This window comes from Saccopteryx bilineata, chromosome 1 (assembly GCF_036850765.1).
Source record: "Saccopteryx bilineata isolate mSacBil1 chromosome 1, mSacBil1_pri_phased_curated, whole genome shotgun sequence".
NCBI classification, from domain to species: Eukaryota; Metazoa; Chordata; class Mammalia; order Chiroptera; family Emballonuridae; genus Saccopteryx; species Saccopteryx bilineata.
Window position 1 is genome coordinate 110,848,386 of NC_089490.1, and position 63,115 is coordinate 110,911,500.

A 63,115-nucleotide genomic window follows, 5' to 3' on the forward strand; every position below is an offset into this window, starting at 1 on the left:
GTGCTCCTCTCACTGATCACCAATTAAAGAGGTGCCCCTTCCGGAAGTGTGGCAGGGGCTGGATAAATGGCCTCAGGGGGCCGTGTGCGGCCTGCGGGGCCGTAGTTTGGGGACCCTTGGAAGGCATTACTTCCCTTTAATTGATTCCAGGAATATAGCGAAATTCCAGAATCAGAATGTTAGACCTGGATACAACTGTTTCTGCTGGGTTTCCGAACCCTATGCTTACCCTTTTGGACAATGCTAGTTACAGGCAACCTGAAGCCTATAAATAATATAGACAAGGTAGAAATACTCCATCAGACAGGATGTCTGAAATTTAGCACATTGAAACTGAAAATCCCATCAGTCCTGGTGTAAAAAGAGCTCCTTTTCATAGTGTTGGGCAGATAAAATATATTATGCTCACTTTGTTAAAGATGGCGCTGCCCACGTGGAGGCCGTTGCCCAGGTGATATTAATGTGTGTCTCTGTGGGCTGTGGGCAGGCAGGATCATTGTAGCCTGGGGTTTGGTTTGGGGACCAAGCCTTTCCCACCCTTTTTGACGTGGGATGGTACAATCCCATCATGCCCAGATAAGTGACTTTGTATTAGAGACTTCCCTATTTTGTATATTGGATTAAAGGTTTGGATTTCTACACTATAAAATAGGGGCAGAGCGGGAGCTTGTGCTCTTGGTTCCTGAGATTATCATGAGAGAGCAGAGAGAGCAGAGAGCAGAGAAAGGCCACGTGGAAGAGGCCAGGAGAAGCAGCCAAGATGGTGGAGTGTTGAGTGAGAGGCCAGTTTGTGCAGAGTTTGCGCAGGGAGAAGGAAGGAGATGGGGAACAGAGGTGAATAAGTCTGGTGAGCTAGAAACCTTTGATTCTAGAAAACTCGGATAAGTCAGTAGCTTTGTGAGCACTGAATGTGAGTGGGTTTTGGAGCCCAGTGTGTGTTTTTTGCTTGCCCGCCGGGTGCAAGCTAGGATTAAAGACTATATAGCCCACCGGTTTTTGGCTCCGTTGTTTCTTTACCGACTGTCCGAATCCAATGTGAACCTGCATGGGCCAGGCGGCTCCTGTAGTGCTGGCCCTGGCTGCTGGCTTTACACATAGTAAAACTTTCATTCAGTAAAGGTTTATCTTTAGTGGCCTGTGAAGTTGTGACAGTAACTTGAAATCAAACGGTTTAGCGCACATTTCTTACTAGATAGAAATTGCCAAAGTGAGGAATGCCCCCATGTGGGAACAGTTTTGAAGGATGAGGAAAAACAAGGTGAGCTTTTGCTCAAAATGTATATTTGAAGTGATATTGATCGTAATCCTTTTACCAAACAGGATAATCCTGTCTGTCAATGACCTTTAACCTTGAGTGGGCTTTAGTAAAAAGAGTGACAGTCAGAAGACAGGATTCATTCCCAGAATTTACTTCGACCAAACCTCAGTTAAGTCACTGTCTCTAAATCTGTTTGTTCATCAACCAAATGAATATACTACAGTCAACTTGGCCAAGTTCTTGGAATTGTTGAGAGGATCAGATGAGACAATGCATGTAAAATAAGATTTAAAATGTATGAAGCATTATATATAATGAGTTTTATAACAGGCTGTCCTATGTGCCAAAAATGGTTAGACACTGTTAATAAAAATATAGAATCCTGGAAATACCTGGTAGACATGGTAGGTCAAAGATGCCAGAAATGTATTCCCCTTTTGAAAAAAAGACTGGCTCCCTACCCAGTCTTCTTAGGAAAAATAATTACTGTATCCAGGTTTTTAGACCTATATTTCAGAAAAACAAAATTATGGGTAAAAATCTAATATACCAATTGTCTGCTCTTTTTCCTCTTCCAAAAACAAATATTCACATATGGTATGAAAAAGCAATTTCATGTTCCACTTTCTTCTTACCTCACTATGTTCCCATCGCACTTACCTCCTTTTGGTTCGGCAGTTTTTTGCCTCACGATTTTCACACCTATAGTCCTGGAAGTCTCTCCTCAGTGGTAGGGTTACTGACCATTCCCTCTGGTCTCAGTTTAAATGCCATATGGTCAGTGAGCTCCTCATTGTATACTCCCTTCTCCCATCCTATACTTTTCTTCATAGCACTTACCACAATGCAATTTACACATACTCTCACAAATATGTATATAAAGTCTCTTACTTTCTAGACTGTAATCAAAAGCTCTATTTCTTTTCAACACCTAGCACAATGTCTGGCAGTGTTGTCTTTAACACTCAATTTTAAATATATATTTGAATAAATAAAGAGATGGTATGTATATTTTACTTAAATGAAGCCTAGAAGCAATGATGAAATTCCACAAGACTTTATCATCTTGTTCCAAGCCACTCAACCTCTCTTCTCTCTATTGCCACTTACCACCCATTTAAATTCTGACTAGTCATTATGGTATTACTGCAGGTATAATAATTATTATTTAGATGGATGACTCGTCATGACTCCATTGAGATTCTAACTTCTACAAAATTTTCAACTGCCAGTCATCTTTCCTCCAGCAGCCTTAGATATCCTTCCCAGAGCACCCAGAGTGAATATTCTTTAAAATCACAGGTCACATGTTCAACTGAATGGTCATGATATTTTCAGTATTTTGCAATACTGGAAGACTACTATCATCATCCAGAAGCTCACACAAAAGTGATGGTTCAACATTTTAGTCATGTGGTACATGAATCATATCATTGTCTTTAGGCATATCCTACATCAGTGTGACTGATGACCCCAGTAGATTTTAAGTGAAAAAGATATGAAAGATTCTAGGATAGGAAGAGGAAAAGAAAAGGAACTAACATTTATTGAGCATATATTATGTGCCAGATTCTGTATAAATACATACTATTATTCAGTCCTCATAACAATCCTGTGAGGTAAGTTTTATGCCCATTTTACCTTTTCCTGATAATGTGGATTATGTCTTAAATTATTCTACTGACATTAACTTCTATTTATTTACTTTTATCCTCCCTGACATAGAGATTTTGGCAGCTGTTTACCTGAAAAGGCCACTTTTACTCAATAAATATTAACTCAATGAGATAAGTTTCACAGTACATCAATGGATGATTGAAAATCAAGAGCTACCATCTTTCTGTCTCAAATTATATCCTTTACCAGGTCTTGTTAAAGAACTTCTGGCCTACTAAGCATTCTTGCTTGGTTTCCCCCTTTCCTGCTTATTAAACACACACTATATTTTTCATAAGCCTAAATGACTCTCTAGACTCAATCTCTTTAGTCTTTAGGACTAGAAAGCTAGCCTGATGAAAAATACATGTTGAATGTTCTTAATGATAAAATGACTCCTCTAGCATCTAGTTAAAAATAATGCCAACAGGGTTTGCCTGTCTCGGCCTTAAATAAAAGGGGACCATCTTTTTCTAACCTATACCCAGGGGAAACTCAGAAATTTTCCTTCATGGTTCTCTTCCAGCCTTGAATGAAGAGACCATTACTGAGAAACTTCACCTCTTTCCTCCACCTTCTCTTTGAAGGATGTCCTTTGTCCACATCTACATCCCTGAGCAAATAGAACTTTTAATTATTTTTCTCATCAACTCCTTTTTTGGATTTCTATTTTCTCATTTGATTTGAATTTCTCTGGACCTTATAATAGTCTAGATAGAAGTATACTTCAGGAGAAGCTAGCCTGTGGTGGGAGAGACCAATTTACTTGTGCCATGTGCCCCACCCCCCCAATTGCAGATTTCTAAAACCTCTTTGCAGTGACACTGTCTGCCACTTCTACCCTGAGTCTTTCAGATTGGGACAACATAAATGAAACTGTATTTCTTAACCTCAGGGGCATGTGCTGTGGAGAGTCCCACCCATCATCATTTCACATATGTATAGGGGAATGTATAGAGAAAGATCCAGGTTTGTGTCCCACTTCTCCCTTTATGTCCCCCTAGAAAGTCCATCCTCTGTTCTTAGAGAAATTCTTTCCAAGAGTATTGATCACGCATAATGTTTCTTTCTCTATGATCTTCAAAGGATGCTGTAGCTGTGGGAGAGGCTGTCCATGCTGATGCCTGCCACAGTTGCATACAGTTCAGGAACCACCAACTCTGGTACTTGCAACACAGTTTTGTCATCTGCCCCTTGAGCGGCAGTTTCTAGGCGCGAGAGTAACTCTCTAAGTGAGGGGCGGCTGTCCTCTTTCCAGCGCCAGCAGGCCTTCATAAGACTATACCTGAAAGGGAAACAAGAGAAAATGATTTTCTTGATAAGGCAAATGTATATGGAACATATCCCCTCACCTTACAAACCTGCAATTCTTTAATCTATTTCTCATTGTCCTGTCATATTCTTCCTAGAGATGATATTCATCTCATCCTCTTAATATTAAATTTCTTAATATCATCTTCTCAATAGAGCCCTTTTTATAGTAGGATATTTGAAGATCTCCCAGGGTACACTCAGTATGACAGAACAGTCTTTTTTTTCTCCATTCTATTTCTGAAATCTCTTTCAGAAGATGTGTTCTCATCTCTAGATGTTACTAACCAACTTATCTACCAGTAAAAGGTATTTTACAGCCAGGGAAATTAGTTATGGCACAGTATAGGGAATATAGTCAATAATACTGTAATAACCATGTGTGGTTATCAGATAGGTACTAAACTTATTGAGGTGATCACTCCATAAGTTATATAAATGTCAAATCACTATATTGTACACCTGAAACTAAAATATTGTATGTCAACTAAAATTGAAAAAATATTTGATTATAAAAACTATATGAGAAGTTATGGAATAATATTATTCATATTAATTTTGGATAATGTAATTATGTTTTTCCTTCCATTAATCCAGGTAATTTCTCCTCTTTATAATTTACCTTCTTCAGGAAATTGCTTTAATCTAGATAAAATTACTCACAACCTTTCATCTATCTTTTCTTCAATCCAGTTTAGAGAATGTATAATGCTGTCTGTTTTCCAACACTTTCATCTTGTCCCATCCCTGCTGAACAACCTACGGTGGTTTCCCATTACCTACCATATGAAGTTGACCTCCTGCCTCCCAGCTTCTCTACCACACGAGCCTTCCCTAACTGAAGCCCTCTCCTCCAGCCAGCTCAGTGTCTTGCTATGTCCTCAATGTGGTTATTAACACACAACTGTCTTTCTTACGCTGTGCCTAAGTCCTTGGATATCCTCTCCATGATCACCATTTTCTATCGGTTGGTTTTAAATCTCAATTCTGTGAAACCTTCCCTTTGAGGTAGGACCATTGTACCTATTTTAAGATAAGTAAACAATATATAATAAAGTGCCAGGTCCAGAACTGAGCAGATGCCTTTTTTACTCTGAGATGAATCTGAGTTTTGTTTTGTTTTTTAAGTTTATACTTATTGATTTTATGGAGAGAGGAGTGAGGGAGAATGAGAAGTTTCAGCTCATAGTTGCTTCACTTTAGTTGTTTATTGATTGCTTCTCATGTGTGCCTTAACTGGGCAAGCCCAAGACCTCAAACCAGTGACCTCGGCACTCCAGGTCAATGCTCTATCCACTGCACCACCACAGGCCAGGTGAATGTGAGCTTTTAACCATTCTGCTTATTCATATTTTATGGTGATATTCATGTTTCAGATAGCTCCTCATTCAATGTTAAGATAAGCTACATTATCAGTTAAGTGTCTCCCCCAGGAACAAAGACAGCATTTTATACATAGAAAGCCTGCAAGAAATATTTGTTAACAATTTTTTTTTAATAAATTTTTATTAATGGTAATGGGATGACATTAATAAATCAGGGTACATATATTCAAAGAAAACATGTCTAGGTTATTTTGTCATCAAATTATTTTGCAAACCCCTCGCCCAAAGTCAGATTGTCCTCCGTCACCCTCTATCTAGTTCTCTGTGCCCCTCCCTCTCCCCCTAACTCTCTCCCTCCCTCCCTCCCATGTCCTCCCTCCCCCCGACCCTTGGTAACCACCACACTCTTGTCCATGTCTCTTAGTCTCATTTTTATGTTCCACCAATGTATGGAATCATGTAGTTCTTGTTTTTTTCTGATTTACTTATTTCACTCCTTATAATGTTATCAAGATCCCACCATTTTGCTGTAAATGATCCGATGTCATCATTTCTTATGGCTGAGTAGTATTCCATAGTGTATATGTGCCACATCTTCTTTATCCAGTCTTCTATTGAAGGGCTTTTTGGTTGTTTCCATGTCTTGGCCACTGTGAACAGTGCTGCAATGAACATGGGGCTACATGTGTCTTCACGTATCAATGTTTCTGAGGTTTTGGGGTATATACCCAGTAGAGGGATTGCTGGGTCATAAAGTAGTTCTATTTGTAGTTTTTTGAGGAACCACCATACTTTCCTCCATAATGGTTGTACTACTTTACAGTCCCACCAACAGTGAATGAGGGTTCCTTTTTCTCCACAGCCTCTCCAACATTTGCTATTACCCGTCTTGTTGATAATAGCTAATCTAACAGGAGTGAGGTGGTATCTCATTGTAGTTTTGATTTGCATTTCTCTAATAACTAATGAAGCTGAGCATCTTTTCATATATCTGTTGGCCATTTGTATCTCTTCCTGGGAGAAGTGTCTGTTCATGTCCTCTTCCCATTTTTTTATTGGATTGTTTGTTTGTTTGTTGTTTTTATGAGTTCTTTGTAAATTTTGGATATTAGGCCCTTATCTGAGCTGTCGTTTGAAAATATCAGTTCCCATATAGTTGGCTGTCTGTTCATTTTGATATCAGTTTCTCTTGCTGAGCAAAAACTTTTAATTCTGATGTAGTCCCATTCATTTATCTTTGCCTTCACTTCTCTTGCCATTGGAGTCAAGTTCATAAAATGTTCTTTAAAACCCAGGTCCATGATTTTAGTACCTATGTCTTCTTCTATGTACTTTATTGTTTCAGGTCTTATATTTAGGTCTTTGATCCATTTTGAATTAATTTTAGTACACGGGGACAGGCTGTAGTCGAGTTTCATTCTTTTGCATGTGGCTTTCCAGTTTTCCCAACACCATTTGTTGAAGAGGCTTTCTTTTCTCCATTCTGTGTTGTTGGCCCCTTTATCAAAGATTATTTGACCATATATATGTGGTTTTATTTCTGGGCTTTCTATTCTGTTCCATTGGTCTGAGTGTCTATTTTTTTGCCAATACCATGCTGTTTTGATTATCGTGGCCCTATAATATAGTTTAAAGTCAGGTATTGTAATGCCCCCAGCTTCATTCTTTTTCCTTAGGATTGTTTTGGCTATTCGGGGTTTTTTATAGTTCCATATAAATCTGATGATTTTTTGTTCCATTTCTTTAAAAAATCTCATAGGGATTTTGATGGGAATTGCATTAAATTTGTATATTGCTTTGGGTAATATGGCCATTTTGATTATATTTATTCTTCCTATCCAAGAACAAGGAATATTTTTCCATCTCATTGTATCTTTTTCGATTTCCCTTAACAATGCTTTGTAATTTTCATTATATAGGTCCTTTACGTTCTTTGTTATGTTTATTCCTAGGTATTTTATTTTTTTTGTTGCAATCGTGAAGGGGATTATTTTTTTGAGTTCGTTTTCTAATATTTCATTGTTGGCATATAGAAAGGCTATGGACTTTTGTATGTTAATTTTGTATCCTGCGACCTTACTGTATTGGTTTATTGTTTCTAATAATCTTTTTGTGGAGTCCTTCGGGTTTTCGATGTATAGGATCATATCATCAGCAAAAAGTGATAGCTTTACTTCTTCTTTTCCGATATGGATGCCTTTTATTTCTTTGTCTTGTCTGATTGCTCTGGCCAGAACTTCTAGCACCACGTTGAATAAGAGTGGAGAGAGTGGACAACCCTGTCTTGTTCCTGATTTAAGGTAGAAAGTCCTCAGTTTTATGCCGTTTAATAGGATGTTGGCTGATGGTTTATCATATATGGCCTTTATCATGTTGAGATATTTTCCTTCTATACCCATTTTGTTGAGAGTCTTAAACATAAAATTGTGTTGTATTTTATCAAAAGCCTTTTCTGCATCTATTGATAAGATCATGTGGTTTTTGTTCTTTGTTTTGTTGATATGGTGTATTACGTTAACCGTTTTGCGTATGTTGAACCATCCTTGAGATTCTGGGATGAATCCCACTTGATCATGATGTATTATTTTTTTAATAGGTTGTTGTATTCGGTTTGCCAGTATTTTGTTTAGTATTTTAGCATCTGTATTCATTAGAGATATTGGTCTGTAGTTTTCTTTCTTTGTGCCATCCTTGCCAGGTTTTGGTATGAGGGTTATGTTGGCCTCATAAAATGTGTTTGGAAGTATTGCTTCTTCTTCAATTTTTTGGAAGACTTTGAGTAGAATAGGAACCAAGTCTTCTTTGAATGTTTGATAGAATTCACTAGTATAACCATCTGGGCCTGGACTTTTATTTTTGGGGAGATTTTTAATAGTTTTTTCTATTTCCTCCCTGCTGATTGGTCTGTTTAGGCTTTCTGCTTCTTCATGACTCAGTCTAGGAAGGTTGTATTGTTCTAGGAATTTATCCATTTCTTCTAGATTGTTGTATTTGGTGGCATATAATTTTTCATAGTATTCTACAATAATTCTTTGTATATCTATGATGTCTGTGGTGATCTCTCCTCTTTCATTTTGGATTTTATTTATTTGAGTCCTGTGTCTTTTTTCCTTGGTGAGTCTTGCCAAGGGTTTGTCAATTTTGTTGATCTTTTCAAAGAACCAGCTCCTTGTTTTATTGATTTTTTCTATAGTTTTTCTGTTCTCTATTTCATTTATATCTGCTCTGATTTTTATTATCTCCTTTCTTCGGCTGGTTTTGGGTTGTCTTTGTTCTTCTTTTTCTAGTTCCTTAAGGTGTGAAGTTAAGTGGTTTACTTCGGCTCTCTCTTGTTTGTTCATATAGGCCTGAAGTGATATGAACTTTCCTCTTATTACTGCTTTTGCTGCATCCCAGAGATTCTGATATGTCATATTTTCATTTTCATTTGTCTGTATATATCTTTTGATTTCTGCGCTTATTTCTTCTTTGACCCATTCATTTTTTAGAAGTATGTTGTTTAGTTTCCACATTTTTGTGGGTTTTTCCCCCTCTTTTTTGCAGTTGAATTCTAGTTTCAAGGCTTTATGATCAGAAAATATGCTTGGTACAATTTCAATTTTTCTAAATTTGCTGATATTGTCTTTGTGGCCCAACATATGGTCAATTCTTGAGAATGTTCCATGTACACTAGAGAAAAATGTATACTCTGTCACTTTGGGATGAAGTGTCCTGTAGATGTCTATCATATCCAGGTGTTCTAGTATTTCGTTTAAGGCCACTATATCTTTATTGATTCTCTGTTTGGATGACCGATCTAGAGCCGTCAGCGGTGTATTGAGGTCTCCAAGTATGATTGTATTTTTGTTAGTTTTTGTTTTAAGGTCAATAAGTAGCTGTCTTACATATTTTGGTGCTCCTTGGTTTGGTGCATATATATTAAGGATTGTTATGTCTTCTTGATTCAACTTCCCCTTAATCATTATGAAATGGCCATTTTTGTCTCTGAGTACTTTTTCTGTCTTGTAGTCAGATTATTAGATATGAGTATTGCTACGCCTGCTTTTTTTTGGGTGTTGTTTGCTTGGAGTATTGTTTTCCAGCCTTTCACTTTGAATTTGTTTTTATCCTTGTTGCTTAGATGTGTTTCTTGTAGGCAGCATATAGTTGGATTTTCTTTTTTAATCCATTCTGCTACTCTGTGTCTTTTTATTGGTAAGTTTAATCCATTTACATTTAGTGTAATTATGGACACTTGTGGGTTCCCTACTGCCATTTTATAAATTGCTTTCTGTTAGTTTTGTATCTAGTTTGATTCTTCTCTTTTGTTTTTCTATCATTTGTTTTTGTTTGTTTGTGTTCCATACTTCTTTCCTCTGTTGCTACTTTTTTTAAGTCAAGTGTTTTTGTGGTGGTTTTTTTAAGGGTGGTTACCATTAAGTAATGAAAAGGGTACCTACCATATTCATTGTAGTACCCTATCTTATAAGTATTTCTGCACTTCATCATCCTTTGCTACTGTTAATCTCCATCCTCTCCCCCCTTTTTTTCCTTTGTTGTCACAGTTTAAGTTTGGTTTTATTGTGTTCTTGGTGGAGCTGTTACTTGTGGTGTTGTTTTCTTTTGTTCTTTGAATCTGGTTGGAAAACCCCCTTTAGTAATTCCTGGAGTGGGGGCTTTCTGTTGATAAATTCTCTCATCTTTTCTGTATTTGTGAATGTTTTTATATCTCCTTCATACTTGAAGGATAGCTTTGATGGGTATAGTATTCTTGGCTGAAAGTTCCTCTCTTTCAGGGCTTTAAATATTGGGGTCCACTCTCTTCTAGCTTGTAGAGTTTCTGCTGAGAAATCTGATGATAATCTAATAGGCCTTCCTTTATATGTTGTACTCTTCTTTTCTCTGGCTGCCTTGAGAATTTTTTCTTTGTCATTGGTTTGTGTCATCTTTATTATGATGTGCCTTGGAGTGGGTTTGTTGGGGTTAAGAAAACTTGGTGTTCTGTTTGCTTCTTAAATTTGAGGCTTTAGTTCCTTCCACAGGCTTGGGAAGTTCTCGTCTATTATTTGTTTGAGTATATTCTCCATTCCATTTTCTTTCTCTTCTCCCTCTGATATACCTATTATTCTTATGTTATTCTTTCTGATGGAGTCAGACAATTCCTGTAGGGCTTTCTCGTTTTTTATTATTTTTGAGTCTCTTTCTTCTTCTCTCTGTTGTGCCTCAAGTTGTTTGTCTTCTATTTCACTAATCCTATCTTCAATCTGGGCTGTTCTGTTAGCTAAGCTTGTTACCTCGTTTTTCAGCTCGTGAATTGAGTTTTTCATTTCTGTTTGATTTGTTTTTATAGTTTCAATTTCCTTGGTAATATATTCTTTGTGTTCATTGAGTTGTTTTCTGATCTCCCTATATTGCCTTTCTGTGTTTTCTTGTATATCTCTGAGTATTTTTAAGATTTCTATTTTAAATTCTCTGTCATTTAGCTCCAAGGCTTCCAATATGTTAAGTCTTTTCTCCATAGATTTTTCCACATCTATTTGTGTTACCTCTCTTTCTTTTGTATCCATAATATTCGATTTCCTCTTTCTTATCGGCATCTGAGGGTGGTCTTATTGATAGCACTAATTAGAATTAATAAAGAGTAAAAAGAAAAAAAAAAAAAAAGGTAAAACACCCCACAAAAAAAACAGTAATAATTTATTATTTCCCCCTTTTTTTCTCTCTTCTCTTTCCCTCCTCTCCCCTCCTCAGGGAAATATCGTGCCTATAATGGAGGGCCTGATTTGGGGTGAAGAGTTCAAGGGGCAAAAAAAGGGAGTAGGGACCTACTAAATGCAAAAAAAAAAAAAAAAAAAAGGAAGAAAATCTTAGACAAGCATAAGATGATTTGCTTGTAAGTGATGGTCAACTAAGAGATATAATGAGAGGGATAAGAGGGAACCAGAACAAAGGACCAAAAAAGAATAATAAAGAAGAAAAAATAAAAATAATAAGTAAAAATCTGTTGTATTAAGTGGAGCGAAGACTAAATACAATGGAGACCTTGGGTTGGGAGGACCCAAAATGCCACAAAAATAAACAAACAAGAAAAAAAAAATTAAAACAAAAGCAAAAAAGAGAAATAAAGCCAAAAAAAAGCCTTGAGTCCCAAATTAACTAATTTGTTCGTGATTGAGGATTATATAGGAGGAAAGTAAAATGAGAAAAGAAAAAACGAATAGAAAGGAAAAAATAAGAAAAAGAGAAAAACGAAGGAAGAAATAAAATAGGAAGAGAAAAAAACAAAATAAAGCAAGACAAAAAAAAAAAAGAGGAGAGAGTGAGAGTTAAGTGTTTTGGAGTATAACCTTAAAGGAGGGTGAGGATGAAGAAGAAAAATAAAATGCAACACTCATGGGTAGTGTAGTTCAAGAAAGGGGAAGCATAAGATAGGCAGAGAATAGAAGGACCGAGGTGGAGGAAATAAAGGCAAAAAGATAGAAGAAACAAACAACAACAACAAAAAAAAAAAATTAGTGGATCAAGTTGTAAAGTCTGTGGGTTTTTCTTGATTTTGAGAGGTTAACTTCTTCCTTTTTCTTTTCTCTCCCTCTTCCTGGTCGGTGACTCTGTACCCCAGGCTCTGCCCCTGTGTCACTCTTAGGTAGGGATTTGCAGTTGATGGGATTCTATGGCAATGTCATATAATTGGCTTTAGTCTTGCTGGAAGTAAAGGCTTGTTGGCGTTTGCAGGGTCCAATGATGAGAGAGTTTGCTTTCCTGGATTCTCTCTCCTAGTCCCCCCTTTCTGAATTAGCAGCCTGGTGATCCAGCTATAAGGCTGCAACTGCTTCTGCCTGGGGAGTAAGAGGCTCAAAGAGCTGGGAAATCCCCACTCTATCCCCACTCAGTGCAAGGCTTTGGGAAAGGCTCTGACAGTCAGGGCCTCCAGTGTAATCAGGCGGGGGTGGGAGTCAATTGTTGTCAAGGTGACTGTTCAGCGCCTAGCATTTAGTTGGACCTCTCAACCCAGGCTTTCCACACTTTGTAGCCTGTTTTTGCAGGGAAGAAGAGGCACTAGTCTCTGCTTACGACTAGTGTAGTATAGACCTTATTATCTGCCAAGTCCTTCTTGTTAGCGTTTATCCCTGAATATGGAGGCTCTATCAATCACAAGTTGCCCCCGCCCCTTTAGCGAGAGGCACTAAAAAATATCACGCCTCTTGTCTTGGATCGCTGAACTGAGAGAGATCTTATCAATTAGAACCGAGGGTGCGCAGATTTTATGGGTTAAGCTAATTTCAGTGATTGGGTCGCAGCTGTGCTTCCGAAGGTATTTTAGGCTGCCTGCGTGCTCCCCTCCCCCAACGCTTGATTGTTAGCTTGAATGGCTGGGTGAGGTGCCCCGCCCACGGAGAGAATCTTTCAATCCTCTCCTGCTCGCCCCGCCGCTGGCGGCTGGACCGCACCAGGCGCAGGATAATGGAGCCCCCTGTGTGTGCGGGCCAGCAGGGCGCCCTGGGCGCGTGGAATGCCCAAGGCACGCGCGCGAGTGGGGCGTTCCGGGCACCGGTGGCCGGCGACCCCCACTCGCAGTGTGCGGGCCGCTGGGAACGTCAGCGGTGCTCAACCGGATCGGGCACGCGCGCAGCTGCTCGCGGCGGCTCGCGGCGGCTCGCGGCGGCTGCTCGTGGCGGCGGCTCGCGGTTCCCAAGTATATGGGCTGACTCACCACAGGCGGACTTCCTTGCGGTTTGAAAGAACGTCCCTGTGGTCGATTCCTCCACACCCTCGTCTCTCAGATTCAAGTGATAACAGTCCTTTCGCTATCAGTTTGTGTGGAAGTCCGGAATGCTCCGAGGATAAATTTTTCTGTTTCTAGTTGATAAATTTGTTGTGATTTAGGGGAGAGCTGTCGGACGCGCTGCTCACGGCGCCATTTCCGTGACGTCACCTCTACAATTTTATTCTAGTATACCCAGCCAGTATCATGATACTGTGTGTGTATTTACAGTTATGAGAGTTAATATTTATAATCTTCTTGATAACAGTAAATGTTTATTATAGGGCAACCCTGCTGGAAATTTACCCATTAAAAGGTGAAAAATTTACAAAATAGCAACAATTTTAATAGAAATATATGTTAATATAGTATATTCTCTCCTACTTTCTTATAAATAATTTAACCCTTTCTTATGTTCTGTGACCATCCCTTTTTGTACTTTATTGGCTATAAAATTCTGAGTGTAATTTTTAATTTTTCCATTTTATGCATCTACATTGGTTCACCAGCTGTTCCATTCTGTTGACAATATTGGATCCCTCTTCTGACTTTCCAGTTTCTTCCTACCCTCTTTTCCTGGTTGGCTTCTAATGTGCTTGGAGCTGGAGACAGAGAGTCAGTAATTTAAAAAAGTTAAATACTAAATAAGCGCTGGTGAAAACCACTAGAGCAGGGGTAGTCAACCTTTTTATTCCTATCACCCACTTTTGTATCTCTGTTAGTAGTAAAATTTTCTAACCACCTACCGTTCCCATAGTAATGGTGATTTATAAAGTAGAGAAGTAACTTTACTGTATAAAATTTATAAAGCAGAGTTCCAGCAAATTTAAGCATATAATAATAATTACTTACCAAGTACTTTATGTCGGATTTTCGCTAAGTTTGGCAGAATAAATCTTTATAAAACAACTTACTATAGTTAAATCTATCTTTTTATTTATATATTGATTGCTCCGCTACCGCCCACCATGAAAGCTGGAACGCCCACAAGTGGGCGGTAGGGACCAGGTTGACTACCACTGCTCTAGAGCAAGGGTTTTTATGGCAGCTGTGTTAGAACTGAGGCTGGCAGTCTCTAAGACAAATAAAACTGACATTTAGACAAATAAAACACTACTTTACTTGCATTGGATTTGGTCTGCTTCTTAACTACTGTATTTTAGAAATATCTAGAACAACTAAGCTTTATCAAATTTAGATTTCTAACAATTCTCAGTGGTTGCCTCAACATTGTGTGTGTATATGTGTGTCACAGTATGTATCTGTATATGTATATGTTGACAGAAGCAGATGTGTTTTACTGCATACATTTGGCATAGGGATGTACATTAGCACATAAAGTGCAGATGGCGATCATCTCTGAAAAGGGCATGATTGATAGGGAGCAAAAATAACAAAAAGATTTCAAATGAGAGAAGAGCAGGCCATAAAAACTACTTACATGGTTTGTGTGCAACTACTGGGCCGCGCCATGATCTTCCCTCTTTGGAGATACTGTACAATGCTGATAGGAGGGACTTCAGGATATGGTGGTGCCCCTGTTGGTATAGAAAAAAACGAGAGGTCCTCTGTGAATAAGAACAATAATTAACACTAGTCTCCACCCACCTGAGCTAATTGCCTGCCAAAGGTAAGAAAATATAAGCCAGAGGAAAAAAATACTAGACACAATATAGTTGATACCTCGTGATCAAGTAAAGTATAGTTCAGAGAAATTTGTGTGTGTGGGGGGGAATAATGTTTTGGGTAAAACCTGATAATTTAAGAGACCATTCATTGAGTCTTTGGGAAAGTAGTAAAATAAAGCAAAGTGAAGACTAGCACCTGCCATTCACTCCCCAAATGTGGGAAGGCGCTACAGTTTCTCTACCAAATAGATTAATAAATCTGCAAACAACATTTTATGTTTATGCAAGATCACTCTGGGAATTTTCCCTCGGATTCTAAAACATCCTTAAGAATTGGTAAAGTGTTGAGGAAAAGAAAAAAAAAAGAAAATTAAAAGGAGCAGAAGGATTTCATGTCAGCCCAGTTCAGACTTCAGAGATTGTATGGAAACCCCTTCTCATAGCATATGCCATCCATCACTCAAATAAGCATACAGGTACATACCTAGAGTCACCATCTCATAAAGCAGGATCCCAAAGGACCAGCTAGAAAAGAAACAAAATCACTTACTTAATTTCTGTTTCTGCCTTTCTTAGAACTCAAATATTGAGAGACCTTCAGGATGAACTTAAGAAGGCAATGAAGAAGAACAGAGGGTATCTGATAAAATAAGCCAAGTAAGGCATTTCTACCTTATCTTCTTAGAGTCTAATCCCTTTGAGGATTGGATTTATGTCTCTTTTTTATATATTTCATATTACTGGACATTTACTGTTATGGGTGTATATTTATACAAACACAAACACATTCACACGATCATAGAGAAATTTCCCTCTGCGTATTTTTCATCCTTTCCATTCCTCCCTACTGAAATTTCAGCCTCTATTCTTAGCACAAGGCCAAGTGGAGGTTATAATTTATCTATTTCTTTAGTAAATTTCATTGCCCAAACTTAGGAAAAATATTAACAGAACTTTGTATATAATTGTAAAACATATTTCCCTAAACAATATAATAAGATGTATATTTCACTATTCTATTGTATAATATCAACATTAAATGAGCAATATTTCCAAGCTAAGCTTATTATTCCCAGACTTCTAGTGTTAAACAGGTATCAGCAAAACAGCAACAGAAGTCTCTTAATTGACTCGCTATTTTAACTGACATTCTAAATTTTCTCCCCTGCTCATAAATTCATGGCTAGTAAAATAGTCTTTGTTACACCTATGTACTTCTCCAAGCAGTTGAGTTATATGTTTGCCAAAAGTCAATCATGACTTTTTATGGTCCTATTTATGCCAATCATGTGTGCAAATGTAATTATGTGATCAATAAAATATTATGCAGGCCCTGGCTGGGTGGCTCAGCAGTAGACCATCAGCCTGGTGTGTTGAAGTCCTGGGTTCAATTCCTAGTCAGGGCACACAGGAGAAGCAACCATCTACTTCTCCACCCCTCCCTCTTCCCCTTCTTTATCTTCCCCTCACGCAGCCAAGGCTCAAATGAACAAGTTGGCCCTGGGTGCTGTGAATGACTCCATGGCTTCACTTCAGGCACTAAAATAGCTCAGTTGCCAATTAACAGAGCAGTGGCCCCAGATGGGAAAAGCATCAGCCCCAGATGGGGTTGCTGGGTAGATCCCTAGATTCTGGTTGGGGCACATGCAGGAATCTATTTCTCCGCCTCCCTGCCTCTCACTTGATAAGAAAAATAAAATATCGTCAAAGCTGATTAAGTATAAATGCAAAAAAATAAAAGTATTCGCTCCCTGAAAAGTAAGTTGAATGCTTTGAAAATAGTCTATAATAATAAGCTGCTAAATAGAAAGTGGTATCAAATTGTGTGAGTGGCTCAATTGCAAAAAATTAGGAAAAATAAATGCAATCAAATTGCTTCACTGTTTTCAAGTTTCTAACTTTACTTAAGAGGCATCACAAACTGAAACTCAGAAATAATTCATTATGGATACTATTCATACAGGAAACAACATAAAACATCATTTAGCAGGCCCATCTTCGTAAAAATAAATAAAAAGTCCTTGGCCCTCCTCCAAAAGATGAATAAATGAATATCCATTTATATGTTTTAAGTTAAAATAAATTATTTGAGGTATATGTATTCCTTTTTATTTTAATAATTTCTGGTTTAACTGAACTTTTGATTATTAAGGGCAGTGGTTGGCAAACTCATTAGTCAACAGAGCCAAATATCAACAGTACAATGATTGAAATTTCTTTTGAGAGCCAAATTTTTTAAAAAACTATATAGGTAGGTACATTCCTTATTGATGTAGCGCTCACATGTGGTATTTTGTGGAAGAGCCACACTCAAGGGGCCAAAGAGCCGCATGTGGCTTGCAAGCCACAGTTTGCTGACCAGGGATAACGGGACCCACCTCTTTCAAATAAAAGGGACTTTACTAGACTAAGTCCTCTAATATCAGTGCGAATAATGTTTTCATTTTTCTTTTGCTTCCCTAATTAAGAATACTAATCTAATACAGAAGGAACACTTCTAAAGATACTCAAAAGGACTGCAGCCAGATGGCAAATCTGAGCTCTGTCACATACAACACACTTCTGCGTGACAACTTGTAAGTGGAGATTTCATTTTTATGTAATTGACAACAGATTTGGTCGTGGTTAGGGACTAGAGGACACTTGGATCAGGAAGCAAAGAAATCCAAAGGGCAGGAACAAGACGTACATGTCCCCTTTGATGCCAGCTGGCCTCAGCAGAAGCCGTTCTGGAGCAAGCCACTTGAGAGGTACGGTGTGAGGAGAGGAGATTGTTCCTTGGGTGTGGACTTCATAAGCCAGGCCCAGTCCACAGAGCTTAGCAGTAAGGTCACATTGGATCAGAACATTTCTGGCTGCCACATCGCCATGGAACAGATGTTTCTCCTGAAGAAATTCCTGTCAGTGTAAGATTAAAGATAGATCAGCTGTCTGAGGCCACAGCTTGGATCACATACAAGGAGAAGCAGGGCTAAGGAATCACCAAAAAGACAAGGACATTTGCTACTTCAAACAAGTCTCAATATTGACATATCACTTCTAAGACATAATAATGAATCGGACATTTTGCAAGTCTCCAACCAACCATGTTCTAAACTAGAATATCTTGTTTTCAGGTATAAAAATGCTTAGGATTATAAAACTGGGTAATTAATCCAAATCACATTTATATTGGGTTTGGAATGTCTGACCACCCACTGTGTGTCAAGCCCTGCACCCTGCCTGCTTTCACCTTTCCCTTACATAGGATCCAGCTAGAAACTGGAAAAGGGAGTAGGTTTCAAGTTTCTAGTGGCAGTCCTCAAAACTAGGTATTATATACATAGAAAAATTGAGTATCATAATAAATCATTAATATGAAGTTTTATATCATTTCATTTTGTCCCTAAAATAACTAGATGAAGTAAGTTAAGAAAGTATCTTTTAGATAAACTAAATGATTGCACAAGGCCACACAGGTATTCAGTGGTAGTGACCAGAACCAGGTATTCTGATTCATAGGATATACTACAAATTCTACTAATAATTCTTAAGCCAAACTGAAAATCAGAATTGCCTGAGAGCTTGTAAAAACATAAGATTTCCACCCCAGATTTACTTTTTTATCATTAATAATTTTTATTATTAAATATATTGGGGTTACATCAGTATAAATTTTTAAGAAGTAATCAAAATAATTTTAGAGCAGCCAACAAGGGCATTTGAGAACCATTGCACCTGAATGACATTACTTTGCTGGAATCATTTCCCTGAAACCAAGCTATTCAAGGTATATGGAGAAGTTGGAAAGCTATACATGACCAAAGGGAAAAACATGGATGTCTATATTTACTAAACAAGATGGTATGAGGAAAATGAAAGATAAAGGGTAATTTCTAATCATTAGTGATGAATAAAACAGTGACTAGCAATTTTCTAGTATAAAAATATTCTACTGTAATAAGAAGAATTAAAGAATGCAGTGACTTTGAGGTTATGAAAAGTAAGAAAGAATAACATGATATTGTTTTGTAACAGGTAATCTAGGGCCCTGATGAATGCATCCATGAGATCAATGCATCCCAATGGAGCACTTCTGCAATTGGGGTTCAGAATACAAACAAGGTAGGCTGTATCCTGACACCCTAACTTTATCAAAGGAAACATACCAACTAGGTCCTCCAGACACCAGAGGTGATATTCATTAATGAGACGTGCTTTCTCCCTTGCCTGTGGGAACTCTAACTCTTAACTACTGCTCTTTCTCACCTCACTACTTCTTTTTTCTAAGCTTTCCCTTACTCCATTTAGATCCCTGGTACAATTCACACCTCCAGATGGCAAGATACATAATATACTTATAGTAGTAGCTTCACAGAGTCCTGATTATATAAAAATTTCATAGAAATAGGCATCTAAGTTTCCTGAGTACTGGTAAAGGTAATTTTTTTCTCTTAAACCCTGAGTTCTTTCTCCTGCCTTTTTAAGTTGGTTTAAAATAAAGGAATTATCTCACTTTTGCCCCTTCTTATTCCTTTTCTTCCACTAGTTCCTTCTTTTTAAAGCATTTATTTTTTGTCACATTTCATGTCAAAGCAAGTCTCCAACCAAATATGCTCTTAACTATTGTTTCTTGTTTTTCAGGTATAAACTGTTGTACTTCCTTCTGGTTCTGCATCCCTTTGCCCTTCTGCCTATCTACTCATGCTATCTCCCAACTTGCTTCTCTATTTCCATCCTAAGAGCACATAATCTATTAATATTAGTACATGTGGGAAAGTAAGAGTATCAAGCAAATGGACCAATAGTTCTCGGCCCTGATTTTTCACTTTAAGACTGAGAAACCTTTTAAAACCTTTCCTATTCTTTCTAAGAACCCAAGTTGACTACTTTCTACCCAGAATGACCAATCATGTAATATATTATTGAAATGATTTCATAAAGAAAGAACTGAAAATAATTTATCAGTACGTGAGTTACTGCTTTCTAACTTCCATCTTATTTTATTTATAATATATAACCTATTTGGGAATATAAGTATGAAAAAAATGACATTGAATAGAAGGCTAACAAGAAAAATCCCTACTGTCTGTTATCATTTTGCCCAGCTTACCAAAGCCAAGAGAACCTGCTTTGCAATGTGATATACTTGTTTTTCTGTGAGGTCATAGAGAAGGCCATCCATGGTCATCACATCCTAAAGAGACAGAGTAAAAAGTATTATGTCAAAATGACATGAACATATTTGAAAAAAAAATCAGGCAGAGATATTCTTTTGTTATTGGATAATAAAATTATATAGGTTTCAGGTGTACAATTCTATAACACATCATCTGCATATTGTATTGTGTGTTTGCCATACAAAGTCATGTCTCCTTCCATCACCATTTATTCCCCTTTACCCTCTTTTTCTCTCCCCATCTCTCTTTCTGTCTGGTAATCATCATGCTGCTGTCTGTATCTATGAGGGTTTTTTTTATTTGTTTTATTTTTTGCTTAATCCCTTCACTGTTTTTACCCAGTCCTCAAGCCCATTCCCTCAGACAGCTGTCAGTCTGTTCTCTCTGTATCTATAAGTCTGTTTCTATCTTGTTAGTTCATTGTGTTCATTAGATTCCACATATAAGTGAAATCATGTGGTATTTTTCTTTCTCTGCTTGGCTTATTTCACTTAGCATAATACTTTCCAGGTCCATTCATGCTGTGGCAAAAGATAAAATTTCTTTTTCTTTCTTCTTTCTTCTTTCTTTTTTTCTTTCTTTCTCTCTCTCTCTCTCTCTCTCTCTCTCTTTATTTATTTATTTTTTGCCAAGTAGTATTTCATTGTGTAGATGTATCACAGATTTTTTTTTATCCTCTTATCTATTGATAGATACTTGGTTGGACTGCTTTCAAATCTTAATTATTGTAAATAACTCACAGGCAGTAATAAATGCTGATATCAAAGCTCAGAAATAGACACAACAACATAGAATGGTAAGATTCAACAATAGACTAATACTAGGGATTCTCAGATATACAGAGAAATACAATGATTTATTGGACTGGAAAAAATAATAAAGGATGTAGATAAATAGAAGAATTAAACAAGAACAGAATAGCAGGTAAGAAAGATAAGTATAATGCTTTAGTTACTGGATAAAGCATCAATTTTCCTAGGGTAGTGTGTGTGTGTGAGAGAGAGAGAGAGGGGAGAGAGATTAAGCATATTTTTGCTCAACATATTTTTATTGAGTGCCTACTGTGTGTCAGATTCCATCCTAAGAGCACATAATATAAAAGTGAGCAAAATAAACATGTTTGTTGCCTTCTGGATTTTATAGCATGACTCAGAATCAAATAATCATATAAAATATGTAATTACATATCTATAAGCACCATGAAGGAAATGTAAAGAACACATATGATGGTGAGAGAAAGAGGGCTGATGCAGTTGAGGAACAAGGAAGAATTTGATGAGATCTAAAGGATGAGAGGGCGTTGACTATACAAAGAAGAGAAGGGAGAAGTTTGGTGTAATGAGAAAAGCATGCAAAGGTGATCTAAAAATAGAGAAGCATAATTTTGAAATAAAAAAAGAATCTAATGAGGTTAGAGCACAGAACAAGTTAGAGAATAAACTCTTTAAAAGATTTAAAATGTCTGGAGACTTGCACATTGTTCTATCACTGGATGAAAGATGTCAACAGGGTCCCTTTTGGGGACACACTTAGTAGTAGAATAATCATTATATTGAGGAGGCTTGTTTAGTACTGAACTTATTCACTGGCAATTAAAGAACTAAGGAAACATGCAGAACTTCAGAAAGGGGAATATATAGAGAAGTAGAAAAATTGTAAGAAAAAGGATGTGCAGTTTAGTCTGGATTTAATTTTTTTAATTTTAATAGTTTATTTATTGATTTTAGAGAGAGAGGAAAGGAGAGAAATATATATAGAGAGAAAGAAATCAATTTGCTGCTCCACCTATTTGTGCATTTACTGATTGATTCATGCACACACCCTGACTCATAACTCTGGGCCATGGGACGACACTCCAACCAACTGACTACTTGGCCAACGCTTGGAAATTAAGTGTTTTTAAATATGCGTTTGAAGTACCAAAACTTAAAAGTTGATTTTTTACTCAGCTCAGCCCTGGTGATGTTACAGAATGGAAAACACACTTAAAAATAACAACAAAATTGTAAACAGTACTAAATAGTTATGTTGTCAGTAATTATCATTATAACCAGCTACCATTTTGAGTGTTCGCTATGGGTCTTTTTGTTTGTTTGTTTTTTATTGATTTTAGTGAAGAAAGAGGAAGGAAGAGAGAGAGAAAAGAACATCGATCATTTCCTCTTTGTGCCCTGACCATGGATTGAACCGTCAACCTCTGTGCTTTGGGATGATGCTCCAACCAACCAAGTTATCTGGCCAGGGCCCAATCACTGCTTTATTTTTTTACATATATAATTTCTTTTAATGTTAATAATAATTTATTATTACTCCCATTTTACAGATTCATGAAACTCAGGCTCAGAGAGGTGACTTGCCCAAATCCATATAGCTGGAAGGAGGTGGAACCTGAAGTCGTGCTCTAAATCTGCACTGCCTGACATTGTAGACATTTAAATACATGGCTATTTAAATTTATCTTACTTTAAAAGAAAATAAAACTGCCTGTGGTGGCACAGTGGGTAAAGCGTCAACCTGGAATGCTGAGGTTGCTGGTTCGAAACTCTAGTCTTGCTTGATCAAGGCATGTTTGGGAGTTGATATTTTCTGCCCCTTTTTCCCTTCTCTCTCTCTCTCTCTTTCCCTCTTTCTCTCCCCTCTCTAAGATGAATAAATACAATCTTTAAAAGAAAATACAGTAACACTAAAAATTCAGTTTCTCAGTCACTTCAGCCACATTTCAAGTGTTCCACGGACACTTGTGATTAGTGGCTACCATATTGGACAGTGCAGGTATAAAACACTGCTATCATCATAAAAAGTTATCTTGGATGATGATACTCAGTTGCTCTGTTATGCTATTATAATGTCTCTCTACTTTGTCATTTTTCAGGCTAATTGACATGTGAACAGTTAATCAGACAGGTAAAAGCTTTTTTTTCTAACACCTCTACCCTACTGCTCACCCGGCGACAGGTCCAGAGAAAGCTGAGCAGGTCCCCCTGGGCTACATCCTCCAACACCATATAGAGTGGCTCTCCTCCTGTGCAGCAGCCTTCTAGCTGTACCAGGTTCTGGTGCTTCCCCAGGTACTGATAGAATTGGATTCGTCCTAAGAAATCCCGTACCTCATGGAGCCCAGCTGGTTCTGTGGAGAACAGAAGAGCCATGGGCAGTGAACAGTGAGAGCTTCTTGGATGAAATGGGAAGAATACAACCTCAGCTAATTCTCAAAGCTCTAAAGGGAAATGAATATAGACAAAAAGTAAACAGAAAGGGAACCACTTAGAAGATGATCCTCAGTGATCTTTTATGTCAATGGTAACATGGAAGTATAGGTCTTTCAACTAGGTAGTCTTTCATCTGCCCAAATAGGCAACTATTTTGTTCATATTAATATGTTACCATAATCTAGGTCTTTTGATTAACAACCTTGCTTTATCCTACCCTTGTTCTATCCACCATCACTGTCCCATATCATGAGTATCAGAAAAATAAAATAACTAAACAAACAAAGAAACAAATATAATGTCAGGGAAAAACTATCAAATACTATAGTGAAGAAAAATGAAAAATCACCCTCAATATCCTCATCAAAGTAATAGCCAATATGAAAAAATCAATTTGAACAGACTTATTAGGCAAGGTTGAGTTAAGGAAAAACGTTGCTGTCTTGAATTTTTACTTTCTAATCATTAATCATTTTTTATTCTGCACACTACTGTGATTACAACTAGCTATTGATTAACATGTATTTTTGTTTTCTTTTTTTGCTTTTTGTTTTCCTCCTTTTCCCAGTGAGAAAAGGAGAAATAGACAGACTCCCACATGCATCCCTACCAGGATCCACCTGGCAACCCCCATCTAAAGCTGATGCTCTGCCTGTCTGGGACCACGCTTGCAACCAAGCTATTTTTAGCGCCTGAGGTGGAAGCTCCATAGAGCCACCCTCAGCACCCAGGGCAAATGTGCTCGAACCAATTGAGCCATGGCTGTAGGAGGGAAGAGAGAAAGAAAAAGGGGGGAGGGGTGGAGAAGAAAATGGTCACTTCTCCTGTGTGCTCTGACCAGAAATGGAATCCTGGACATCCACACACCAAGTGATGCTCTACCACTGAGCAAACTGGCCAGGGGCGATTAACATGTTAATATCTGCAAAGCCGGTTAGTGTTTACTGTTGGGGGGAGCTCACACTGGAAAAATAAAAAGGGAAATAGAAGTCTAACTACTTTTACCTTTTAAAGCCTTGAGGACAATACTCTTGGACTCAGCAGGGTCCCCAGTATACATCTTGGTTCGATAGATGGCCCCACAACTACCATTGTAGATCTGTTCCAGAGCTTCAGAGAGTTGCTCCCGGGGCACCTGCAGGTTAGCCAGGGCGTGTGTGGAAGTTTGTAGAAGGCTTTCCACTGATGTCTCCTTAAGTGGCACAAGCATACTTCCTCCATGTCCTCCTGCTTCATCATTTTGGCTCTTTAGTGGAGGCACAGAGGCAATGCCTAGAACAAAGAGATGATGTCTACGAGCTTTTTCCTACCCTCCAGACTCCAAGAAAGCAGAACTTGGAACAAACTTTCAAGGAAGTTCGTTTAACAATTTTTTTCCAGCCACTGTGGGGTATCTTCTGGTGCTTCTCTGTGAACTAGCATTAATACCAACCTTGCAGAATTTTTATAATAATTTCATTACTGCTAAGACAACTCAAGATGATCTCTGGAAAGTGGTAATGGCATTTTCTTTCTTTGTCTCTCAGGATCAAAGTTCAGTGTAAATATAATATGGAGACAATTGAGGAAGTTCCTAAATAGGTATTGAAACCACAGATGCCTACAGGTGGTGGTAACTGACAGTGGGGACTGTCATTTAAGTCTATCAAATGGCTCCTAAAGATATCAGGGAGGTATGGATAACTATTCAGCTCTAAGCTATGCTTATTCTCTCTCTTTCAAATTGTCCCCATGGTCAAATTATTCCACATTTCTTAGAGTTTCATTCAAAACTCTTCTGGTATGTTCTTCCTTCTTTAGCCAACTTTTCTCTATTGAAATAAAGACACTCATTCTTTGTATTATGCCTCCATTCATTCACTAATTTATCAGTTTACTCAACAGATATCACCTTCTACATGCCAAGTACTGTTCTAGGTGTTGGGAATGGGCCAAGTCAAGATTCTTATGATGGTTACTTTCTAGTAGTAGGAGAAAGGAAACAGATAATACTATACCAGGTGATGAATGTTATGGAGGAAAACGGGAATAAGAAGCATTAATGGTACTATTTCATGTTTGAAGGTCAGGAAAGGCCTTTCTGATGACATTTGAGAAATACTTGAAAACAATTAGAAAGTAAACCATATGGTATCAGGAGGGTATTATAGACACAAGGAACAGGAAGTACAAAAGTACAATATTGAAGAAGGAGCATGTTTGGCATATTTGAGGAAGACTAATGAAGTCAGTGCAGCTGGTATCAAGTGGAATAACTGGAGAATTATAAGCGAGGAAGCCAGAGAAAGCCCAGATCATGTAAGGCTATTGAAAGACTTTGCCGTTTTTCATTCTAAGATGAGAAGCTACTGGGGAGTTTCAAGCAGAGAACTGACAGGACTGAATTACACTTTAAAAGAATCATTCTACTACCTGAAGCAAACACACCATAAAGCAATAGGGGCAGAAGTAAAGAAACCAGGTAGAAATGTATTACAATGATCTATAAGTGGTGAGAGTGGTATGAGTTTAATTTACAGGTAGGATAACAGGATTTGTTATGGATTGGATATAAATAATGAGAGAGGACTCAAGGACATCTTTAATATCTTAGATTGAACATATAGAAAACTAGGTTTGCCTTTTACTAAGATCAGGAAGACTATTGGCAGAGGATGCTTGTGAGGGAATTTCAGTACCTTTGTTTTGGACATATTACATATGAGATATGTATTAGGTCCCAACTGCAAAGTAGGTGGTTTAATATAAGAATCTGGAGTTTAAGAAGGACTATAATTAGAATAGAGAAAGCATTTGAATCTATAAACTCAAAATGAGATCATTTAGAAAGTGACTAGAGATTTAAGGGGAAAAATGTGTTTCAAGAACTACAAAATTGTTTCAAATATTTTGAAAGGTCAAAAATGATGAGGACTCCACATAGCTGTCATTGGTGATCTTGGGAAGAGTTGTTTCGGTGGAGTGGTGGGGTTAAAGACCTTATTTTAGTACATTCAAAAGAGAATGTGACTAGTGGTGAGGGTGAGTTTTAACAGTTTCTTTGAGAAGTTTTCTACAAGTATGAACTATAGAAGAATTGGGATAAGATTTAGAGAGAGATTAGGGATCAGCCACTATAATGTTTAATATTACTGGCAAGTTATTTTTTTTTGTCTTTAGTCTTGGTTTCATGTGCTAGCTAATTTTCTTTCATTACATGCTCAGTGATACTCCAGAACAGTGTGTAATCTCCTACTTAACACTTCAAAGGCTATAATGAAAGCTAGCCCTTTTCATCATGTATTCCAGGGGCAGAGAGTAAGGCTGGAATTAATTATAAAGTAAGATGTCATCCTTCAAAGCTGGTAACAAAGCCTTGGGCTTTACCAGCTAGGTCTTTCTCCCGGATCCTTAGAGATTCAGATGGCCAAGGATTTGATAATGCAATAAGATATAGAGGACAACAGAGGTCACATGAGGACTCTTTGCTTACTCAGATTTCACCTAACAAGCATATAGGGAGTTTCTACTCATGAGTTCTCTACTTCCTAAAAAATAGCTCATCCCTATTTCTACTCCACCAGAGGGGATATATGTCTCCTCTTCTATTACAGGGACCTAGACCTCTATACATGGACCAACTTAGACTTGGGTTTTATTTTTCTGCAATCACCATCTTCCCTGAGCCTCTGTCCAGCCCCAGTTTGAGCTTTACCTTGGCGTCCAGGAGACTGTTGTTGAGCTCTTTTTCCTCTGATAAAAAGCCACAGGATGACCCCAAGAATGATGAGGGAGATACCAACAAGAAGGGCTGGGATGATGATGATTTCATTCTGCTGCTGCGAGACAACTGGGTAGGAAATTAAATGGGAAGAGAAGAGAGTAAAGAAGATGACCCGATATTTACCAAGTTCCTCTACCCACCAGTCCTCAGCTCATTATACTTGAAGTGTTCATCTCTTTTATCTTCCACTCTACTTCCACTCAATGGGAACCCTATTGGGGCATCGCTCTAATAAAAAATGGCAGTATGAGCTTAACAGCTTGAGTGTGAGGCCACTGGCTTGAGGATGGGATCATAGACATGACCCGATGGTCACTGGCTTGAGCCCAAGGTCGCTGGCTTGAGCAAGGAGTCACTGGCTCAGCTGTAACCCTCCAGAAAAGACACATATGAGAAAGCAATCAATGAACAATATGGTGTGACAACAAAGAATTGATGCTTCTCATCTCTCTCCTTCCTATCTGTCTTTCCCTATCTGTCCCTCTCTCTGTCTTTCTCACTAAAATATATATATATTACAAATTTTAAAAAAATGCCAATACTCCTCTTTCTTAGCCCAAAAAGATTCTGTGCCTCTTCTCTTATTTTTCCTACTAAGATAAAGAACGCATCATCTCGCTCTCTGACTGGTACTTACCACCTTTCAAAAACAATGACCTTGCCCTGGCTGAGTAGCTCAGTTGGTTACAGTGCTGTCTCCATATGTCAAGGTTGTGGGTTTGATCACATTCAGGGCACATATAAGAATCAGCCAATGAATGCATAAATGAGTGGAACAACAAATCATTGTTTCTCTCTCTCTTTCTCCCCTTCCTCTCTCTCAAAAATCAATCAATGAATAAAAAAAGTTTTTAAATGGCCTCTAGTGTCCACTTCTTTACCAATACTGTCTTCATTCCTGCTGCAAATCAAAATATCCTCCTCCTTGGATCTATCCAGACCTCAGTCTTTATTATCCTAAGCTCAGAACATAGATATCTATACTTACTACACAACTTGTCGCTGAGACTGCATTCCAGTAGCATTCGTGTCATACCCCTCTCATCTCCCATTGCCACACAGTTGTCCGCCTCTATGCTTGATCCACAGAGGATGAACAGAGCACGGCTGAGAATAATTTCCAAGGATCAAGTTGTTCTGAAAAAAAATAAAATTCAGCACACAGAAAACTTTAAAACACACCCACAGATCACTAGATATTTAGTAAATGGCTACCTGGAACTTTCTGAGCCCTACATTCATCTCTGTCCGTCCACTTAATATTCAGGCTGGACGAAGTAATTCTTTTCCTGGCATTTTTCTATTTTATATACAAGCACAACCCTCATTGGATCTTATCCTTTCATGCCATTGCTTCTGAAAGTATTTCTGAAGGATCTCCTCCTACCCAGGACTCCTGCTCCAGTGTTAAGTACAGGTTCATAGCACCAGTCTGAGCACTTGTTTGTACGGAAAATAATGCAATAATTAATACATAATAAGACAAGAAAAAGCAATGCTTTATATAGTCACAACTATAAACCTACTTTTGTACCGCCCTGTATTTCATTTCTGTTTTATAGAAAGTGAATGAAGACAGTGAATAAATAGTTGGCAGATGTCAAGAAAGATGAGTTGTAAATTTTCTTTCATTCTCTGAAACATTCTCCCACTGCACAACCAATGAACAGAGAGCTATTCATTGAGACAACTATCAATAAGAGTTATTTAATCCTGCAGCTCTCAAAGCTTTGAGTCGCCCTGGCCCATTATGAGTAGATAAACACAAACATTCATTCTTATCAGTATATATATTAAAAGGAATGTCAGTATCAAGCCATTTTCTCTTTCTCTTTCTCTCTCTCTCTCAAAAAGAAAATATAATCATATGGTTCAAAAGTAAAAATGCAAAACTATATATTATAAAATTTTTACTCTCAACTCATCCTTCTCCATTTGTCCAGTTCCCAGTTCTCCTTCAAGTAAATTACAGTCACTACAGAGATTCTTTATGTGAATCACTTTTAATTCCATACAATAAGTATATATTTGAAATGATACCTCCAAAATTCTGGCTCTTTCTTACTGAAGAGAACTGAGAGTTACCACCCTTCCACATATTTACAAAGTTTATTTTTGTTAACAAGAGTATCCCCTGGCTCTATGATCAGCAATGCCTACTTATTTAATTCTATTTATACTTAATCTGAAACAAAATATAGTGATTTTCCACTGTCTAGGTAGTCCTATATATGTGATCTACTCTTGTAGTGATTTGATAACAAGGTAAAATTTTGAAAATTAGAATTGTAGTTTATATGACACACTATATTGTGCATGTGTTACATTAACCATATTACAATACATATTGTGTTTTATTGTTGATACTAATAACCATAATGCCATCTACTGAGGCAGAGTTTTGTAGTGCTTGAAACACATATGTAAAGAAATCTGCCAGCTCCAGCCAAGCCCCCTTTCACTATTCCTGACTTTCCATGAGCATGTATGGAGGTTGAAAGTTAAAATTTTTTTTTACAACTTGGAAACAGACAGGTGTGTGACTGGTCAGAAGCCCAAGTAAACAGAGGATTAGCCTGAAGGAGAAAAATTGCAGAGATGAGAAGTAACTTCTTATCCATGGGTTTGTTCATAGCAAGGAATTTGTGAAGTCCATGAATAATAAAACAGCAAAGTCCACCTCATTTAGTTTGTAAGCCAAAACGGCAAGGTAAAAGAGATCGAGAAAGTTTCTACAATTCCATAAGACCAAATGGAAGGAAAAGTGCCAATAATAGGGCAACAAACAGCCTGGAGATAGTGAAATGAAGAAGGTTTTAAAAATAAAATACATTCACCCAGAAGAATTCAGGAGCTATTGGAAAATTCCTCACTGCCATTCTCCTTGTTTTTCTTTCCTCTTACTTCCTTTTCAGCACATTATCAAATGTAATTATTTTCATTCAGGGAGCAGCCAGTGTAATGAGTTCGGTTTCCTGAGGAGTAGGTCCTGCGAGCAAACTGTCTGACCATAGTGCAAGTGCGAGATCTGTCAGCAGCTACTAGCTCAAATTTGTGACCTCTGCCCAGGTCCAAACCACACGCCCCAACACAAACTGAAGGAAGTCGTTTAAAGCCCAGCATGCACATGTATCCGTGCACACAGCTGCACACAGTGGCCACTCTCAATCTTAGGCAAATGGCCAACATGCCTACACCCGGGGTCTCATATCCGTGTTTATACCCCTGCACCTAGACAGAACACGTTTATTACAGAACACCCACCTTTGGATACAATATGCCCTTGTATGGTATTTCCTAAAAAAACATTCTCAATATTGGTTTTATTTGTGCATTGATAGTTTAAAAAAGTTAGTCTTTTTTTTCTTCCATTGATTTGAGAAAGAGAAAGAGGAAGGGAGATAGACGTGAGGGAAGAAAGAGAAGCATCAACTCATTGTTCTTAGTTGTTCCATTTTTTGTTGTGCACTCAGTGATCGCTTCTTCTACATGCTCTGACTGGAATCAAATTCGTGACCTCAGTGCACCTAGTTGATGCTCTACCCACTTAGCTACCCATCCAGAGCCTAAAGAGGTTAGTCTTAATAACACCTAGACTCCCAATGAAACTAGATGCTGGAACAAGGAAATAAAGATATAGTGTGATGTATAAATAAATGTATAAATTGCTTTCCTGCTGTTTGTATAATCAGCTCTTTCCAAAGATTACAGTTGGTCTAGGCGTATGGAATATGCCAAATAAATCTAGATATTTTAAGGTATATGCACCAGGCATACCCATATATCCATGAAATTCCATATAGGAAACCAATTTACCTCACAAAGCCTACCAAAGCACTTCTAGCAGAAGAGCTCATATTCACTTATAACAATATTCTTCTCTATATCATTTTTCTTCCTGTAATTAGTATTTCAATTACCACATGACTTTGCCTGCCTATTCTGTGTCATGCTGAAAAACAGCATGCATTAATTCCAAAACCTAGGATGATTCTTCCAGTGGGTTAGATTCTAACCCATCTGACTATTAAAAAAATGTTCCTGACCAATATTTCTGTACAATATGACCAATACTCTGTCCTCTTCAATTACATTCAGACAGTTTCTCACTGTGTTTTTGTTGTTTGTTTTTTTTTAAAGAAAAAAAGTAGCCTGACCTGTGGTGGCACGGTAGATAAAGCATTGACCTGGAATGCTAAGGTTGCCAGTTTGAAACCCTGAGCTTGCCTGCTCAAGGCACATATGGCAGTTGGTGCTTCCTGCTCCTCCCCTTTTTCTCTCTCTCTGTCTTTCTCCTCTCTAAAATAAATAAAGAAAAAAGTATGTAAAATAGAAGAATTAGATTTAAATATATATATAATAAATATATTTAAATATATATATATATACATACACACACACACACACACACACACACACACACACGCTACTGTTTCTTCTCTTACCTGGACTGTTAAATTCTTAAGTACATAAAACATAATCCCATATGCCTTATCCTTCCATGCCATTGTTTATCAAAGTATCTTTAAAGGTTCCCTTCCTACCCAAGGCTCCTGCTCCAATGCTCAATGACAGGTGCACAACACCAGTCTGAGCAGTTGTGCCCATCGGTCACAAGGGAAAGATCTACCTCCTCTGTAGCCCCTATGCAAGTCTAATTTTCTTTAGCTGCATGTCACCTTTTTTTTTTTTTTTTTTTTTTTTTTTTTTTTTTTTTTTTTTTTTTTTTACAGAGACAGAGAGAGAGTCAGAGAGAGAGAGAGATAGGGACAGACAAACAGGAATGGAGTGAGATTAGAAGCATCAATCATCAATTTTTCATTGTGGCACCTTAGTTGTTCATTGATTGCTTTCTCATATGTGCCTTGACTGTGGGTCTTCAGCAGACTGAGTAACCCCTTGCTCGAGCCAGTGACTTTGGGTCCAAGCTGGTGAGCTTTGCTCAAACCAGATGAGCCCACGCTCACGCTGGCGACCTCAGGGTCTCAAACCTGGTTCCTCCGCATCGCAGTCCGATGCTCTATCCACTGTGCCACCGCCAGGTCAGGTGCATGTCACTTATTTTTTTAAACAAAATATTTCCTTTTTATACAACACTAATTGAGACAATGAATAAATAGTTGGCTGATTCTGTAGTTTTCACTTAAGTGGCACATATTATGAAATTCTGGACACTGGAATTAAGAATAGAGTGAAGTTGTGAAATTGTTTATTCTGATCATTATAGTTAAGAGTTGGAAAATATGTGTACAGCTTACCTACAGTTTACACATATTTACAGTGCCAAGCTCTTCAGGCAGGGATCTAATTAAAAATAATATTGCTTCACTTGTGATTGTTATTCCTTATTTTTACCCACTTGCTTCTGACTTTCTGTTAGCATATTAAAAAGGTTATCCCCTCTCATTAGTTCAAAAACTAGCAGGGGGAATAGCACAATGAAGAATGAGATACAGAGAGGAAGAGGATGAGAGTGGAATGGGAGGTGAAATTCACCCCAAATCCTTGCAAATGCATAGGCTGGAGATGATAGAAGTTAATAATTATAACCAGAATTGAACTAAATAGTAATATTAACTCTCCAAACTCTTACACAAGCTCACAATGCAAACACAATGACACACTGCATCGCTACATCTGTTTTACACCCAAAGATAGTTCTATCTGCAACAATAATAACACAGCTGTCACTAGTGACATTTCTGTCCGGTTAACACATTTTGTTTCCCAGACATAATCAGCAATTTACTCATGAGTGTTCAGAAGAAACTCTTCTTACAAAATATAACTACAAATAAAACTGGAAAAATTAGATTCATAATCTTATACACTGCTTATGTATTGAGAGAAATTCTTTGATTGACCTCTGTATAACATCTGGTGCTGTTGAAGGTGTGATTAAATCTGCAATGCTAGCCTCACCCACAAACTTACCGCCTGCATATCAATTAATGCAAGTGAATCTACCAGCCATGTTCTTTTTATAGAGACAAATGACTGACCTTCCTAGATGGTGCCACACGGGGTTAAGGCAGTTATTCATAGATATGAACTATGGGGAAGAGGGCGAAAAAACTTAAAGTGAGGGGCATATCATGTATGGAGACAGCAGCCCCCAGACTGAGACTCTGCTTTACAGCTCTGTCACTCAGCCTTCTCCTCTCCCTTTCATTCTTACTCATGAGCTATCTAGCAAAAGAAACAAAAACAAACAAAAAACTCTAATGAACATGTTAAGTTGCAAGCATAATAGAGAACTGCTCAGATCTAAAGCATTTTAGAATTACTTCACTCCATCATTCTGAAAACAAGCTGTCCCTCCTATTTTCAGATCCAATAAATATATACTGAACAACTACAATATGCCAGGTATTATGTGATTAAGACAGGAAGTTCTGAATTAGCCAGGTTAAAAAAAAAAAACAGCAAGTAAATGGCAGAGTAAGGTTCCACACTCCAGTCCTTTAATTACAACCCCAATGTTCCTTAGACAGCTTTCTCTTTATATGTACTTGTCATTCAAATGGACAAGATCCATAGTGTTAAAAAGAGTTTGTGTCAGAAACCGAAAGAACCATGGGAACCAGAATGCTGAAACCAAATTTCATCAACAAAAATACCATGAATTGGAAAGAACAGATGAGCAGACTCTGCCTGTGTCTTCTCTAAGGTCTTATAGGGGGACAGACGATACTTGCATATCTGTCTTCAACATGTATTCTGAAGATAAGGGTAGAATTAGAAATCTTCCAGTGCTCACCAGAGTATGGAACCTTGGATCATTTTCTTTGTTCAGTTTCTTGGATCCTATTTCTATCTTCTGCTTTTTGAAGGAAAGGGCCTAGTTTCCAGGACTAACAATCTTTCATGGTGAGCCTAAAAGTTTGTTTAGAAAGGGCCAGAAGTCCCAGAGGTCTGAGCACTTCCCCATTATGCTGATTCACACAGTGGCCCAGACTCTCCACCTTTCTACTGAAGCAAAGTTGTCTTTTGTTTTTGTTTCTTAATTTATTTATAGAGAGAGAGGAAGAGAGAGAGAGAGAGAGAGAGACATCAATCTGTTCCTGTATGTGCCTGGCAGAAAATCGAACCCACAGTGTTTTTGCATATGAGGACGATACTCAAACCAACCAAGCTATTCAGCCAAGGCACTATTGAAGCAAATTTGTTAGAGAACAGAATACATGGAAGGGCACACTGAATAAGTGACATTCCTTACATCTAGAGAATCACACTTATGTAGATAACTTGCTTTATGCCTGGTGATACCTCCTAAGGTGCATTACCCAGAGGGACTGTGGGAAACAGGCTCTGCCACGGTGGCTGGAGTCCTGACACTGTTCAAAGAAAGCTCTTTGGGCAATAAGACCGAGAGTTACCAGTGTTTCTTGCTTCTTATTTTTAACTGATCTCAAGAATTCCTGAAACACAGATAATATACAGTAGAGACGAGGAAGGCTAATTTGTATCTTGGCTCCTCCTAGAAAGTTAACTCAGTAATGGAGCAAAGTGATTGCAGGACAGACAGGCCCCATAACACGTAGATCAGAAGTGCAGTGCTAACACCACAAGCTGCATCAGATCTGAAGTATGATCACACAGGTGAACGCATTTCATTACCTTTGAGGTGTTATACAAATTCAAGTTATTTATTTTTATTATAATTGTCATTCTATCATGTTCCCGATTCCACAATTGTGCATCTACTACATTCAAACCTCAAAAACCCAGAAATAAAATATTTTTTGTTGTTTTAAAATTTTTATGTATTGATTCTAGAGAGAGAAAGGAAGAAAGAAAGAGAAAGAGAAAGAGAGAGAGAGAGAGGGAGAGAGAACCACCAATTTGTTGTCGCACTTATTTATGCACTCATTGGTTGATCCTTGTATGTGCCCTGACCAAAGGTCGAACCCACAATCTTGGCATACAGGATGATGTTCTAACCAACAGAGCACCCGGCCAGGGTTTTTTAAAATTAATTTTATTTGTTGGTTTATTTTGTCATCAAAAGAGCATTTACCAAAACATTAACTTTCAGTCCAAATGTGTATTTTTGTAATATTTTCATATCTTTGAAGCAGATGTTCTTTAGCTTTCATTAGATTCTCAAATGGGTTATAATTCCCAAAAATGTCAAAAAATGCTTTTTTTGGGGGGGGAGGATAAAGGAGTAAGGGAGGTTCAGTTTTCTTTTTATAATTAAAAAAAATTTCAATTACAGTTGACATAAAATATTATCTTAGTTTCAAATGTACAACATAGTGATTAGACATTTATATAACTATGAAGTGATCACCCTGATAAATCTAGTACTTGTCTGACACAAGAAAGTTATTACAATACTATTATTAATATAATTTTACAATATTATTAACTATATTCTGTTATATTTTACCTCTCCATGACTATTTTTATAACTGATAACTTGTACATCTTAATCCTTTCTCCTCTTTCACCCATCCGCCCAAACCCCCATCCCCTCAGACAACCATCATAATATTCTCTTTGTCTATGAGTTTGTTTCTGTTTTATTTTGTCTTTTAGATTCTCCATATAAGGAAATCTTATGGGATTTTTTCTTTCTCTGTCTGACTCAGAAATAATATATCTTAAATTAGATATTCTCCCACTGATTATTTCTTCTTCCTGGGATTACTGATCAACAGGCAATTTTCCTAGCCCGGAATCAAGGCTGTCAAGAAGAGGGAAAAGTCAATACACAAAGGGCACCCTGCTCTAAACACAGATTTGCCTCCCACCCATCGGTCTCCTTTGTCCTACCTGATGGACACTTCAGAAGACGTCGGCACGTGCTGCTCTTCCAGCTTCTTTCACACACCTTGTTCCCACTGTTGCCAGTCACACTGCTTTTTCAAGGATCAGTCTCCCTCTTTGTGACTCATCTTGCTCCACTTTTTCTTCTGATGGGGGGACTCTGTTACATTAAAAATCTTTTGCTGTTTGCCCTTATAAGAAAGGAGATCAATTTGTCTTCTGGCCTCTCTCCTCCACTGCTCTCTGGCAGAGAGGAGAGCCCCAGCTGTGGAGGATAGAGACTTTGCAAAAGATTACAGGATCTCATACACACACACACACACACACACACACACACACACACACACACTCAGAAGCACGCGTCCCGGTGCGCCGCACACAGCCTCTTAGCTTCTGATAAATGAGCCCCAGACCCAGCCGGCAGGGAGACCAATGGCCAGGAGATTGCACAATCAGGAAATCCAATCAGCTGCTGTTTACCTTAGTATGTACTGTGTCAAACAGGGCGTGACACTGTAAAGATTCTAAACATGAAATGTAATCCCAGGTAAATAAAACAAATATGTGGAAGATTTTAAAAAGAAAGAAAAAAGACACTTCTGGGAACACTTAACAATCTAATTCTGCAGGGCGAAGAGCAGGAGCGGGAGCAGAAGCAGAGAGCAGATTCCCCGGTAGGAGTGGGTGAGTGTGAGCGTGCTTGGGGGCGGGGGTGGGGCAGCCCAGGAGCCGCAGGAATCACTGATAACCCAGTCAGAGGTTAAAAGTTCTAGTTCTGGTAAGTAACTCATCAAGTATTTGGCATATCACCTGGAGGTGCCATTCCTCCCCTTCTAAGGACCAAGACACTCTCTTGCAGGCTGTGAAGACCTACAGAGAGCAGCAGGAAATGAATCACAGAGCAGACGGCAGGCCAACCGACTGTCCCCTCAACCAGTTACTCCACCTGGCCACTCTCCAATCCTGAGGGCTCCCCAGGACCTTCATCTTCATACCTGTACCATGGCAGCCCCAGAATTTCAGAAGTTTCATTCCCATCCCTACCCTACCTATAATTTCCTAAAGGATAGTACTTAAAAAGCTTTAGAATTGGGCTTCTATTTGTTTTGTTTTGTTTTAAATTGAATTTATTGGGGTGACATTGGTTTACAAAACCATACAGTTTTCAAGTGTACAACTCAATATAACACCATCTGCACACCACGTTGTGCTCCTGTCACCCCAAGAAAAGCTCTTTCTGTCTCTATTTCTCCCACCCTTTGCCCACCTCCACTTAGCTGCCACCCCCTTTCCTCTGGCTAGCACCACACTGTTGTTTGTGTCTATGTGTTATATGTATATATTTTGTTTGTTTGTTTAATCCCTTCACCTTCTAGTCCCTCAGCCCGCCTCCCCTCTGACAGCTGTCCATCTCCCTGTTTTTATTTTGGTCGTCAGTTTATTTTGTTCATTAGATTCCAGCTATAAGTGAGATTATATGGCTTTGTCTTTCCTTGACTGATTTATTTCACTTAACATAATAATCCTCAGGTCCATCCACACTTTCACAAAAGATAAGATTTCTTTTTTTTTTTTTTTTACAACTGCATAGTATTTCACTGTGTAAATGTACCACAGCTTTTTTCTTATCCACTTATGCACTGATGGGCTCTTGTGCTGTTTCTAGATCTTGCCTATTGTAAATAATGCTGCAATGAATGCAAGGGTGCATATATTCTTTTCAATTAATGTTTTGGGTTTTTTCATATATATTTCCAGAAGTGGGATCTCTGGGTCAGAAGGCAGTTCCATTTTTAATTTTTGAAGGAAACTCCATTGTGTTTTCCACAGTGGTTGCACCAGTCTATATTCCTATCAACAGTGCACCAGCATTCTCTTTTCTCCACATCTTCACCAGCACTTGTTGTTTGTTGCTTTACTGATGATAGCCAGTCTGAGAGGCATAAGGTGATATCTCATTGTGGTTTTAATTTGCATTTCTCTGATATTTAGTGACATTGAGCATATTTTCACCTGTCTATTGGCATTCTATTGTGTCTTCTCTGGAGAATTATCTATTCAGGGCCTTTGGCCATTTATTTTTCAATTGGATTGTTTGTTGTCCTGGTGTTGAGTTGTATAAATTCCTTATATATTTTGGATTTTAACCCCTTATCAAATGTGTCATTGGCAAATATGTTCTCCCATTCAGTGAGTTTCCTTTCATTTTGTTGATGGGTTTTTTTTGTTGTTGGTGGTAGTTTTTTGTTTGTTTTGCTGTGCAAAAGCTTTTTAGTTTAATGTAGTCTCATTTGTTTATATTTTCCTTTGTGTCCCTTGCTCAAAGAGATATATCTGCAAAAATATTACTAAGAAATATCTGAAATTTTACTGCTTATGTTTTCTTCCAGGATTTTTATGGTTTTGTGACTTACCTTTAACTCTTTAATCCATTTTGAGCTTATTCTTGCATATGATGTAAGTTGGTGGCCTAGTTTTGTGGGCATCTATTTGAATCTCAGTTCTACCTTCATCATGACTGTGTATATGGTATTGTAACTTACTGTGCCTCTGTTTTTCTATCTGTAAAGTGGAGACAATAATATCTACCTTTGGCCCTGATTAATTAGCTAGTCAGTTAGAGCAATGTTTCAAAACACCAAGGTTGTGGGTTTGATTCTCCATCAGGGTACATACAAAATGTGATCAATGAAAGCACAAATATCTACCTTCCAAGACTTGAAAGTGTTGACATAAAAATCATCTAAAAAAAATCCAAGCCTGTAGAAAATTGTTATGAGTTTATATGAGCCAAACTGATGACATATGCCAGGGAGCAAGATCTAAAATGCTCCAGAGAATAACAGTTTTGCAGCTTCTTTCATGCATTTGCTATTAAGGAGGGAAGAGAAAGCAAGGTAGAGATTGGATTATAGGATAGTGAACAAGATTATATGCTCTCTTGAGGGTGATTATTTCAGACATGTTAATCTAAATGTACAGAAACAATAGACAGGCTTGATTAAGGCAAAGATAAAACTTTTTCCTAAAATGTTTTATACCTGGGGCATGACTACTCAGTATGACCTGCTCAGTTAGGAATCTATGATCAAATCACCCTGTGAGGTTACATTCCATCGTACTTTTATTTTTTGTCCACAAGAGGTATATGGATTTATGTAAAATACCTAGTACAGTGCCAGGCCCATTACAGACAATAAATATGTGTCATTCTCTCCCTTCCTCCCTCCCTTCTTCACCCGTCTCCCAGATCTGGAGGTTGTCCTATAGCTGTGCCAATCAGATATAGCTGAATTAAGTCTTAATTATTTTATAATAAGGAAATGGAAAGAAGAAAGTTTGGAAGGCCAAACAATTTGCAAGCGGAGACATCAAAAGAAGAAAATTGACTGAGGGTGATAGAAAACACAGAAGGAAAAAAAAAATCTTCCAAAGATCTAATGATCAGAATTAAAGATAAGGGGAGACTGGGTATGTAGCTCAATTAGATAGATCATCATCCTGATACACCAAGGTTGTGGGTTCGATCCCCAGTCAGGGCACATATACAAATCAAGCAACAAATGCATAAATAAACTGAACAATAAATCAATGTTTCTCTCTCTATCTTTCCCTTCCCACCCCCCTCACTCTCTTTAAAAAATATCAATAAATTAATAAAAAAGAATTAAACATGAGGGAGAATCACTAAATCAAGATTTATGGCTTCTTGGAAGGCTCTCTTGGCCTAAAATCAAGGTGAAAGCCTGGAGTTTAGTTCTTCCTATTGCTTGATAAAGGCATTACCTTTCTTACCTGGGAGACAGCCAACTTGGAACTCCCAGGAACAAAGTTAATGTATCATCTCCATCAAACTCTGGTATAGAACAAAGAACACAAGGACCAGAGATGCAAGATGGATTCATCTTAACCTCATAAAGCCTTGGTTTCTTAATTTATACAACTAAGATAATCGTGCCCACTTACCTCAAAGGATTCCAGTGAAAATTGATGAAATGAAATTGTGCTCTTCAGTGGTAATAGCTACATGTTCTTCTAAGCAAGACTGCATTTGTGTACTATAATTACTTTTCAGAACAAGGGTTCCAACTTAGTGTTCCTGATTATTACATTGTACTTAGGTTCTCCAACTTTAACTATGACTGCTCCACCACAATAGTCTCAAAAAAGTGTTGCTTTCCTTCGAAGAATTGGCATACATGTGTAATGCAAGGAAAGTGTGAAGGACTTGCTAATACTGAGAGAACAATTGGAAAACAAATTCAATGAGCAAAAAGTGCAGAACCCGTGTGTGTGCATGAAAGTAGATATGGGTGTGTGAGGTGTGTGGGTGAGTGTTTCCTTAAGTAGAAGTTTGCAATTCTACTATAACTGGTTCCTTATCTTAATATAAACACACCATGGCCCAACAGCTGGCCCAACCTTAGCCATCTGTCTTCATCTTTTACTTTCTCTGTTCTGAATTTATATGTAGGAGAGATGTCGTTTTCAGACACTTCTTTCCTTAAGATCTTTTATATCTTCCACAATAATGGCCAAAAATGCATATTCCTAAGATTCTGCTTGCTTTACATTTTTGTTACAAGTTTCAGAAGCATAGCACAGTCCATTTCTGAAATTCAATACACCATCTCTACTACTAACTAGCTGTGTACACTTGAGCCAATTAACCTCTCCTAAACCTCAGTTTTCTCATCTGTTAAAATGGGTTTACAGTATTATCCCATGAAAAGTCAATGTAAAAAATACACAATACTTAGAACAATATCTAGCACATAGTAAATGTCACTATTTCTATAATAATTATAGGAATAAAAATATTCTTGTAACAATTATTATTATCACTTTTCTAATTATGGCATCTTCAAATGACCTCTTCTTTGGATGAGAACTTCATCCTGTGCAGCATCAACATCATGACATAATACCATAATTAGAATACTCATATGTCTACATATCACACGGGAATAAGAGAATTATTTCCTGGGATCTAAGTTTAATGTGTCCTTACAGTAAATCTTAGCTAGGCTTCTACTATCATTTTCTCACCTTCCTCTGCATAGTATCTGCTTCTTTCAAATCTTAAGTTGTCAAGCTATTGTTCTATTTTATAAATTACTTTGTAATTTTTTAATTTAAAATTAAATTACACACTTACAGTAAAACTGGATGTAGCAGATTTGGGACTTCTCCTCCTAGACTCTAACTCCCCAAACTAAAACCAGTGTGGCTGTCCTTGAGGAGCCTTGTCCACATCTTGGTGCCCAGGATGCACCAGCTAAGTCAGAATCAGACTCTGGGAAAGGGAACTGGGTACAGGGATTTGTTTAACGCCCCCAAGGTTTAATTTCAATGTGTAGCCAAATTAGGGAACGTTGCCTCATACCTTCCTTTCTAAATTAATACAGAGGAAATTCACCAAGCTCTAAAAAGCTTCTAAATTGGCAAAATTGGCAGCCCCTCACCTCTGTGTTTTTATGTCATCTGGGGCCAGTTTTATCACTTCCTTGGGTTTTAATTCCTAATCGATAGCATAATTGGTCATCATAATCCTTCCTTATACTACTAACCAGGGACACTTTTATAAAACAAATGAGATAAAACGTGTAAAAGGACCTTTTAGAATTAAGATATTTCGGACTCTGGCCAGTTGGCTCAGCGGAAGAGCGTCGGCCTGGTGTGCGGGGGACCCGGGTTCGATTCCCGGCCAGGGCACATAGGAGAAGCGCCCATTTGCTTCTCCACCCACCCCCCCTTCCTCTCTGTCTCTCTCTCTTCCCCTCCCGCAGCCAAGGCTCCATTGGAGCAAAGATGGTCCCGGGCGCTGGGGATGGCTCCTTGGCCTCTGCCCCAGGCGCTGGAGTGGCTCTGGTCACGGCAGAGCGACGCCTCGGAGGGGCAGAGCGACGCCTCGGAGGGGCAGAGCATCGCCCCCTGGTGGGCAGAGCGTCGCCCCTGGTGGGCGTGCGGGTGGATCCCGGTAGGGTGCATGCGGGAGTCTGTCTGACTGTCTCTCCCCGTTTCCAGCTTCAGAAAAATACAAAAATTAAGATATTTCAGATCCAAGATAAAATCACCACGTTTTCCCCACCAACCCATGCCCATCACTATCTCTTTTTAAGACCCTCTCTTCCCACAGTTAAAGCTTTTCTATAGCAAATGTTTGGGGGATTTGTTAAGCTGTGGTTAAGGTTATGGTATTTCAAAGTATTTCAATCCAACTCAATCTATTGCTCTATCATTTATTGATCATACTTTTTCTCCTTTCATATATCGCCACTAATGATTATTAGGGAGACAAAGATTAATGCATGTAGAGAAAAGTAAAATGAGATGCACTTTGAAAAAAAATCTGAGATCAAATAAACTTTATTTTTTTAAATTTATTGATTGATTGTTTTAGAGAGAGAGGAAAGAGAGAGACAGAAGCATCAATCTGTTCTTGTATGTGCTCTGACCAGGGATCGAACTGGCAACCTCTGCTCATCAGAATGATCCCCTAACTAACAAAGCTATCCAGCCAGGGCCAAATAAACTATTTCTGTACTAGCATGGATTTCAGTGTAATGAGATCCAAGTAATAATTTTCACTTTATTTTTGTTTGTTTTTAACAGTAATCTTCTCTTTTAAACCTCAGCTGTCTCCTGCCCGGGAATTTGCCATACTTTCCTCACTCACATTATTTCTCAATAGGCAGTCTAGGAGAGGAAAGGAGCCTTCCTAGTGCTGTGAGACCACACTGTTCAGCAAAAGATTGATCATCTTGCAGCCCTCAGATTGACTTATGACCAAAAAAGGGAACTGAATGAAAAAATAAATAAATAAAGCATTCTACGGAAAGTAACCTCACTGCACAATCTGATTATAAATTCCTAACTGGGCTGGTCATGGTGGGTAGTCATGCCCCCAGCATATAACTTCTTTACTAAAAAGTGTATCCTTGCCTTAAGCAAGCCCTGTCCATTGTTTCTACACAACTAGGTTAACATACCTTTGAAACAACTACACTCAAGAGAGAACATAATGTTGTTATCTGTTCTGTAATCCAGTCCCCACCTTGCTTTCTCCCCACTCCATGTCATCTTCCTTAGCTCCCTCTATAATTACAAATACATAAAAAAAACTGGAAAACTGTTATTCTCAGAAGCATCTGAGATCTTGCTCCCCAGCATATGTCATTGGTTTGGCTCAAATTAATTTATAAAAATTCAAAAAGAGAAAAAGAGGTTTCTAGAAGAAGTGTACAGTGAAAGAGAATAATTCTGTCCCAATACATGCAAACAAGTAATGAGATCTCGGTTATAGCCTTGGGTCAGCAACTTCCTGTGTGTAACCTTAAGCAAGCCAATTAAAACTCTATGTCAGAGGTTTGTATGTAAAGACTTGTGACATATATAAAGAGTAAAAATACAAGGTATTTATTGATATTCAATGAGAAATATCTGAGAAAGCACAACAATGATGAAACCAAGAGCATACATACAAAATATATTTTCGTACAAGGGAATTCAGAAGTGTAAAACAAGAAGAAAAGTGAACAACAGTTTTTCTCTATCCTTTTAAATGGGACTTCAACACCTTATATCCATCTCTCAAAATGTGTATGTGACTGGTTCTTATAGTACAATCTCTGTATGCTACCTATCAACAAAAAAAAACAAGAGCTACAAAAAAAAAAAAAGTCCAAAACTGCCATCCTCCTTGGCTCTTCATTTGTCCTGAAAATAAAAATGTTACAGTGGCATGAGCTTCAAAAATGTTTGTTTGATACTACTTTTTGAAATGAAGATGAAACAAAGGTTCCAGTAAAGACAGGATAGATTAAAGATCATCAGGTTAGTGTCTAAAATCCATAAGAAAACCCTCAAAAGCCTAATCTTCATTTAAATTGAACAACAAAGATATATTGGGTAGTGTTCACCATCCCTTACTCTGGTTTCCCCCTCTGTGTGCCCCCCCTAACAGATTTTTGGACCTTCTTCCTGGACATTGGTAAGAGGTGCTATATCCTCAAGCTTTACTATTTCTTCCTCCTTTTCTACTAACCCCGTCTCTTTCCATTAGTCAAATGGAGCAGAGTTCAGGCAATAAACCAAATGGAGCAATCAGCTTTAAACTCCACCCTGCTCAGCTCCTCCTTAACTGACATTTATGCTCAGTACAGCTTCCTTGATACTGGTTTTTGCTTTTTACTGTGGCCTTCTATATTTTATGGCCCCTAGTTAAAGTGACAAACATTTTTATACAGCACTCGCCATGTGTTAGGCACTGTTCCAAACAGTTTACATGTAGATAGAGAGACTGGATCACAGAGGTTAAGTACCTTGATCCAGACCACAGATCCAGTAAGCAAGGATTTGGAACTTCAACCCAGGTCCTGTGGCTTTAGAATCTGTGACCTTACATTGTACTATACTGCTTCCCAAGTAGATTCTCATAATTTTATTTTTAGTTAGAATTATCTTTAATATTGATTCTGTTCTGTTTCTTTGGTTGAGATATAATTCAATGTTATAAAATCCACCCTTTTAAAATATACAATTTGGTGATATTTAGTATATTCACAAAATTGTGTAACCATTACTGCTATCTAATTTCAGAATATTTTCATCACCTCCAAAAGAAAATTGGTACCAATAGCAACCACTCCCCAATGCCTACTTCCCTCCCCACCCAATCCCTGGCAATCATTTATCTATTTTCTGTCTTTATGGATTTGCTTATTTGGGACAGTTCTTATAAATTGAACCATATAATTTGCAGCCTTTTGTATCTGGCTTCTTTTTACCTCTACATGTTTTGAAGTTTTGTCCACTGTATCAGGAAGGGTTTTCTAGAGAAACAGAACCAATAGGGTATACATATTAAAATGAGGAGGTTTAATATAGGAATTGGCTCATGAGGCTCTGAGAGCCAAGATGTCCCACAGTCTGCCACCTGCCAGATGAAAAACCAAGAAAACAGGCGGCACCATTCAGCCCAAGGTTGAGGGCCTGAGAATCAGGAGCTCCAGTGTTAGTGGCAGGAAGATGGACATCATAGGTTGCCTTTGTGTTCTGTTTGGGCCTTTAACAGTTTGGACGCTGTCCACTCACACTGATAAGAGCATGCTTTCTTTACTCAGTCCACTGGTCTAAATGCTAATCTTTTCCAGAAACATCATCACAAACACACCCAGAAATAATGTATTAGCAGCTAGAGGGGCATCCCTTAGCCCAGTCAAGTTGACATACAAAATTAACCATCACATCCATGTTGTAACATAAATCAGCACTTCTTTCTGTTTTGTGGCTGAATGACATTCCACTGTATGGATAGATATACCACTTTTTGTTTATCCATTTATCAGTTAATGGACATTAAAATAGTTGCCATTTTTTTTCACTATTATGAATAATGCATGTACAAATGTTTACTTTTTTATGCAGATATATTTTCTTTCTTCTTTTGGATATTTACCTAGAAATGGAATTGCTGGGTCATATGTAACTCTGTTTAAATTTTGAGAAACTGCCAACTATTTTCCAAAGAGATTGTACCAGTTTACGTTCTCAATAGCGATCTATAAGGGTCTAGTTTCACCCCATACACTACTGATTCTTGCTAACTTGTTTTTTCTTTCTTTTTTATAATAGCCCCCCCTAACTGACAGAAAATGGGTATTCCATTGTGGTTTTGATTTGCATTTCCCTGATGATTAATAATACCGACCATCTTTTCATTTGCTCATTGGCCATTAGTATATCTCTTTGGAGAAATGTCTCTTCAAATCCTTTTCCCATTTTTTAATAGGGCTATTTGCAGTGGTTGGATTCAGTTGGTTCATACTGATTCAGCAGAATCGATACCTAATTTTTGTTGAGTTCAGCAAACTTGTTGTTAAAATGATACTTGTATCAGGGTCCTCTCTAAGGTGGGGGCCTGGGAAGCTGTCCAATGTAGAAATCACAAATTTACATTCCTTGCTTTGTTCATCTGAGCAGCAGCATAGTCTAAGTGCCTGTACTAATATTCACTCTGTCCATAGGAGAAAAAAATACTATGAAACTATGCTTGCAACATTTATTCATTTCATAAAACTCATTATACCTTTGATGAAATACTACATTTTAATTCCCTCACATTCATTACTTCAGTAAACCAACATATAACATAATGAGAAAAAGTGCCAAACAACCAGTGGGTGACAAGCTGTTATTTGGTTCAGCTTTGTGTTATGCAATATGGAAATATCTTAAATAACAGTTTTATTGTGTTTTGTCAGGTATTATTTAATATTTTTTCATTAATATTTTAAAACTTTCTTATAAGATAATCTAGTTTTGTGTATCTCTTTTATTATTCTTATTTAAGTATTAAATATACAAAATAATAAACTACCTTTTGGTGTATCTTTTTTTATACTTAAAATGGTCATTAGGGCAAAGAACCAGTTGTTAAATTATTTGAATCCCATCACTGGCTATATGTATTTTATTGTTGAGTTGTAAGTATCAGTGATCCCCAACCTTTTTTAGGCCATGAGCCGGTTTAATGTCAGAAAATATTTTCACAGACCGGCCTTTAGGGTGGGATGGATAAATGTATCACGTGACCGAGACAAGCGTCAAGAGTGAGTCTTAGACAGATGTAACAGAGGGAATCTGGTCAGTTTTTAAAAATAAAACATTGGTCAGACTTAAATATAAATAAAAATGGAAATAATGTAAGTTATTTATTCTTTTTCTGCAGACCGGTACCAAATGGCCCACAGACTGGTACAGGTCCGTGATCCGGGGGTTGGGGACCACTGCTTTATATATTCTGAATACTAATATATGGTGATATATGACTTGAGATATTTTCTCCCATTTTGTGTTATGTGTTCACTTTAATTTTTTTTTCACTTTTGATAGTGTCCTCTGAGGCACAATAATTTTTCATTTTGATGAAATCCAATTTACCTATTTTTTTGGTTGCTTATGCTTTTGGCATTGCAACTAAAAATCTATTGCTTAACCCAAATCATGAAGATTTATACTTACATTTTTTCCTAAGAATTTTATAGTTTTAGTTCTTACAGTTAGGTCTTTGATCCATTTTAAGTTCATTTCTGCATTACCATCATTCTTTTGCATGTAGATATCCAGTTGTTCTAACACACTTGTTAAAAAAAAAACCTCTTTGCCTGACCAGGCAGTGGTGCAGTGGATAGAGCATCGGATTGAGATGCAGAAGACCCAGGTTCGAGACCCCGAGGTCTCCAACTTGAGCGCAGGCTCATCTGGTTGGAGCAAAAAGCTCACTGGCTTGAGCAACCCAAGGTTGCTGGCTCAAGCAAGGGTTACTCGGTCTGCTGAAGGCCCGTGGTCAAGGCATATATGAGAAAGCAATCAATGAACAGCTAAGGTGTTGCAACACGCAACAAAAAACTAATGATTGATGCTTCTCATCTCTCCGTTCCTGTCTGTCTGTCCCTCTCTCTGACTCTCTGTCTCTGTAAAAAAACAAACAAACAACAACAACAAAAAACAACAACAACAACAACAAAAACTCTTCTTCCCTTAATGAATTGTTTTAGCACCCCATCAAAAATCAAACAGCCATAAGCATATGGGTTTCTTTCAGACCTCTCAATTCTATTCCATTGATCTATATGTGTATCCTTATGCCAATAGCACAGTCTTAATTACTGTGTTTTTGTTTTGTTTTTTTCTTTTTTTTAGTGAGAGAGACAGAGAGGGAGACAGAGAGAGGGACAGACAGGGACAGACAGAGAGAAGGGAAGAGATAAGAAGCATCAATCTTTGTTGCAGCACCTTAGTTGTCCATTGATTACTTTCTTATATGTGCCTTGACGGGGTGGGGGGAGGGCTCCAGTAGAGTGAGTGACACCTTGCTCAAGCCAGCAACCTTGGACTCAAGCCAGTGACCTTGGGATTCAAGTCAGCAATTTTTGAGCTCAAGACAGTGACCATGGGGTCACGTCTATGGTTCCATGCTCAAGCCAGCAACCCTGTGCTCAAGCCAGGTGAGCCCACACTCAATCCAATGACCTTGAGGATTTGAAGCTGGGTCGTCTGTGTCCCAGGCTGACATTTTTATCCACTGCACCACCACCTAGTCAGTTGATTACTGTAGCTTTATTGTAAGCTCAAAAATTATTCAGTATGGGCCCTGGCCGGATTGCTCAGTGGTAGAGCATTGGCCAGGTGTTTGGATGTCCTGGGTTCAATTCCCAGCCAGGACACCCAGGAGAAGCATCCATCTGCTTTTCTACCTTTCCCCCTCTCCTTTCTCTCTGATTCTCTCTTCTCCTCCCGCAGCCAACAATCCACTGGAACAGGGTTGGCCTGAGCATTGAGGACAGCTTCGTAGCCTCTGCCTCAGGTGCTAGAATGGCTCTGGTTGCAAGGGAGCAACGCCCCAGATGGGCAGAGCATCGCCCCCTGGTGGGCATGCCAGGTGGATCCCGGTTGGGTGCATATGGGAGTCTGTCTCTCTGCCTCCCCCCTTCTCACTTCAGAAAAGTACAAAAAAAATTATTCAGTATGAGTTTTCCAACTTTGTTCTCCTTTTAAAGACTGTTTTTGATATTCTAAGTCCCCTATGTTCCTATATGAATTTTAGAATCAGCTTGGCCTTTCTGTATTTTAAAAAGAAGCCCTCTAGAATTTTGGTGGAGATATGTATGTAGATCAATTTGAAGACTACTGTCAGCTTACCAGGGTTGTATTTCTACATAAGAACACAGTATGGGCCCTGGCCGGTTGGCTCAGCGGTAGAGCGTCGGCCTGGCGTGCAGGGGACCCGGGTTCGATTCCCAGCCAGGGCACATAGGAGAAGCGCCCATTTGCTTCTCCACTCCCCCCCCTCCTTCCTCTCTGTCTCTCTCTTCCCCTCCCACAGCCGAGGCTCCATTGGAGCAAAGATGGCCCGGGCGCTGGGGATGGCTCCTTGGCCTCTGCCCCAGGCGCTAGAGTGGCTCTGGTCGCGGCAGAGCGACGCCCTGGAGGGGCAGAGCATCGCCCCCTGGTGGGCAGAGTGTCGCCCCTGGTGGGTGTGCCGGGTGGATCCCGGTCAGGCGCATGTGGAAGTCTGTCTGACTGTCTCTCCCCGTTTCCAGCTTCAGAAAAATCCAAAAAAAAAAAAAAAAAAAAAGAACACAGTATGTCTTTCCATTTATTTATATTTTCTTTATTTCTATGATATTTTATAGTTTCAGTGTATAAGTCTCATTTGTTATTGATAATAACATTTATAGTTCTGTAGCCTTTAAAGATCAAACAAGAATTTGTATATAATTTGGTGATATCACAGACTGCTCTGTCTTTAAGAAAATCAGTTCTAGAACAGGTTGGACAATACATGCGTCCTAAAGGCTGGCCAGACATGCTATCTACACCTAGTGCCATGGCCACCACTGATCTTTCTCAGATTTGGCTAAGTACACAGAGCACCATATTCTGTAGCTCTGAGTTTCAGAACCCAGTTCATTTTCTTTGACAATCTTTAGTTGTTCTAAATTTCTCAGGTTGCCATGAATTGGTGGGACATAAATGTTTCTACATATCTAACCTACAGAGACTACTGCTCCCTGAGCACCCAAAATATATCTGATTAAAGTTTAAATAAAAACCATAAAGTTTCAGTCCCCAATATAAAAATTTTGAACCCCATAACTCAGGTATGAATATATGGGGATTTTCATCTAGCAGAGAAAGTTCTATTCAGTGTTCACTGAACTTCTTTTTGTGAGTGATTTATCTCACATACTATCTGAATTTCTATAAACTCACAACCTATGGCCTTGCTGATACTATCAAATCTTTATTGCTAATCAGTTTGTAGGTAACCTAAGTTCATACTCCCATTTTTAAGTCAGCTTGCCTCTCATTCTCAATGAATTAAAAATAATCACCCCAAGAAGAGTAGATTTAGAATGATAAAGGTAGTGATGGTGAAAGGAAGATGATTTATAGATAATTATAAAATAACATTTGGTTTTTCAACATTTCTTTTTAATTCTGCAAAATTGAATTATCCTTCAAAGTTATCTTTAACTTTATAATAGAAAGCCACTTCAAAATAATCTATGGCTGTTTTAACAACCTCATATTGCATGTAGAAACTAAGATCTAAGTGAAAAGGTGACTTGCCCAAGGTCAAAAAATAAATCAGAGATCTAATCAGATGTGGGACTTCCTGACTATGAATCCATTACCAGACCATCCTGAGAGTGGAACATGGGTGAGGACAAGGAAGGTAGGGAGTGACATCGAGGTCACTCAGTGTTATGGAAGCTGCTTGGCTCCAGGAAGGGATGCAAAGACAGCGAGTTCACCTTTCGGTGTCAAAGAGCCATTGTCTCCGCACACTGAAATGAAGTAGCCATATCTCTGTACCACTCTAGCTATACCTCCCTGCTAAAGAAACAATACAAACAGCAGCCAACGCTTCCATTTTTTATTCTGCCTGACAAGCACAGTATGAATGCAAGTCGTGCTCTACAAGTGTCATAGAATTCTAAATCTCTACAATCAGAGAGCCCTTTAAAAGCAACCAAAAAACCCTAACTTTGATAACTTACTGATGAGGAGACTGAGTTGCAAAATTTAGGTGTCTTCCAACAGTTAATTAGCACTTAAGCTAAGATGAGTATTTTGTGTCTTAAATGCCCTCCTGGTTCTTTCACTACCATTTTTCATCATTCAAGAGATAGTCTGGATAGTTGGTCTCTTTTTATGTAGTTAAGGTGTGTAAAGATGAGGATAAGGAGAAAGATCTTTGTTCCTGAAATTTCTAATGTGCATATACTTTCATAGTTTCTTCTGCCTGTTAGAACTTTGGGCCATAATTGTGTCTGGACTAGCCTCTGGAAATCTACCCCATATACGTCCAAGATTGAAAATGAGAAACTTTATATTTAAGTTGTACAGTATTTTCATTGCTGGCATGCAGAACTTTAAAGACTATTCTTGTGACTACTCTGCTTCTTTCTTCATCCTCCAGGAGAACTCATTTTGACTCATCCTAAGATAGCCCCAAAGGATGCTAAAGGGGTCAGACAACAGGAAAAAGACCATCAGGAAAAAGCCACAGACATAGAAGGCAGGCAGGTTCAGACCAGACTGACTAGCTCTGTGGCATCTATTTATAAATCTGATGGGAAACCGGCAGTCATAATAGATTTTCAGCATTCTTTTAGTCCCCCTCCTCCCTTGAACCACAAGCCAAGTCTGTCACTTTCACTACTCAGATAAACAAGTCTTTTCCTCTAACTGGCCAGAGGCAGCCCTAAATTTGTGCGTCAGCTGAAGGGACATCACTGAGCAGTGACACAAAGATCAAATGGAGCATTCCCTGCCCGGGCCCAGTCGGTCTTATTTGACTTGAAAGGGACTTTGCAAATATTGTTTTCCATTCGGTTGACTGATTTTTTGTTTTGTTTTCTGTCTCTTTTGCTGTGTAGAAACTTTTTAGTTTGATATAGTCCCATTTATTTATTTTTGCTTTTACATCTCTTGCCTCTGGGGTAAAATTCATAAAATGTTCTCTACGGCCAAGGTCCATAAGTTTAGTATCTGTGTTTTCTTCCATGTAATTTATTGTGTCAGATCTTATGTGAAGCTGGGAATGTAAACTGGTACACCCACTATGGGAAACAGTGTGGCGGTTCCTTAAAAAATTAAGAATAGGATTACCATATAACTCAGCAATCCCTCTACTGGGTAGCTACCCCAAAACTCCTAAACCATTTGTTCACAAAGACATGTGCACCCCCATGTTCATCACAGAATTTTTCAATGGTGGCCAAGACATGGAGACAACCAAAGAGTCTTTCATTAGAGGATTGGATAAAGAAGATATGGTACATATATACAATAAAATACCACTCAGTCATAAGAAAAGACAAAATATGCCATTTTCAACAACATGGATGGGCCTTGAGAATATTATGCCAAGTGAAATGAGTCAGATAGAAAAAGTTAAGAACTATGTGATTTCACTTATATGTGGGATAGAAAACTGAGACTCATAGACACAGACAATAGTGGTGATGGGGGGTAAAGGGGACCTAATATATGGTGAAAGAAGATGATTTGACTTTGGGCGAGGGACAAAAGTGCAACATACAGATCATGTATCATAGAGATGTACACCTTGAACTTATATGATCCTATTAACAAATATCACCCCATTAAATTATTTTTTAAAAAGGGACTTCGAAGAAGTTGATAATAAAGACACAAACTAGGCATGGCTTCAACATACAATAGGTTCTGATAGCTGATTATTATCAGAAAAAAACAACAACCATGTTTTGGATCATTATCTGTAAACTCCAAATTATCATCTGGGGCAAATATTTTTCATCATTCAGTTGATAGCACATGAACATAACATAAATGGTACCTTCTGGAGTTGCTCAGCATAACACCCTGCATTGACCCAATAATATTGTATATCTGGTTAGGTCATTCAACGACTGATTATAAGACAAAAGCTAATAATTTCAAAGCATTCTCCAGAAAGCAATCTGGCTTAAAATATGAGTATCATATGTGTATTATATACCCTTTGAAATGTACATTTTGAAACATTTTTTTTCTTAGCCTTTAGCATCTGTTACAATTTGTTCTTAGTAGAATTTTCACACTGTCTAAAATTATATACATATAGTCATTTTAATTTAGATCAATATTCTAAAAATAGCACTATATTTGTATGTATTTTATTACCTGTCAACTTTAAGATCCACTGGTAGGCCCTGGCTGGCTGACTCAGCAGTAGAGCATCAGCCTGGCATCAGCCTGGCATGTGGATGTCCCAGGTTTGATTCTGATCAGGGCACACCAGAGAAGCAAACATCTGCTTCTTCAACCCTCCCCACCTTTATCTCTCTCTCTCTCTCTCTCTCTCTCTCTCTCTCTTCCTCTTTCTCTCTCTTGCTCTTCTCCTCCCACAGCATGGCTCAAATAGTTCAAGCAAAGTTGTCCCTGAGCACTGAGGATAGCTCCATGGCCTAAGCCTCAGGCATTAAAATAGTTCAGTTGCCAAGCAATGGAGCTGCAGCCAAGCTGGATGGAGTACCAGCTGGTAGGAGCTTGCTGGGTGGATCCCAGGTGGGGCACATGTGGGACTCTGTCTCTGCCTTCTCACCTCTTTTAATAATAATTAAAAAAGAACCACTGTTAAATACATAAAGATAGGTTTCAGCTTATTATGACTGAGGCTGTAAGATATTAACTGCTGTAGAAAAAAACATTAAAATGGGTTTCCTTTTCATTTCTAATGTTTGCCAGTAATTTAGTCCACAAAAGTATAAAAGCGTAGGTCTGAACAATGCAATCACTATCTTCAAGTTGCTTTGACGACGGCAATTGTAAGGAATCAGCTCTCAGTATGCCTTGCCACTGCAGAGTCTAGAAGGCTTATTATTATACGTGAGAAAACAGATGGAGTTGGGGGGGGGGGCAGACAATGCTTAGAAGCTGAGATACCGCTGAGACTGATGAGAGCTATAGAAAGTGGAAACAAAAGGGGGAGTCTTCTATTGCCTTCTATTGCCTGAAGACTCCCTGTTAGGATGTGGTATTCACAGCATGACAAAGCTGGAATCCACACTGCCCAATTCAGCTGGAATTGTAGGGAGTGGAAAGTGGAGAAGTCCACATGAGTAAATTCAGGAAAAGAAGCTCAAGTCAGAGATGAATAAGAATGCTTTCACTCCATCTCCATTTTTCTTTCCATATCCAGAGGTTGACTAACTCTAACCTTTCTCCTTATTACTATTCTGGTTAGGAAACTCAGAGATATTATGAGAGGTTAAAAAATAAATGACTCATCTTTTTCTTAGGCCTGGAAGAATTCCCTGAGATCTCCCAGTCTACTTCAACCCTTTATTTTCTAAAAGAAAAAAATATAATAATAAAATAACTACGGACACTGAAGTGAGTGCCTTGTTCTTAGCTCACAAAAAGAATGCCAGAGCTTAAAGCAGACTGCAGGTTCCTGGACTCCTCAGGATAAAACGCTCTCCACTCTACACTGATATCTGAGCATTTAGCTGCTTTTCCTTTGTGTACATTCATTTCCTTCTTTCATTTTCCCCAGTTAGAAACTGTGTCCAAGAAATGATTTGCTAGTATAGAGCACTGAATATGCAACCGATTTATTCAGTACTGAATTAGTTTGCCCAACCAGACAATAATTTCCTTAAAGGTACAATCAGCTTCTTTAGGTCCTTGATGGGCAGAGACAAGAAGTAGGCACAGGCCCTAGCCGGTTGGCTTAGTGGCAGAGCGTCGGCCTGGCGTGCAGGCGTCCCGGGTTCGATTCCCGGCCAGGACACACAGGAGAAGCGCCCATCTGCTTCTCTACCCCCCCTCTCCTTCCTCTCTATCTCTCTCTTCCCCTCCCACAGACGAGGCTCCATTGGAGCAAAGTTGGCCCGGGCGCTGAGGATGGCTCCATGGCCTCTGCCTCAGGTGCTAAAATGGCTCTGGTTGCAACAGAGCAACATCCCAGATGGGCAGGAGGCCACAATCACAATAATGAAAGGGAAAAAAGGAGACAATACAGTAAAGAGAAAGAGAGAGAGAGAGAGAGAAAGGAGACAAAAAAAATAGGGCTGAGGTTGAGGGACTAATAAGAAAGGATACAGACAAAGAGAAAACAGAAATTTGGTCAACAAGGAAATGGCATATTACACTGTACAGTTTTTAAGCATGATTACAGGTATTATCTCACTTAAATGTCACAGTGACCCTACTTTACAGATGAGGAAGCTGGAACTATGGGCAGTGAGCCCAAGGCCACACATCTACATAACCATATAGCCCTGTGACAACTAACTCCTGTCCCATGCCCGTTTCTACCTCCTGGCTCCTGACTGCCCCCTCCAGGAATACACAGGAGGCCCCTCATCACTGGGCTTCCCGGCTGCTGCTGCTCTTTGCCAAAATCACTGAGGCGAGTTTAGGCTCTTGTCATAAAAACATTAAAAGCAAAACCCACAAGTTGCTTGTTCCAAAGAAATACAAATTCATTCACCTGGTTAGTTGTTGGTTCACATGAAATACAAACAGCTGCTCACAACCATCCCACTCTTAACCTCCTCCCTCTCTTTCTTCTTTAATGGGAAGTCCACCCTTAGCTGTATCCCTGCTTCCTCCCACCCTTCCTAGCCCCAAACTCCCATTCATTACCATGACCCTCCTCCAGCCACTCTGGTTTCAGATGGAACTGGCGCAGCAAAACAGGAAGGATGGAAAGAAGGAAGGAGGGAGGGACGAAATAACAGAGAGGGGGACAGAGGAAGGGAGGGAGGAAAGTAAAGAAAAGAGGAAGAGAAGAAAAGAGTAGAAAGGAAAGAAAAGAAAAGATATACTCAGGTTGGATAGGGCAAGGTGTGCCAGCCTCACGAAAATGCTTTTCAGTCCCTCCTTCCCCCTGAGGGGCGTGGCTGCCACAAAGGATGGAGTCTGGGCAGGCTTTCCCACAAGGAAAGTCTGTGGGCACTGAGGTTTCAGGGGCTCACCACACACTAGCCAGCCAGAAACCTCTGCTGAAACTGTGAAAGCTGGACTTGTTACGCATCTACACACTCATTTCCTTCCCTCATGATTGACAAGTTGATGTCAGGCATAAAGGAAACGTCAGTCCAGGTGAAATTGGTAGGTCCTGAGAAAGTGCAACAGCGCCATCTCAGGTCCGACTCCACAACAGCGGCTGTCACTGGTGCTGAAAATGGCCAGCACTTGACATTTTGCTTGATTAGTTCCTTCCAGGGACAATCGCAGCCCCAAGTTTTTGCTAGGTGTACCAGATAGTTTGACCACTGCTATGACATGAAGGAATCAATGAGGAATAAGTGGAAATAAAAATCCCAGAGCTAGGTTAGCAATCATTAGGATATGATATTTAAATAAACTGATTTTAGAGAGAGAGGAAGGGAGGGAGATAACTTGGTTGGTTAGAGTGTCAACCCAATATGCAAAGGTTGCCGGTTAGCATATGCTTTTTAAGTACCCTACATACTGGGTTCTTCTCTAGGGAGGCAGAGGTGAGCAAAGTAGTTATGTTACCTGCCTACTGGGAATTTACAATCACAGGAAACACAAAAGAAAAAAAATAAAGGAATTCCAATTAGAGATTAACACCTAAAACAAGTTCAATTGCACAAATATAAGTCGCTAATAACTTGAATTGGTGAGCAGTCTGCTCAGATTGATACACTTATCACAAAAATTAGGGGATCAGGGAACGTGCAGATACTCCAGTATTTACAGCCTTTTCACATTTTCACCAATGAAATAAAAATTAGTTTTGCATCTCATTTGCATACTCAAACAACTTTCTTTGACTTGTTATTTGCTTTTCTGATGTTTGTGTTTAATAAAAAAATCAAATGCTTCTTTATCACATCATATTCATTTCAAAATATCCCCTAAATTTTGTGAGCAGTATAACACACCAAGTAGAAAAGGCATCGTTAGAACACAAGGACTGGGGTGCACTGTACAGCTGAGTATTTAGAGATGTGGGTACTTCAGTTCTCTAGTCTTCTTTATTAAAATATTTATTTCCTTCAGAGCTGTTTTAAAACTGAATGAGCTGTATTAAATACCACTAACTTGTACATTTTAAAATGGTTAATGACCTGAACTGTGGTGGTGCAGTGAATAAAGCATCGACCTGGAATTCTGAGGTCACTGGTTCGAAACCCTGGACTTGCCTGGTCAAGGTGTATATGGGAAGTATCTACTACTGTTGTAAAGTAGCTAAATCCACAAATCCACGGGTGTTCATACAGACATGTAGTCCAAATGAGTTTTTAAAAGTTTTATTAAAGGAGGAAATGTATTAAATATGCCAGCCGCATATGGCTGACACAGGGCAACAGACCCAAATTGTGCAGCCCCCAAAAATAGTTCAGGGGTTGTTTATATACTCCTCATTATACATGGGAGGGGAGAAAACCTGACATCACAGCATAAGTTTATACCTTTTGTTTAGAGATATATACATTAACTACATGCTTTCAGGAGGGGACCGGTGGTTTCCATAGAGACAGATGCCTGTAAATGACTCATCAGCATAAGAAAAAATTTTAATTTAATCTTTTTTTCTTCCCATACCTGGCTAGCTATTCACCCCTCCTCCCATGGGTATGGGGGAAGGTCAGGGAATCCAAGTCTCCTTCTTCTTCTGCATTTACAATAAAATGCCGTTGGCCATCTTAGTTTTGATGCTAATCACACAAGCATAGAAATCACACTTACAAGACCTTTCTGCACACCTAGCCCAAATTAATAAAATGTTCTTTAAATTTCCAAAAATATTAATATTTATTCTGTAGCTTTTGGCACTTTACAACATTCCCCACTGATTTTATTTCCTAAGTCAAATCTTTGACTTAACTTACTGATGAGCATAAGGCTTTTGCCTAGGAATATTAACTTATAACATGTAGTAGATAGTTAACAGACTGCATTAATAGCAATACAGTTCACTAAAAATAAAATGTTATTGATTCATTTCTTATAAACTGCACAAACCTTTTGCAATTTACCTAAACTAACCGACCATTATAACAATTTACTTTTAGTCAGAACTTTTAATTTAAAACCTTTAACTTTAGTGACAATTAAGTTGGCTTTTGTTTTACCCTAGTTTCCCTTTTATCCCAAAGTCTGATTAAAAAGATTCCTTAGTTTTTTTCCATATATTCACCATACATAGACCAACCAGTTTCCTGTTTGTGGTTGATGCCTTCTATTTTTGGCAGTAGTAGAGTCGTCAGGATCACGGTGTGTGGTCCCGTCTGCATGGGAGTTAGTCCTTGGGTGATATACTGAATCTGCTCGAAGCACCTTTGGACAGTCCTTTGAACAGTTTGCTGAATAACCCGTAAATCCTGCAAGTACCTAGGAAAGAGTGGTTATGTTTCTTTTATTATTTGATTCATGCATTTTATTTGCCCTGAACATTTTTGGTGCCTGTAGGCACAATGTAACTTTAAATTAGCTTCTGATTAATATTGAGTTCCTTTCCTACTAGCTTTGAGACTGTGGACAGGAATGCAGGTCCAATACTAGAATGGGCAAGCTAAACCTGAAAAGAACTATATATAGCAGGGGTCGGGAACCTTTATGGCTGAGAGAGCCATGAACACCACATATTTTAAAATGTAATTCCATGACAGCCATACAATGACCCGTGTATGTTATGCATTATCCAATAAAAATTTGGTATTGTCCCAGAGGACAGCTGTGATTGGCTCCAGCCACTCGCAACCATGAACATGAGTGGTAGGAAATGAATGGATTGTAATACATGAGAATGTTTTATACTTTTAATGTCATTATTATTTTTTATTAAAGATTTATCTGCGAGCCAGATGCAGCCATCAAAAGAGCCACATTTGGCTCATGAGCCATAGGTTTCAGACCCCTGATGTATAGCAATTTCCTAACAATTGTCAATCAATTTATTAAAGTTTATCTTCAAATGTTTACCTGAGAAAATTTCTTCCCTGTTTTTAAATATTTTCTAATTGGTTTCAAATAAACCTTTGGCCATAAGGGTCTCAAAACCCCACTGATTCTGGGTGGCATCTATTCATTTGAATTACTATGTTCTGATTTTGAGGCAGACTGGAAAAATATACAAGTAACAATAAAATTATAATAGCTAACATTAACAAATACTATAACAAGCATCTTAATACAATAAAATGACTAAATCCTACTAGATTATTAAACAAAAATAAAATTTTAACTAATATAATAGGATTCAAAAAAATTCTTACAGTCACAAATGTTCTTAACATGTTAACATATTTAACTAAGTCTATGTTGCCATTCTCATTGTTTTATATTATTTTCCAATGTAATTTAATTTCACTTTACTCTGAGAAATGTTCTAAAGAACAGGAGTTACACATATTCAGGAAAAATCCACAAGGAATTGGAGTTGTGGTCACATTCTACACTTTGCAGCTGGAGTTTAAGTCCTAGTGACCACTGCTTCTAATTGGAATTAGGAGCAGGTCCCAGCTTACAATAGGCTTGGGGCATTGAGACAAGAAGAATAAAGGAGACACTATACATTAAATAAAACAATAAAATCAGACTGTCAATACCCATAGTAGAGATCTTCGAGGGATAAATAAAACTCAAATATTCAAGCAAGGCATAGTAAATGGCCTTTGTTTTCACAAGAAATGAGATCAGTTTACCTGCTACTTGGAAGAAACACCTTAGGCTCGTGAGTGATGTTGTGAGATGGGGCCAATGGCCGGCCTTGGGCACCTTTTAGCCTTAGTGGCAATTCCCAGTATGCTGGGCAAGGACAGGTCACAGGTAGCTGGAAAGATCTGGAAGAGACTGAACCCTCCCTCCATGGAGCAAGGGGGCAGCTTACCTTCTCATGTCCCTTTTTCCACAGCAAAGACATGTCCTCTGGTGGTGCTGAGAAGCCTGGCAGGTTTTTGCTCAATGACCTTTCTTCCCACTCTTGAAGTAGGGCCTGATGGATTCCTATGAAGCCCTTTGGGGAGCTGGAGCCTTTAAGAGCATATGCCAAAAGCTGGTATTTCCTGACCTCTTTTGGGCCTTATCTGCCTTTTCTGTTACTACCTTGGTCATTATAGACCTTAAAAGCCATGCTCAGAAAATCTCACTGAGGAGCTTGAGGGTCCTTTTTGTTTATATAAACTCTTGAAAAAGGACAAAACAGTGTTAGTAGATAGATTAAATCAAGAAAAACAAGTTTTTGGTGCCTCCTTTAGAATTCCAGAGTCTCTTTGCTGCTAAATGACTCAGTACATTAGTATTCAAAATAAATTTCACAAAAGCATGATAAAATAGATTCACAAGAGTTCCAGGACATGACTTCTTTTTCTTATATTACCTAGTATAAAACAATATTGTTGTAAAATGATAATAAACTAAATATTACATAAAAAGATATTATTAAAAATTTCTAATATTTAAACTAAGATTCTAATAGTATAGGGCTATAAAACAGCAAATAAAAAATTAACAAAAGACCTTTAAAATAACACATACATTTTAACATGGAAAATACTTTTTTTTTTTTTTTACGCAATAAGGGATTCTTGGTACAAACTACCCAGGTGGCAAAGAGATATTAACTTTCTTTTGACCTACAGTAATTTACACTAGTGAATCAATCATGAGAAGCGGGATGGATGCCTGAGGGGGAAGCAGACTTCAAGAACTGAAAATGGAGTCTTCTGCTTTTATCTTTTTTCTTTCCCCTGAAGTTTGTAGTCAAGCTCCTAGCAAGATAATGGGACTTCTCCTAAGCAGGACTTGAGTCAATTTGCCACCTGTAAACTAACTGCCTTGCTTTGAGCAGCTAATTGAAATACAAATTTTACAAAGTTATTTTCCCAATAGTGAGCTGCTTTAGCCTATATGAGGTTTTTAATTTTTCCTGCAATTCCCTGAAAATTCTTTTTACAACTTTGACTATTATGGCTAATGCAGTGGGTCTTCCTTATGAACTCCACGTCCTGAGAGGCTTGGCAGAGATCCTACCACCCCCTCGGCCGGCAAGAGAGTTTTAGAATCTTTTCCCTCATTTTTGCACAAGCGGAGGGCAACAAGCCATCATCCTCAACCCACGGAGAATTTATTTCTAATAAATCTATTACTTATGTTTCTATTACTTCTTTTGGAGCTGCAATTTAATTTAAGAAACTGCCAATTAACTAGCAAGGTCCTACGGTTTGTTAATTTCTAAATTCTCTTTCTCTCTTTTAAGATTTTTTAAAAGCAAAGTTTTGATTTTTAATACTATTCCTACTCTGTACTTTTCAAATAGGCAAAATCTCCTTTGTTTTCTCCGCAGGGGAACATTTGAAATCAATTTCTATTTTATATTTTAGTTATTTCATCCTTTCTCTGTTGCTCTTTCTCCCCTGCCCCGCACACAGCAAGCTGAACCCTATTTAGCCATGCATCTGGAGGTGGCGGTGGGGCTCGCCTTTTGGTGCTCGGCCTTCTGCCTGATGTTTGCCTTCTGCTTGAATGCGCTGTGGTGGCGAGGGCAGGAGCGTGGCTAAGGGGGGAGGAAGCATGTCCACATTTGCCTCTCCGTGGCCGCACCCCCATTCTATCATTCCACACACCGCGCGTCCCTGATTGGTTTTTTTCTCTTCCCTCACCTAAATAAATCACTCACTTGCCAGCCTTCTCTCCTAGAGGCTGGAGAAATACGTACTTTCCTGGCTGTATTCCCTATTGTAATACATACATTGATTTCTTCCTAAGTGAATTCTAATTTTTTCTTTCAAATCTCTTTTCTGTCTTAAATATAAGTCTGGCCAGACTAGGAAGATGTATCACCCTTTCTGTACTGAGCAAGCCTTTAGCCATTGTGGCGGATCTAATGTTAAATTTAGCCATTGATCAATGTATGGAAACTGATCAGGGTAGCCTGGATCCTCAGTCAGTTATGATATTCCAGACTTCCTCTGCTAGCTGGAGATTAAAAGTTCCAGTTGCCAGCCATTCAACTCCAAACCTAGTCCATTCTGATTCACAGAGATAACGTAGCCTTTTCTTGGGCCATTTAATTCCGTATTTACGGCCATCTCCATAAGCTTCTTGAAAGTGTTTTAAAAGACAGACTATTTGGGTGATGGGTATACAACATAATCAAATGTCAAAATGATCTGGAGATGTCTTCTCTGAATCTATGTACTCTAATTGATCAATGTCACCCCATTAAAATCAATTATCTAAATAAAATTTTTTTAAAAGGTAAAAAAAAAAAAAGACAGCCTAATGTGGTCTTCTGTGAACTGGCCCCTCCCCCCACATTTAATAGCTAAGGCCACCAAATACAGAATTAAAACTACTTCAGAAAAATCCAGAAATTAGTGCACCAATAAAACAAAAATATAAGACAGATAGTTAACTAGCACCCAGAATAAAAGTGTTTGACTATAGAGGTATTAATTATTACACTAAACCAAGGGAAGAAGTCAATAGAAGAGAATAATTTCCCTCAGGGGAGAAACCTTAGCTTGCCCATTCTAGGGCACCCGGAAGCTAGTATTTGAGAACAAAGAGAATAATAGTTCACTACTTAAGATTGCTTTTTAGTGAGAAGCTTCCAATTTTAACACAAAAGACTCAAACAGGCCTTAAAACAGACACATTTAGACATTAAACAAAGGATTTACATACAAACACACAAGAGCGTGCTTTCATAGACGAGGGAAGGGCTCCCCCTCCTGGCCTCTCAGGTGTGTGCAGGCCGCAATCTGCAGAGACTTTAAATTTAAACCCAGGAATTTTAGAATTTAAGAGTAAGGAAAACAAAGAAGAATGAGATCTCGACAAACACAGAGACGTCTTTTTGAAGTCTTGGGTCGAGATTAATCAATCCAGGTTGGCTCAGCCTCCACTGATTCAGTGCGATGCGAGACTGACTAATCCTGGATGGACTTAACTTCCATTAGCCTTCCTAGGGATAGACACATCATCCCCACTTCTGGCATTTTACCAAGAGCCTCATCTAGATACCTCTAGAAGTCCTGGGCAGGATGAAGTCTCCACTAGTTCCTCTCATAGAGAAACAGATATCCCCGAGAGCCTCAAGCAGGACCCAATCCCATTAGTCCTCCTTCAGAGTATACCAGAAGTCCCTCTCTAGCAAAACCCGGGCAGGACCACTAAAACTCCCCATTGACAACTCGGTCTTGGAGAGCCTGCGTGAACTTACGACCATGTCTGATCTGCTTCGCGGCAGATCAAAACATAAAGACTATAGACTAGTTACAGACAGCAAAATAGTCTCAAAAGCCCTACTTACTCCACCGGGGTTCCACATCCCCAGAGTCCCAAATCAGCAAAGCCCCCAAATCCACTCTACCTACTTCTAGTCCCACACAACTTTGACCAGTACCAGTCTCAGACAGAAAAGTGAAAGCAAGTATTCAGAGGAAAGCCAGAAAAATTCAGCAAAGCAGAAAGAGTTGTTTTTCTTACCTCTTATTTCTCTGCCAAATAGTCCAAATTGTCGGATTTGGGAACCAGAGGTGTCTACCAGGGAACTGTCCGAACCCCACAGGAGGACCGGGAGCCCTGGAAGTCTCAGGTGGCATGCCTCTCCTCGGCTCTCAAGCTGGCCCGGGCAGCTCTCCTGAGAGTACTGCTGATTCAGGGTGCCTCTACCCGGTGATGCGAAACACCGTAGGCCCCATGTTGGGAGCCAAATGTTGTAAAGTAGCTAAATCCACAAATCTATGGTGTTTGTAGAGGCACAT

The 63,115-nt window shown here is 38.6% G+C and overlaps 1 protein-coding gene across 2 annotated transcripts; it reads right to left on the bottom strand.

Moving 5' to 3' along the window:
• Window positions 1-2,772: 2,772 nt before the first annotated feature.
• STYK1 (serine/threonine/tyrosine kinase 1) lies at window positions 2,773-36,229 on the bottom strand. 2 transcript variants are annotated; one of them, XM_066264252.1, is made up of 11 exons: window positions 35,832-36,229; window positions 31,208-31,349; window positions 28,039-28,187; window positions 26,982-27,116; window positions 24,293-24,559; window positions 23,024-23,205; window positions 20,012-20,095; window positions 17,609-17,817; window positions 15,404-15,444; window positions 14,733-14,829; window positions 2,773-4,199 (listed from the first exon to the last, which is right to left on the bottom strand). In XM_066264252.1, exons 3-11 carry the CDS (start codon window positions 28,100-28,102, stop codon window positions 3,995-3,997), a joined length of 1,284 nt encoding a protein of 427 aa, XP_066120349.1. In that variant the 5' UTR covers window positions 28,103-28,187; window positions 31,208-31,349; window positions 35,832-36,229; the 3' UTR covers window positions 2,773-3,994. The 2 variants fall into 2 exon arrangements, with proteins under 2 accessions (XP_066120349.1, XP_066120340.1); XM_066264243.1 differs by lacking the exon at window positions 31,208-31,349.
• Window positions 36,230-63,115: the final 26,886 nt, after the last annotated feature.

Coding starts and splice junctions, on each gene's coding strand:
- STYK1 (XM_066264243.1), bottom strand. CDS start 28,102: ATGGGAGATGAGAGGGGTATGACACGAATGCTACTGGAATGCAGTCTC. Junction 27,117..28,038: donor TCTCAGCGACAAGTTGTGTA/GTAAGTATAGAT, acceptor TTTCCTACCCAG/TTGTCTCGCAGCAGCAGAAT. Junction 24,560..26,981: donor ACAGTCTCCTGGACGCCAAG/GTAAAGCTCAAA, acceptor TCTTTGTTCTAG/GCATTGCCTCTGTGCCTCCA.